Consider the following 72,089-nt stretch of genomic DNA (forward strand, 5'->3'; position numbering starts at 1 on the left):
ATTTAATAAACATTAAAAAAAGTATAAATCTACTTATACTAAACTATAATAATTAATAGAATATTAATCATATTATTATACTAGAAGATAAAGAAACATGTATTTAAGTTAAAAGGAAAACCTGCAACAGTAATTAGATCCGTGATAATAGTTTTATGATCTTATCTTAATGTTGACGTAAGTACGTAACCCTATAATAATAATTGTCGACACCGCAGTAGCGCACTACTGGGAAACGTTACTGCAATTTACATATCAGTATATCACTTCATTTCAGGCTTTCGGAACAAATCAAAAAAAAAAAAAAAAAATGCTATTAAAAATAAATAACGTTAATTAACTAGAGAAATTATACTGAATTTTAATAAAATTAATAAATATGCCGGAACCCAAAACATGTAGGTAACTTGATAAAATACCAAAGGTGCCCATAGAAAAATTCTCTGCAAGGGGGGACAAAACTTTTAATATGTCCGTGAATTAGGAAGGGGTTTACAATTAAACATTATACTAGGTATTATATTTTATATATCAAACTAGAAAATTATGAAATAATCATTATTTTACCAATTAACCATAAAAGTTATTTAATGAATTTACATTTGATTAATAACATAAATGTATTAAAATATTAATTTACAGATAAAAATTGTAAATTTCATTTTTAAACACCAAATATATTTATTACTTGTTCTATGTATTCATTCGTTTTATTATCAAACTTTTCCCTGTGTTCGCTTATCATGCATAATCCATCAAGTCTATCTTTACTCATTGCGAATCATGTGTAAACAATTTTTCAACATTTTCCAGGGGGGGGACATGTCCCTCACTTGCTCCCCCATATGGGCGCCCTTGTAAAATACGTTTGTAACGATTCATGCCATTTTTAAATTTGGGACCCAGCTCGAGGTTGTCTAATTGGAAAATAAGAAATCATATTAATATCAGAGTGCATATCTATTATCTATATAGTAATTACCTATATAAAAGTATTCAACTTAAATTTGCTATTTACGTATCTATCTTACTTGTACGTTAATAATGAGCTTAATAAAATTAAATTATTTATTGTCAAAAATTTAAATGCAATAAAAATCTATTAAATATGCAGATTCCAATATAAATATGTAAAATGATTTTTTTACAAAAATATAACAACTAAAATTTATTTATAAAAAAGTTTATTAAAAAAATTCAAAATAACATTTTTTAATGACATTATGTAACGTGTAACTGTGTAAGTATAAAAGTATTATATATTATACATAATTATTTTTATGAAATTGTTTCAAAATTTCAAATGTTTGAAAATATTATGCTATTACTAATATTACGCCTGTACAAATATTCACTTTTGATGTAAATCGATAAATTATCGATGAATCAAATTTGGGTTTCTATTGTTGAGACAATTGATGTACCTACAAGGACGATATGTCGCTAGTATCATTATTGGAAATTATTATCTAAATAAATAATAATATATTAAATCAAACGTTTTAACAGTCTATTAGCTATTGCTCATAGAAACTAATAAAACTAAATTCGAAGAAGGATAGATCTCGCTAGATCTAAACTTAAAAATGTTTTGTCGAAAAACCGTAGGTACTCTACGTTGAAAAATATACATACGTTACCCCAGCACCCCCACAGAAATATTTCTCCAGCACCGCCCCAGTTTTTTGTCTTTGTGGCGAATACCGAATCCGTTCAAATTTGAAAAATGGTCATACAAATTCATACTAAATGTTACCAAAAAAAAAAAAACGAAAATCGCATGTGGGGATGCTGGGGTAAGGTAACGTACGTGAAAAAAAAATTGATAAAATAATCAACGGCGAGGTAACGGAATGTGACGAAGATGAGTAACTATCAATTGAAGATTTAAATTTTAAATATACACCAATTGTATCTTGTGACGTAGAAAGTTTTTCCAAGTACAAAAAAAGGTATGCTGCTTGAAAACTTGAAACCTATTTTTATTACTTCGTGGCCTTCATGCTGGTACTCGTCTTTTAATAATAATTGAATATATAGTAAATATGATTTTTTTTTTTATGAATAAAGATAGAACTATAATGATTATTATTATTGTAGAATATGCAACATTTATGCAACCATTCAGAAATATGCAAAAAAAAAAAAATATTAGTTAACCATAGAATCTACACATTTCGAAACGTCGACATTTAAAATAAAAATTATCCTAGGCGAATTGTAAAAGAATATGCATTACCTATAAATACGAGCTCTAGTTATTATATAGGTATACTAATGCACTATATAAATACTGCTACGAAACTACATATTTTACAATTTAAAACAGATTTTTTATTGGCAAATGTGACTGTCTAAAAGATAACTCGTAGAAATGTTTTTAAGTTTAATAAGAAAATAAAAAGAGTCATAAAATTAATTAATATTCAAGGAAAATAAAATTACGAACATTTTTTTGTTTGACATGCATGTACAGAAAGGGTTACAATCCATTTTGGGTTTGAATTAAAATACTATAGAAACTAGGGAAATATAGGCAATACATTTTAATCAAGGAAGATAGTTAAATTAATATTAATGTATTTACCTTTTAGCAAATATTTTAAAATTATTATTTTAAAGTACCTACCTATATACCTATTTTATTTCAGTTATCAGATTTGAGATCAATTTGGTATTTTAGTATTTAAGTCTCGGCCAAATATTTTTTACTAAAAAATTTATGTATAATTTTGTGGAATGACTATTAATAAATAGCTTAAATATTTACGTTTATCGACTATTTGGCGACTTGGTATTTGGTGTAACAAAAAATGGAAAATTCTGTTAGTGATACAATATCTATAGTCTTATTTACCCAAACCATGCGTCCAATTGAAAATCCCAACAAAAAACCGGAATGTAATGAGCTTAGATTACCACTCACTCATTAGAAATCACTGTAATTTGTAGGTACTTATGATTAAAAACGATTTTAATTAGAAATTTATCACCCCAACATCGATATTTTTTGTTTGAAAATTCGATTTTATTAAATTTAAACTTAAAGTCCTTTAAAAAAAAAAAAAGTGCAATTATATTCTTAAAATTATTGTAAAAACGTTTAAGAGAAATCATTATTTCATGAGAGAAAATCTATAGTCCATTATCCGTATTATATGTCATATTATGTCAACATGTATATTTTGTATTTCAAAATTTGTTTTACACGATTATATCAATGAAATCAACTGTGTAGTTACTATTAACTTCAACAAAAAGCCCTAAAATATTATAAATTGCATCATATTTAGAAAAGAAGCTGGTTAATAACTGGTACCAACAGTTAAGCAATCATCTACAAAATACAATTGTATACTTTGCATAGGAAAGTTATTTATTTTGTCTTGATAAATTTAAACTAAGTAAATAAATATTGTACAACCTAGTTATAGTATGGACATTGGGTATTGGGTACACTTTTTTTTTTTTATCAATAATGATAATGTATTTTTTCATTTGATCCTAAATAGTATTTAAATATTTTCAAGAAAATATAATTGAAAATGTGACTTCATCAAAACTTATGAAAGAGCCTAAAACTTCACCTAATCATAACCATATAAAAATGTTTGTATATATATATATATATATATATTATATATAATTATACTAAAAAATAAAATAAAAATATATCACAATACAATAAAAAATAAAGTATCACTGGTTGTAAATACAATATTGCTACAATTTAAACATTTAATGTTATTTGATTTTTAATTTTGAAGAATAAAATAAAATAAGTTAATATAAAAATATGATTAACATTAATTAGGTACATTATAAAAAAATATCTTATTCTTTAAATCTTTCATACATTAAATGACAAGACATTAGTTTCTATAAACAACAATCTACTATTTGGTATTTTCTAATAACAATCTAATATTTTATATTATAATAGATTGTATAATAATGTCTCAATATTTGTAAGTGTGAGAAGTTAATTTAAGGCAATTAATTAAATTATAGTAAATACAATTAAACAAAAAAACAAAATAAATGTCAACTTCTGTTAACATTGAAAAATATTGTTTGTTAGTATAATATTGATTAAGAATAAGTCTTTTAAATATCAAAAAAAAAATTATAATATTATTAACCCCAGAACAAAATATATATTTAGTATGACAAATCGAGATCTTTTTTCTTTTTGTACTGCTTCATTACTCAAACTATTTTTAAATATATTTTCTGTATTAATATTACATGACGTATAGCTTAATGTATAGTTCAAATAATTTGGTCCGATGAACATTAAAATTCTAAAATTCTTTATATCTAAAAAAACAATAAATAATAAATAAATAGTAAAACCAAGATAAATTCATAAATATATATATATATTATATTTTAATGAATAAATAAATAAAAAGCAGATTTGGCACATGGAATATTTGAAAAAAAAAATTGAATATACACAATACTGATATCATTGATTTTACAATAAATTAATAATAAAATCAATGCTGGTGTTAATATAAAAAAAAAGATGACACAAGTTATGTGATAACTAATAAGTAATTATTTTATAAAAAAATTGAAAATTGGAATGTAAAATTAATATACTAGAATGCAATGTTTGATATTCCAAAATTGTGTTGAATGAAGCTGTCTATGTACTTTTCTTACCGGTTATCAATAGATTTATCTACTTTGAAAAATGATAGTGTACCCATGATTAATGTGATCACTAACAAAGTTAGTTGGACATACATTCCAAAATGATTACTGTAGAAGAAACTAACAGCAGCAGCTATCGACTAAAAAATATAATGATATTAAACATAATACTTATTTAATATTAACACAATATTCAATTATATATATATATATATATATATATATATATATACACCAAAATTAACTGGTCAACACAAAATATATACCTGCATAAATTTGAATAAAGCCATAGCTGGAGCACTATTTTCAGAATATCTTTGTCCTATCACATTGTAAATTTGGGTATTGAAACAACTGTCGCCAAAACCCAAAAGAAAACTGCATAAAATTGCCAGGTACTGACTAAAATATTAGATATTTAAATGTATACTTCATATTAGTTATCAATGTTTAAGTTAATATACAATCAATTAATATAATTACTTAGGTTCAATAAATGATTTAGCTGTTGTATCACCAAATGGCGAATCATCTGGTAAATTTATAAATATTAAACCGTATGCAACAATATTTATAATAAAACCTAAAGCAACCACTGCTGAATGACTGAATCCTTTAGATTCAACGCTGTTATCAGAAGTTTTTTTACCCAAAATGCTGAACAGAAAACCTCCTACAAAAATTGGAATGTATTGTAATTGTTGAAACAAAAGTCACATTGCTTTAACCTAAAATTTCGCCAACACCAATCAAGATTCCAGATAAACCCACAAGCTGTTTGCTGTTGGTCCCCATTGTTGTAGTGAATCCAATACTTGAACTATAGACACCGCTATAAAATGACAAATGTAGACCTGCAAAAGAAATTAAAACAATTATATGACAAGTATATACATATTATGTTTCTGAAAATATTTTTTTAATAATTTTTCACTTACCAGTAAAAAAAAATGACATATTTAATAAGCACATATCTTCAGTTAAAAAAAGGGACAAAGAATTTTTTATTTCTTGAATAGGTGATAATGTTTCTCCTCGTTCATTTTCAGTTCCTTCTGAACTAACAGGGGATTGTAAAAGTAAAAATAATAATGTACCCAAAAAACATACAGCTATGAGGACACTAAAGACTAATGTTCTTGTTGATTCGTCCAAATGATTTTTATCATGAAGTGCAAAAAACACAAATGTATTTCCTAAAAACATACTAAAACCAAAAAAAAAACTATAGTAATATTTATAATATTAGTTACAATGAATATTACAAATAATTAAATAGTTAAAATACCTCATTTGCAATAACGCCCAAAATATTCCTGAGTTTCTAGACATTGTAGAAGAATCAGAATTTAAAGTTAAATATGCTCCTTGTCCTGTCCAAATAACTGAAGCACCAAAACCAATTATTGCAGACATAAAATAAAGTAAAAAGGTAGTCGGCCAAAGAAATGATACTAAGAACATACTAAAACAAATTTTTATATTCAGTATAAATTTATTATAAGACATAACTATATTATTTGTAAGTAACTACAAACGTGTAACAGCATGCTCCAATAAACATAGCTATTCTAGAACCTGCAAAACTAATAATCGATGGAGATATCCAATTACATAAAGCAAACATAATATAGATAATGGACAAACTAGTATATCCATCACCAGTAAATGACGGATAATCATCTTGAATACTTTTCAGTATAGTTTTCTGAAAAAAAATAAAAATAATAATTGTATAAATAAGCATGAAACAACATTCAATTAACACAGTGGAAGGTACAAAATGTGTTCAAAAAGTAATCGGAATTTTGTAATTTTGTATTCTTCAATTATAGCAATATGGTGCATCATGATTTTTTTCCAATTGATCAAATGATTAATGATGAGACCAAATTGCTAGTTCAATTCTGTTTGTGTGCAGTATTAAAAAAAAAAAATGTTTTGAGAATTGGCACAAGTGTATAATATCTAATATGGTCTATTTTAAAAAGGATAAAACTGATGTACACAAATTACAAAGTTTTCTAAAATTCCAATCAATTTTAAAACACACTTCATACATGTCATATAAGTACCATTTTTTGGTTTTGTTCTCAATGCATATTGTTAAATTTTTTTATTTATAAGCTTATGTAAATAAGCTATAATATTTTTAAATGTAATTATTATTATATAGTAAGATCTTAAACCTAGATTGTCAATATTCAATACTTCTAGTCTAATTTTTTACAAATATTAAAGCCATATATTTCAAAATTAAATCTTATAGATAATACTAAAAGTTGGTTAATAATAAATTAATCTATAGATAATAATTATATAGCCACCCACACATTACTACCAGTAGAATTTCACAGATGTGCTGTTAAGTAGCTTCATATAAAAGGGTCTTTTAAAGTTAAAATTATTTCCAAGCCACTCTAAATTCTACAAGTAACAATATTAATATGAGTTTTTTTACTTCAATATTTCCCATTGTTTGAAATGCAGTGAAAACAAACATGAAGGCCAAGCCTAACAGGCTAACATTTAATAGCCTTTTATCCATTTCGTTTGATTTTAATATTAATCGGCCAGTTTGATTTTTGAGTATCTGTAAATATTAATATTAATTAATACATAATATATTTACTTAATTTTGCTTTATATCATGGTTATGATTAAAATTAGTAAATTATAATATTGTAAAAAATAACAGAAATAATTGTGATTTATACTAAAAACAAAAAAATATTTAAATTAATAAATGAAGACCTAAAAGCATATTTCCTATAGATAACATATATATGTAACTATGAGTGGTTAATAATCAGATAGCATTAGGATAGAAAACTGAATACCTAGTTAAATTATTTTATACTTTAGCATAATTAATAAATAGTTAATCTAATTTTAAGATAGATTTTTATTTTGATCAAATTATTAAAAGTTAGAAGATAATTGTTATAGTTCAAATAATAAAAACTTCTATTATAAATTGGTTTCTTTTTAGATTTAAATAAAATGTTTTAAAAGTATATAGAATCCAAGTTAATTGCAAACTCCTGGTACCTATAAGCCATCATAAATTAGAATGTTAAATTTACTATTATTGTTTATCTACATAACACAAACTAAATTCCACAGGAGCACAAAGGCATGTGCTCAGAATAAATTGCATGTTTTTAAACTTTTAATAATACTAATTTATTTAAACTTGTAGTTATTAGTTTAGTTAAAAAAAAATAATTAACTTAATATTTTTAATAACATGATGATTTGTGAATCAAGTTGTATGAAAATTAAGAGCATGGAATTTACATTATGTTTAAATTTATTTAAACACAGAATGGTTAATTAATTTAAAATTATTTTAAATATAAAAACAAGTAGTGATTAAACATTATAATATGATATAAATGTTATTACAATCTATAATAAAAAAAAAGTTATTGATACAATAGGTTATAGGCTACTGAGTATAGTATTCATGATATTGAAGACAAAGAATATAGAATATGTATTTACTATTTTGTAATTTAATTAAAAACTACCAAATATAATAAGTATATTAATTTGTTATTATAAATTAAAATCAACAATAAAATGTATTAAGCAATGGGAATAGGTAAATTAACTTTTGAATTTTTTATAAAAATTGTATACCTTATCAGTCTTATACTTTTGCTTGTTGATTAAAATTTTTAGTATATACCTACCTATTAAAAATAAACTTAAAAGTTTAAAGTAATAATAAAAATAAATTGATATATTTAATTAATTATTATTGCTAGTATTTTAGACTAAATATTATTTAATTATACTAGGAAATCATAAAAATATCTTAAAATCATAGAAAACTTTCTTGGACTTACATAAAATAGGCATACTTTAAAAATAAAAAGTAATTAATATTTTAGATAGTTAATGATATAATTGATATATTTAAGAATACATGTAATGTGTAATACTATACATAATATCATTGATTTAAGAATATTTTACAATATTCTAAAATCAGTTAAATAGCCAATTAAAAGAAATTCAACTAAAAAAAGATTGTTATAGAACTATAATATCAACCAGATTTTACATACCTGCGTAAGACCTAATGTAATAATTTTAAAAAAAATTGAAGAGTTACTTAAGCTATTATAATAAATAAATAAGTGACTTTTAGTAGAAAAAGTAATTTATTTCTAACAATGTTAAATTGAACTAATAAAACTACTATTTGTTTAGTATTTTACATGAATATAATGATACAAACCCAATTCAGTAATAATTTTAACTACAAGGAATTATATAATATTAAAATTAAAAAATTTATAAATATAAACTATAGATATCTTAGTAAAACACTAATAAAGAGATGTACCTGTACTTGACTGTGTGTTGTTTGCGTTCCGGAGTCCGGACAATAATTATTACATACCAACAATTGATAAAGATTAGAAAATACTAAACAGTAAACAGACAGACGATAAACACCGAATGAAAGTCACTACGGATTAAAACTCGGTCAAAACTTGAAAGTGCAATAATATTAATAATTAATAATAATAAATATTACAACCGGTTATCGGTTTTGTATTTAAATAACAACACCATAGTGTATAATAACATTATTATCTTCTATAGTAATTTTAAGCACTCTGATTACACAGTAAACGATAAGCAGCCACGCAGGACGCGGAGTGATAGTCGGTGACGTCTGACGCGCCGGATTTAATCCGCGTTGTGTAAACCAGCGTTTCTCAAACTGTGGGTCGCGACTCACTGGTCAGTCAATTTTTGGTGGGTCGCGAACAATTTTTTGAATTATACAGATACCAAGAAATGTATGTTAAATTATTATTAAATACATTATTATGGTATTATTATTATTTATTATAAGTACAATTGTAAAAATATATTGATTATAAACCTATACAATGATAAAAATAATAATTTAAACCTAATAAACAAATATTGTTAAAAAAATTAAAATTATATTATATTATTATTATATTTTTTTTAAATTATTAAATTATTATTTTTTTTTAATTTAAAACTTAATAATTTTTTTTTTATTTAATTGCTTCTTGAAAAGTGAAACCATGTGGCCTATGTGGGTCGTAAAAGATTTTTTGGGGGAAATTTGGGTCGTGGTACTAAAAAGATTGAAAACCACTGGTAGAAACCATTATAAGAAGAATCATTGGTTCCCAATTTTTAACAGATGAGTACCTAAACATAGAACGCAAAATACAAATACGTAATATTATAGTATTATATAACGGTCACGTTTACAGGATAAACCACCTATACCCTATATTATTTAAAATTTCGATATAACCCATAGGATACCACGATAAAATATAACTTTATCGTACCTGTAAGGTTAGGTACTTAGGTAGTTAGGTATATTATTATAATTTATAAGTTATAATCATCAAATAAATGAAATTTACGTCGTTGATGAAACGCCAAAAGTGGTTTTCTCATGTGACACAATTATTATATTATGTCGTTAACTCGTAAGTCATAACTCATAACTCATAAATCATAATATATATAATAGTTGGTTGTATACGCGCACAGGTTTATTATAATAACCATACCTATAAATAGGTAGTTGAACTAGGCAAATCGTTAGCATTACCTATCAACGGTAGGCGATAAATAACAATCTATGCGCACTTTGTGTCATATTATTGTGTTTCGGCAAATACTTTAAAATTATTATAATACACTATTATCATAATATATTAATATATACTTTTTATGAAGTACACCTAATTACACCTAATTGATATTACATACCTAATAGCGCAATAAATACTAATCACGTAGAAACACGCGGGGATATTAAAAACATTATGATGGTCTTTACAACATTTACGCGTATGCATTTTATACTGACGCGATCTGTCATGACAAAGGTTTAGACGTATTAGTATACCTAAGCGATATAAGTCACTTTACAGTTTACATTTTCATAACTATTGAGCCATGTGATCAGTAATAGCCACTTCATCTATACGTTGTGTGATGTGCTTTTTACTGTATTTTGATTGGCTATGTAAAATTAGTAATTGACGAAATTGATTTTATTACTTTGCTGTAAATAAAAAATAAATACCTAACCATTATAGATACTTAATATTTTTACACAATGTTTATTTTATTATTTTATATACATCATACATTTATTTTAAATAGTCTACTGTTTTTGATCTTTTTATACTTTTGCAGATATAAAATTGGAAACAGTTTTAGTTTTTTTTCTTCTACAAATGTTAATTAAAATAATTTGCTGTAATAATTTTGGTCAAAATTTTTGAAAATTTAATTCAAGATTTCATATAAGTTACTCTCGTGTCTGTAATTGTAAATTACAATAATTTAGGATGGCGTAGCAATTATTAATAAAAACAAAATTAATGATTTTAGTTATTTGTTATTCAAAAAGTATTATTCGTAGGGATTTAAAATGTTTTTTCATCATGTATATTATAATTATCTACACTTATCCAATACAATTTTTGAAAATATTTGAACTAGTTTCAAGCTTTTTATACCACAAACTAGTTTATGCTGTTGTTTTAGAGCGACATCACCACGTTTAGAATTGCTTATTACTTTATAATTAATTTTTCAATTTTATTAATTAGTTATTAATATTATCAAGGTCTATATACTTTTGGTCTCTACCTAAAACTGAAGAAGAAGCAAGTAAACTTCTATAATAGGGTGAGATTTTAAAATAAACAGAAATACTACCATGTACTGGAATAACTATTTTTAAGAAAATTTTGTTCTCAGAATTGAGGCAAAAAACCAAAAAAAAAAAATTGGAGAAACTAGAAAAATCTTTAAAATAAACGAAAGTTTATTTTTTAACATAAAAATAATACAAGCAGAATACTTCTGCAAAAATGGATTTTTGAAGGACTTTGTTGTGAAACTAAAGAATAGTTTTTAGTTCAAGTTCCTGCAGGCTATTACTTTTAATGTAATAATATTAGATTTAAAATAAAGGAGCAACAATTTATTTAGATTGTTAGCGGACATAAAAACTCCAACGAATTTAAAACAATGGGTTTTAAACGTTTGAGTGTAATCCACTACAAATACTTTGTAGATTCTTTGACAGAAACACATACTCTAAACATAGAATGTATTGTGGGATCAGCAAAATGATAGCACAAAAAACATTGTATCATCAATTTCGTCATTAAAATCATACTTAGTTGAATTCATATAGTGTCAGAAATCAGAATGTAAAACAATATAAATAGGTACACCAACATTTTAAAAACTACCAAAGTTCAATTTTCTCCAATAGATTACAAATTAATTATTACGTTTATCAAAAATATTTAACTAAAATTATAATTTTTATTGCAACACATTTTTCAGAATTTAAAAAAGAATGAATAATGTTATTGATATAAGCAAACATGTACCAACTTGATTCAACTTTTAGAAGTTGATTTCTTGTATTTTATTTGTGTAATTATAAATATATTGTATTTTTTTACGGTATTATTGTACTTAACTTCATATTTTTTTCAATAAATTTAAATACAAACCGTTTTTTTTTAAATATTTATTTTGACTAAGAAGTTTAAGATGATGCAAATAGGTTAGAACGTTAGGTAACTATTTAATAGCCATTAATTAAAATTTTAAATACGCATATTAAATATTAATTTTTTTAAATTAACTCCCGTAATTTTAATTTAAAATCATTATCAGTAGTTATTTTATTTTTTAAATTTATTTATTGCAGTTATAGTTATATTTTTATAATTGAAACATTTTTAATCTGAATTTGAATAAACATGCATCATTATTATTTAAATATTACATTGATTATAATATATAATTTAATTTAATTTTATAATATATTTTCAAAAAATATTTTAAGCTTATGATATTAAAATAGTACAACAAACGATTGTTACTAGATTCTTATTATTTGGTTCAAGCAATCCATAATGGAGCAAAGAATTCTACGACTACTACTTATAATTAATAAAATTTATTAAATTCCTTATTAGTAGAATATAATAAAATGGTTTTTATTCGACCTTCGTTTCCAGATATTGACTCTGTGGAGAAATATGAATTTATTAATAATAATTCGTATGTATTTTCGATATTACTATATAAAATCAAAATTTGTTGAAACAAACTAAATTATATTTATAACTTATAAGATATAACAACTTGAATATAGTCAGGTCCTTGTTAATCCGATCACTGGTTAATCTTAAGACGTGATAATCTAAACGAGCTTGAGAATTATCGCATCATTACATTATTTGTTTTATATATATATATATATATATATATATTATTTATTTAAAAGAATAATTAAAATTTACAGCCTATAGGTACTATTACTATATCTAAACTTATTTTCTCGTAGACGCAAAACAATAATAATTTAATTAAACGAATTTGCAGAAGAGTAATTTAATATAATAATAATAATTTAAACTGTAATATTATATTCATTGTCTTTTTCAACTACAGATAAAAATTAATTTAAAGTTTAATAGCAAAAAAGTTGATTTTTTAAATTTTAAATTGATATCCTCAAACCCGTTCGGATTAACAAGACCCTATACTGTATAATCCATACATATTTGATATTTTCAAAATAATTTGAAAGAAAAATGTATAAAAATGAAAAATGTTATAATTTATAATACATAAATATTATCATAATATTTATTATTTTAATAAATAATAAAACGTAAGTATGTATAAAAATATAGCATACTAATAAAAACGTAATGATTTTATCCCATATTGTGGTAATTTTTTTAATTAAATGTTTTAAAATTATGATTAAAAACACAATATTTTATGAAAAAGGTTACTATAGTTATGAAATTAAATTAATCATAAGTTATTAGACTATAGACACAGACTTTTAAAAAATCCAGTTACAAAAAAAAATAGTAGATTTTGACGGTCCGTTTTATTTTGATTAGGTACTATTATGATAACACAATTATATTATGTATCGGTTGCTTGGGACAACTTTTTAGGAATAACCTCACAAGTCACAATACATATTAAAAGTTACCCCTCATCCTGTTTTTGGTTAAGTTTAACTACCCGGTGAATTTTGCTAGAAATCTGGTTTCTTCACTAAAAGTTTTGGTAACGACAGGTTTCTAATACATTTGTGGACTGTGGAGTGGTAGAGTACGACGCTAAGCACACCTGACCTTGTTCAGATACAATAGATGGTAGCATTCTAGAAGGGAGTTAGAGGTCATTCTCGGTGAATAAATAGAGTCAGACTCCATCATAAAGTGAAAGTTGGGGAAAAAAGAAAATTGGGGTGGGGTAGTTCATGGAAAAGGTGCTATCAATCAAGAATAAGGAAGAATAAGCTATACAGAGGATGGAAGAAAATATAATTTAAACTAGTTAAGTATTTTTTATACACTATACGAGAAATCAGGAAAAGTAGGGCCTTGTAATAAACGTAAAGGAAGGAATCCTTTAGTTGAGCACGTAATAATGTATTTTAATATTTTATTAATGATATACTTTAAGCGATACGTATACATAAGGAGAAGGACTGCCCACAATAAGAGAAGTGTCGCTTTTTAGTATTGTGGTTCAAAAATCAAAACAAAAAATTAAGACATTATAACCTAACAGTAAACTGTATCCTAATTATTTTTTTTTTAATATTGAGTACTTTTTAAATTGTTTGAAAGTTATATCATGTATGACCCGTTTAATAATATTTAGTTAAAACAAAACCTTAATTCATCAAAATTAAATATTGTAGGTTAGGTACAAGTCTACACAGTATACACATTATTTTTAATTCCGAATACTTACATGGATGAGGATGATGCGATAATGTTTGCAATTGTTCATTCCATAAAGTTTGATATAATGGAATATATCCTAAAAATACATTAATAATACATTTATATCAAAATTAAATGAATTAAAAATTGAAAATAATTTATGCCAGCGGAAAGCACATGATTAAAATTGATTGGTTATCGACCTGTTAAACTAAAACATAATCATTTTTTTCCAATTATATCGATATTGATTTAAGGGTCTTAGAAGAAAATTTCAGTGATTTCAGTTAGTTATAATGTTACTAACTTAAGATTGACATTCACACTTTTATCAATACCTATACTTGTTAATCACACATATCGTTGCTCATTTAAATTTTTACGTGACAAATCACTCACATTAAAATAAACGCACAGTGTCCATATCGATTTAGGTCGTTTATAATTGTTTATAATAAAGAGATATTAAATACATGAAATAATAAAAAAAATCAAATACAAGTACATTCTTGATTCAAAGTCCTTCGTGTTGACCTTTTTGATTGGAAAATACATTGAAAAAATCATCATCATATAATTTACCCGTAATATATATATGTCTCATATTACTACAAATATATAGTTCATCATTACTATGTATTTCAAGGTCAAGCTACAATAAAATATAATTTATGTGTCACCAATATATTTCAAGTGAGTTTTGGGTCAGATATTACGAGTATTCATTTATGTGAATCAACCTGGGTTGGCAACCTACAGATTATTTCGAATTGAATGAAGTGCGTTGGACTCGTCGGACTATCGGAGCATGTTTTTTTATAAGTTAAAAAGTTGAAAGTTAAAATTTATGTTTGAGTCAACTTTTACGTAAATGTTATTAGGCTTGGCAATCTTATTTAACAGTTTTTTGTAAGAAAATGATTAACAAACGTATAATTCTAATTTAACATAATTTAAAGTATGAGAGAATTAAATAATTACCTAGTTTTTGTAATCTAATCGAATACAATGAATACAATGTTTCATGTGCCAGCGGTAAAGCTGAAAAATATTATACTAATTAAATAACAATGTTAACTTTATTAATTTTCCTGACTTTTACAATACCTTTATATATTATATTACGTCATTATTTGTGACTCGTGTCGTTGATATTAAATTAAAAAACGCATAGACATTTTATCATAAGTCATAAACTACCATCCTAGTTGAATTGAATTGCATTAAATATCATTATATAAAAATGCATACAAATAAAATAATATGAAAATTATTTTTTAGACGTATTATGAACAGTGTGTAAAATAAAATATTAAATTCATACAAAAATATGACCTAATGTCATTAAATGAAAAAAAAATATATATATATATATATAATTTGATTTTGATCATATTTAGTATATAATGTAATTAGAACTTTAAATATATGATGTATGTGTTAAAGAGACTAGAAATAATGCAGTTAAATAATTTGACTTACGATTTCGTAATTCATGGTAATCGTTCAAAGTAATTGGATCTGAAAATATAATAATTATTCAAGCTGACAACAGTCACAACTAACGATACATCAAAATATTGTATTATAATGTCAAGAGAAAAAAACCATTTATATTTAATTTATACAATATTATGAAAACTCAATAATATAAACTATAAGTAAGGTTAAATAAATAAACAGTAAAAAAATTTAAATCTACATTTTATTATTTTATTTATATACAATGGTTAGACATTAAACCTAGTATACCTATAGAACATGTTTTGTATCAACGGAAATGTTATGTGCATTCAGCCTACTTTGTACTACAGTATTAAATATTAATACTTAATATGTCTGATGGCGATGTATTTAAAATTTTATTTCTTGTCATAGGAAGAGCCAAGCATCACAGCAGAGGAAAAATTATGACACAAAGAAAAAACATAAAATGATGAGGATATGATGACACAAATATTGTTGTGTAACTTTTCTTTTGTTTTTATTGCATACATCATTTTTAACAATAATGTCGTTTACGCTTGAGAGTAATTAACTTATAACTAGGGCTGGGGACTTCATACTCTAAAATACCATAAAATATGCATGCATTTATGCCATTAAAAATTATCAAATATGCTCTAAAAATATACAAATATGCTAAAATATATTCTTGAAAATATTTTATTGTTCATTAAAAAACCCAAAATTATAAATAAATAAATAATTAATTAATAAGACATTTTTATTTTTATTTTTACTACAAAAAACTGTATCTTCTGTAGTCTAGAATATTATACATACTAGTTATATTACTCCTTATTAACTGACTATGTGTTTTTCACAACACACAGATAATTGGGAAAACACCCATGGCAAATAGATTATTTAATCATTTAAATTTAATAATTTTAATCTATTTTTTTCAATTTCGAGAAAATTAATATCAAATATTTTATAGTAAGTTAATATAAAAATATTATTCTTTATGTCATGTAATGTTTTAATTACAAAAATCTGAATATGCAAAATATACATTTTAAGTTTTAAACTCCTATTAGTATGAAACAAATTTCCATATTACTAGTTATGTTTTGAATAATTATTGAAAAATATGCAAACTCCTAAGTCCCTAGCTTTCAGTTATAACAATATGTAAATACGTATCCAATAGGTATATTATAAATTATAATATTATTTTTATAATAAATTATATATGATCTTGCAACCAGATAACGCATCATATTCGTTGTCTATAGATTACTCCTCTTTTTAGAATCAGTGAGGATCATAGATGATGATGAAACTTTTATGCAAGTTTTATTTTGGGTGAATAAAACTATGATAACATATAAGTAATAAAATATATTTGATATTTAGATTTTATTGAAATTATTATTTTCCGCCCAAAAATATTGTAATTTATAAATAAAAAAATATTTACATAAAGTTTAATATTTAATCATTTTAAATAAAAAAGTATTAAAATTATTTAAAAAAAAACTTACTTTCAAGAAAGACTTTGTATAATTCCTTATTATTTACAACTGTAATAATTTAAGAATATAACTGTTAATAAGGAAAAACATCATAAAAGTGATATATGCATTAATTTAAGTAAGATTAGTTCTGAAGTTTCCCAACAATTTGGTAACAGAAGTCAGAAACTCCACCAATGATTTGAAGATCAGTCAAAAAAATGATTAGAAGTTTTAGTAAAATATTATGTTAATGATTTACTTACGTGGACCTTCTAAAATGTACAAATATAAAAAAAACGTAAAAATTAATTTTATATCATTATTCATTAATGTACCTACGAGTAATTTAATTAGATGGAATACATCTGTAAATTGTAATCCATGAAAATTATATTAATAAATAATATTCTCTTCCAAGAAAGATGATTTTACAATATTAAGAGTGATATTGAAAATATAAATACAAATATTTTGAATAACTAATTGATGGATGTATTTTTCAAATAATCTTAGATCTAATATCAAACATTACTTAAAAATGTTGACTATAAGTCACTTACCTATGCCTTCTGCACACACAAATAATTTTAAAAAAATATGTTGTTATTAATTGTTATACTTATACAATTAAAATAATAAATACAAGTTGTCAGACAAATGTAAGTGTATAAAATGCATATTAAATTAACAGAAATAATAAATCCTCATTGGAAATGTGCATCATCTTGACATCTTATAATTTTGTTGGTTTTTTAACGTTTTTTACACATAAATTATATTGTTTACGGTTATTTGTATAATAGGTATATGGAAAATTCAACTAAAATAATAAAAGCTTTCTAAATCCACAGAGTATTGCTTTTAGAATTATCTAAGTTAATTCAACAATGGAAAACAAAGTAAAAAATTTATATTTTATCTGAACCATCTTTAATTAAAAAAATATGCACTAGGTGAGAATTAGTAACTCAATAAAAAGCTTTATATATAGTTTTATATCATATTTTGACTATTTTATTAAAAAATCTATTCAAATTATCTTTATTTAGCATAAATAAGTTTAAATTTACTAACCTAGAAACTTGACTGTAAATTGGATTTAAAATATTAGTATAAATATGATTATTGATATAAATTAAATATAATATGATAATAGTAAATATAAGATAAAGCAATTACTATATAAATAATAATAATTTAATATTCATTATTTTTATGTTATATTACATAATTTACATATTATTAATGTTATTTTGAAAATAACTATTGTGTAATATATTATTGACAACTTTTTTGAAATAGTTTAAAAATTGTGTATCGTTAATACTTTAATATTTTATTTGTTTTTCGAATGTCTAATGTCTTACTCTCTTATAGTATTGGTGATAAGGGGTCAATTATCAACATACTTGATATTTTTGTTTGTTTAATAAAATCATCGAAGGAATCGAATTCTTCAAAAACTGTAATACATAAGATTATATTGAACACCAATACAAAATGCATGTTTACAAGGAAAGTATATATATATATTATATTTTGTATTATACTATTATGTATTAAATTGTAAACTACAATAAACTATAGCAGCGGAGGAGGAGTATTATTCAAACAGATCTTCCTTCGCTGTCGGTTATACAAGTAAAAAAGATACATATTATATAATTAATAAAAATTATTAGTATGTTTTCATTTATTTATGTGTAATAATCTATAATCCTTACAATCATTGTATAATAATCTTAAATTAGTTAAATATTAGCTTGGTGTATTTAGATGAGATGCAACTTATTGACCACACTTCTGATTGTTAGATGTTTTATTTATATAATTGTATTAAATGTTGTTTCTTTTTTAGATTAACATTTCAATTTAACTATGTTAGCATTATTATTATTATACTTGATAAGCTTTATAACTTTTATCCTAAAATTAAATGAACGACGATGCCCAACTTGTAGCCGTAAAACATACAGCATTTTCGAATACAAAATAAATTTGAGAGATATTTAAATGTTTTATGCTTATTCTATATGATGGATATGAACGGTATTGTTATTAAAATTGTTTTTTAAGTTAATTTTTTGAAAAAAAAAAACGTATTAAGCTGTATTTTTTTAATTACATTAAGCATTTAAGCAATGGATCAAATTTTTAATAATACTTTAAATCTTAGGTCAATTAAGCATGGTTGTTGAAAATAAAATATCTATTTCCAACTGTAGTGAATTTATACTAGTTAATTTTCATATTCGACAATTTAATCAAGACAGTTTTTTGCGTACTTATAGAAATATTTATTTTGAATGTTTTCTTTGTGGTAACAAGTGATCAACAGTTCAACATACAACTAAAAAATATCCTCGAAATTTTTTAGCAAAAAGTTGTGGGAATAACCATTTTGTAATCTATTGATAATGCTCTATTTTTATAAAATTCCTGTATATTATAGATTCCAAAATCCCTAAAGTTTTTTAAATGCTAACACAAATATTGTTAACACTGCTTAAAATTTAACTTCAGCTTCTGATAAATCCTATGGCTCAAGCTATAGCTGATAAAACACATTATCATACAGATTTATTGTCTATTAAAATCTCACATTTTTATTATAATTTAAAATACTAAATTAAACTCATAATCTGTTTTATCTATCAGTTTTGATAAATTTATAATTTCTAAAAAATTTTAATAAACATTAAGGTACCTAATGTATAACCTATTTTAAAATTACAACTTTCAACAAATAAGTGAAGTAAAAGCTCTTGAAATAAATATCGATAAAGTTTCATTAGTTATATACTTATATATATATATATTAGAAGAATAAAATGTATTTTTAAACATTTTTATTTAATCAATTAAGATATTCGAAAATAAAATTAGTACGTAATTTTTATTTACTATTGTCTCCTTTAATAAAAATGTGTAATAATGTTCAATATTAAAAAATAAAAATAATGTTTATGTTTATATGCATGCAATTATAGAACAATATTGTATTTATTATTTTTACCGTAAATAATTGTAAAGAAACTCAACATTCTATATAATATATTATTATTTCATATCATTCTTTTGGAATTTCTTTAAAGCTTTTAAATAATTTAATAACAATTTCATATTTATTTATTATTGATAGCTTAAAATTCTAATACATTTTAAGTTATGATAAATTATCTTTTATAAATCAAAAATGTATGATTAAATAACCTACTTTCAACCATGAAATTGTAATCTTTAGCTTCATTTTTTGAATAAAGTGCTAAAAAAAAAAAAAAAAAAAAAAAAAATAGTTAATAATATTTTACAAAATAGTGATATTATTTATAAAATTATTTGCAATAAAAATTTTATATTATAATCATATGTTTTAGTTATTGAAGTTAGTTAATAATGAGGCATCCAAGTGGCTAATTTAATGGTTAAAAATAATAATTCGTGATAAACACTGATATTAACCGTCCAAAATTTATATAACTTGTATCAGTATATTATAAATGATAATATTAACTATCAAAAACTTTAGCATGACCAAGCTGAATAAAAAATAAAACTAAAATAAATTTTTTTTGTAGTAGGATGGTATACAGAAGGAAATAAAGGGTAGCAAATTGGAAGTATTAAAAATACTGTTAAACTAAGGTGATACTTAACTTTTAGTTAAAAAGCTATGAATAATAGTAGGTAGGTTTTATATCGTTACATGTGTAGTTTTATAAGGTTACTAAAGATGCTAAATAACAATTTCTTAGTCAAAGATCGAGTGTACAAAGTAGAAGTAGTAAGTACAGGGATAGATGGCAAAGGCGAAGGGAGTTATGTTAGGTTTAACGAACCCAAGAATCTTGAGGTCTCTACTTACGGCTGTAGAGTTCCATATTTTTTAGCAACTTTCAAACTTAATATTATAACTAATGCGGCGATTATAATATACCATACACTTCGTGGTCATTTAAAGAGTCTTTAGTGAATTGATTATTCTTTTAATTTTCTACTTTTTCTTTTTTAGATTTCTTCAAACTTAATATTTTTCAAAAGTACATGTAATATGTTTGATTTAGTTTTTCCAACTCTAATAAAGTGTCGGTAAAATAAACTATGATTGTCTGAATCACTACTAAATTTATTCAATTAGAGCTATTTTTCTCTGATTTAAATACTGTCATATTCCTATATTCACTAAGAATATTTAGAGTTTATGTAAGAAAGCTTGAGAACATTTTTAGTGCAAAGAACAATGGAAAAATTCTGGGTACATTGGTATAAGAAATTTGCTTTAACGCGCACCTGATAGCATAATACGACATGAGACAACCAGTCTTTAAGAAAGACATCTGGAAATTATAAAGTAGGACTTAAACCACATATGAAGTGATATTTAGAAATTATAAATAATGTTTACTAGTTAAACTATTTGCACTTATGCATGTTCTATAACACCTCATCAATTATAATATTATAATTTATATTGTCTATAGAACTTAAAATAGTTGAATTAATTAAAAACTGCTATATTACTCACTGTAGCAATTATTTAATTCGTTGACATCTTTTTTAGAAATATTATCTGCATCGTTTTTTCCTAAACAAAATTAACGTATAAGCAGTTTTACTTTTATTTTACTATATATATTTTTTTAAATTGTTTAGTTAATAATGTACTATTGACGCATACGTCATATTAAATAATATTTATTTTACAATATTTATATCCTGAATATGTAAGCAATAATCTATGTATAAACATAGACATAATAATTACACGGATAAATAAAAACCTGGGAACTTTATTTGTTGTATAAAATTTACTCCGTCATTAAGTATCTATAGTGATCTTGGGTACAATGATCTGTTATAGACGTGTTAGACTTGAATTTATAAAAAAAAACCTTTATTTATGCCCGAAAAAAAAATGATTCTAAGCGGAAACAGTGTTTTTATTTTTAATTTAACTGGTTTTTAATTATTTCAAACCTTTAATCGAATAATAAACAAATGAATAAACAAAAAAACGTCAACATTTTAAATATCTACAAATATATTAGAAAGCTCCAAAATATATTGAAAACTGTAAGTTATCAAAAAAATATAATGCTCATTATATGAATATTAAGTATTTGTTAAAAATTAAAATTCTTCATGATACTTAAGTAATTAATTTCAACAAATAAATTTGTATATAAATACGTTTATATCAAATAGCTACTTATGTAGCATAAATATTTGTTTCACTTTTTTAAAAAATGTTTTCAATTAATATAGAAAACTGTGAGTTTTACAAAGGATTTTTAAACAAAGGATTCACTATATCAAATTTGCTAATAGAAACCACTCTCAAAGTTGAAGATTAAGTATTTTTTATGCTCCAAATAAAGGTGATAACCAAACATTAAAAAAAAACATTGAAAACAACTACATTTCTTTAGCCATTCTTAATCATGAATCTAAAATATAAATTTATATCTGTACTTTTAAATAAAACAATTTTTTGCTTATGTTTTGAATATAATTAAGTAAATTTTAGAAAATCAAAAGCGCTTACCTATGATTTCTAAATGTTTAGAAAAAAAAAATATTTTTGTAGAAAATTATAAATTATTCCTATCGTTGAAATTTAAATTGATTAAAATCGTCATTATTTATAGTTAAAATATTCAATATTATATTATATACTCTTATTCATAATCATTAATATAATTACTAATTTTATTATTATTTTATATAATTTCTATTATTTTTATCCATTGAAATTATTATGTATGGAACATTATCTGACAACAGTGTGCTAAAAGAGATCATGCCTTTGGAGTAAGACTTTTAAAGGGTATGGTTATATTTTTGTATCGACTCAAATTTAGGAAAAATCATACATAGTACTATTGAAGCTATTATTAAGGTAACCGTTGGTAATGTGTAAGTTTTTGTTGATTATTCTTCCATTAAACGTATAAATATTGACTAATGAGAAACTAAAATTGGAAGTTAATAATTTAGGGTATTCACTGATGATCGGAGAAATTATCGATTCCGACGGTTATTGTTTAAAATTATCTAAACGTATGTTTTCCTATCAATTTCACTAACCCTTAAATTAAGTAATAATAAAAATCAGAACTAAGCAACTTACTGAATAGCTTTTTAGAATAAATAATTTATGTCAAAAATCAAATGTAAAGTTAATTAAACTATTAATATATAATAGTATGATGCATCATTTATTTAAAATTCACTTTTATTCATGTTTTATATTTGATTTATAAAATAATATGATATATGATTGATATTACAGTCAAATTCGTGAAAAAGGCTAAATTATTATATATATAAAGGCAATGATTATTAACATCTATTGGCGTGGTTTTTAATTTTTGAATACACCCAGTTTACTTAATGTTAAAATTGCCACAACCCAGTGAAGGGTCACGTGAGCTAAAAGCTAAAAGTCAGCTAGAGATAATAGCCTCATGTAAGGAGCTGTCGAGATCTCATTTTAATATATATTTATTAAATTGCTATATTGGTACTGTTTTTACGCTATATATCATTTCATACTATTTGTATTTTATTATATCCATATTCCATATATACTGTTATGCTTTGGGGTGTCCCGACAATTTAGCGCGCGACAATTGAGCGCAGACAATTGGGCGAAGACAATTGGGCGAAGACTATTGAGCGCGGGGAAAATTGGGCACTGCGACAATTAAGCGCTATAATATTTTACTAACTGCTGTTCACGAAATGATAAAATTATAAATAAATCTGTTCAAACAGAAATAAATGACTGTTTTTTCCACTTTTGTCAATCTATATGGAGACATATTCAAAACACAGGACTTGCCATAAAATACCGTGAAAATTCCGAGTTTGCATTAAATATTAAAATGTTAAATGCATTAGCATATGTTCCTCCAGAGTCTGTTATTACTGCATTCGAAGACCTATTACAAACTGATTTTAATATAGAACATGAAACAATATTGACACCTTTCTTAGATTATTTCGAAGACACGTGGATAGGTCGTATAAGTCGTAACAGGCAACGAAGGTCTCCAAAGTTTTCTATAAAATTATGGAACTGTTATGAGTTGATTAAAAATGATATACCAAGGACCAACAATGCTATTGAAGGATGGCATAATTCATTTAAATCAATTTTAAATGCAGTTCATCTATCAATTTGGAAATTTATCGACGCTCTAAAAAAAGAGGAAAAGTTGAATCGCGTGAGAATTCATCAATTTATTGCAGGTAATGAACCAAAACCAAGAAAAAAAAATACAAAGATTCAGGATTAAGGATAAAAAATATTTTTGAACAATTTCATTCTAGATCAACTGAAGAGTTTTTAAAAGGCATTGCTCAAAATATTTAATAGTTTAACTTGGCTCATAATGTATTATAAATTATACTATGCCTACTTTTTTATTTTTTTAAATTATTATTATACATTTTTTGTTTGACATTTTGTATTCAGATATAATATTATTAATCATTCTATGACTTAAATTTATTATAATATATTTTTTATTTATTTATTATTTTTTATATATTGCGCTTAATTGTCTTAGCGCTTAATTTTCGGAGCGCTTAATTGTCGTGTGCTCAATAGTCTTCGCTCAATTGTCACGCGCTCAATTGTCTGCGCTCAATTGTCGTGAATCCATGCTTTGGATCTCAAATATATTTTTACTATTTAAATATCTTTATTATCATATTATTACAGATTTTTCTTTTATCACATTAATATATTCATATTTTTGCCTAATATTATTATTCCCTTCATTAAAATAGTAATTCATTTTATATAGCACAAGTTCACATCGGCGAACACAATATTTTACTCTGAAATTTTAGTTTTTTCTGTTAATCTTGTAATTTTTGGGATTTGATAACTTCTACTCGCTGATCTAATTGACCGACATCGTTTTGTTGTTTGCAGGCTCCTTGGCTAATTTTAATTCAATAATTTTTTTAAATGTTATAACCTCCTCTGATATCAATATTTTCTTAATATTCTAAACCCTGAGTTTCCAAAAAAATTACCTCGTAGCATACTTGCATACTATTAAAACTTGCTGAAATTTCACAATATTTCGATAGTTTTTGAAAGTACTGTGACCAATCGGTCCTATTTTTCGTCTACTTTCAGTTTAAATTCTGTTATTCACCTCAATTGTTTAATAAAAGAACCAATTGGACCAGTTCCTACAGATGCTTGTGAAGCGGTCGTTATTGACTGTTAAAATAGTTATTTAATAACAAAACTACTTGCACTTTTGCGCAGTATTGTAATATTTTCATCGGCAATTTTTAATAAATTAGCACTTTTGTTTAACGTTAAAAATGCCTAAGAGCCATTATCACACATGTTGTCAGAATAATGTATAATGCAATATTATATAGGTTGAGTTATTAGAAACAACACGACAACCGCGTATACTACAATATGAATAAAAAAAAAAAAAATCAAGTATAAATGATATTTATTAATTCTTGATAATATAGAAATAATATTATGACTGCGAAATTAATTAAAATAGTAAATAACTGATTAGGTTTATGGAATTCAGAAATAAAACTTAACTTATAAAGTAAACTTCAGTTAAATTTTTGATACAGGCGTACAGCCCACGTTTGCATATTTAATAAGTTAAAACTTAGGGTGTTAAAAAAATATTTTGTGTCATTAAAAAACGTTTCATAATATGAAAAAATAATATTACCTTTATAATACAAAATCAATACTTCAATATTATTAGTTTTATACTCATCTTCTGTAAGATCTATTTTAAACATGATTAATTATGTAATAAAATCAGGTAACAAACACATTTATTTTTATTTAAAATAAAAATTAATAAACATTAGGTTATTAAAGTATAGGTAGATATGTGAATTTATTAACCAAGTGTTTTTAATGATAAACAGTCACTTTCTACAGTCATTGGTTAAAAATTCAAAACGCAGTCTAGTAAAAATATGCATTGAAAAACGCACATATTTTATACTATTTTAAACTTGGTCTCAATTTAATAGAAATTTCATAAAATTTTATAATATTGTTATTTATGAATACAATTTTTCATAATTCTAGACATGTTTGTATTATTATTTAATTATATACTTAATGGTATTTGTATTTAAATGCATATACTAGTACCAAGTTTTCACGCTCTTAAATATTCATTATTACCGATCGTACAAAGTGGCCTAGAACTCTACTAATCTGCCCATTCAAATAAAAACTTCAGTGTGATCAAAAGATTCAGTTTAAGAGAACGCTACACTTACACGTGATGTCTTCGTCCTAAACACATTCAAATTTGCGTTCAGTAAAATTAATTTTATGTTGTTAGCTTTAATATTTTAGATTGAATTTACCTGTTATAAAATGTATAGGTAAGTCTACAGGCTTTTATTGATATTGTTACTTTTAAGTGAAATTATAGCTATGTGAAATATTACAAATTTATAATACTCGTAAATCAATTTAAAGTTATAATAAAAGCCCTCTTAATTTAATGATTAAAATAATATTATAATAAATAATGATTAAATGTATTGTTACGATAGTTCATTATATTTATATATATGTCTATTGTATAATGCACATCAATTTACTATTTTAATAGGACCCGTTTAAAATGTTATTTAAATAACAATTGTTTATATATTTCAAATAACATGTATTTATTAAAAAATAAAAAAAATATATGAAATGCCTAACAACTTACTAGTAACAGTATTAAATAATTTAATAGCACCATTCCCGATATCTCCCTCTAAAAATAATTATAATAATGATATTATGCTTTGTGGTAAGAAAATTAAATTAAATATACAAATTATTTTTTGTAGGGTTTTTAAAACTAAAAGAAATTCAAACTTAATCTAGCGTTCGAAACATAAAAAATTCATTTCATAATTTAAATGAATAAAACGTTTAAAATAACATTCAATACATTATATTAATTATATCAACTATAATTTTTTTTTTTTTTTAAATAATAGTATTCTCGCATTAAAAACTTTACATTCTGAAAACATTGAAAATAACTGAAATATCGTTGTTTTGTATAATACTATAGCCTATAAGTAACTATTACATTTTAAATGTATCTCGTCAGTTAGTAGGTAAAAATATGACATAATAATATCATTAAAACTATTTGAAAAATTAAAATTAGCCAATCCGTAAATCTGATTTTTAGAAAATGTTAAGTGATTAACATATTTATTTAAGTAAAGTAATTTTTTTTTACAATTTTTTTTAAAATATTTGATTTTTTGATTAAATTTTTATCTTTATCATTAGAACTCATGGTTTCAAAATAATTTATATTTTTTATTTATATTTATAATAAACATTTTTATTAATTATCAACCACTGTTTGAATAGAAATTTTATCTATATGTTTAATATTAAAAATATATAATACTATTATTAGTGATAAAAGCATTTAAATGTTTATACTTTAAATTATTCTTTCAACACATTATACATAATAAAATAGTTACAATGATCTAAACTCTAAAGAAACATATTCCTTATTCTGCATAGAATCTTATATATTATGAAATTCAATCTGCATTTTTAATAAAACGTATTAATATGTTATTAATTCATTTTATTGATAATTATGTATATTTTATAAAAGTAAATGTACTTGCTTTTGTAGTTAAATAATGAGTAATAGTCTACATAAAATATTGAAAATTATAAAATATACGTATTAATGATTTTTTTTAAATTTTATTGACGTCACAGTTGAATTGTAATCTAAATATTATTTAGTTTTATATTATTTATTATTATATTATAATGACTAAGTATTATTTTGTTTATTTCAATAACATTTTATTTTTTTTTTATCATAATTTCATTTGATAAACAATAAATGTTTATTTACTATCCCGATAATAAAGTTAATAAATAATAAGTATAAACAGTATATGTTTAACAATCAAACAATACATAATACATAATACATATTATGTATCGTATTTTTATGGAAAAACTCCGGCCTAAAAAGGAAAAAAACGAGACCATTTTAAATCGCTTCCAAACAGGGTACACATTTATTATAACACATATTCTACTTCATGACCAGTAACGACCTCCCCTTCTTCCTCATCAGTGAATCGCGTGGAGAAGATTACACAATCGAACACATACTAATTAAATGCCCAAAGTTTGAAGACTCAAGAAAAACACACCATATACATATATATTAAAAGAGGTGTATTACAATCTGACCTCCTAATCCAATGGCCAATATTAAAACTATTTGTAACTCGTTGAGAAAAGAACGATGGTGAGATAAATTTATCACTCGGGCTTAGTTTCGAAGTCATATGGCTTTTGGAAGTTACCAATTTTGTGTTTTTTACGCATATGCAATACGCTTTAATTTACCACACTTTTCATAAATTTCTTTTTTCTTTTTTGGTATTTACGTATTCATCCAGTTTAAAATGATGGCGCAATCATAATTTATCAACAATAATTATGAATAATTACAGAGTAAACTTAATATAAATTTAATAATATTTTATAAAATTATAGTAATTTTTTTGGGCGAAAATCAAAATTGATAAGTAGTAACGCCCACGTTGGCACTCGCTCACTGCGCTGTGTTCGGACAAAAAAATTGAAAATATCCCTTGACTTGTTGTGTAAAACCTCCCTGGGTAAAGCTTACCGCTTCGGAGTTAAAAAAAAAAAAATATTGAGAAATAATATTAATATCAGATATTTTAAAATAAAATTATACGAAAATCTAATGTGCGAACGATATAACAACTAGATCAAAATTATAAAGTATTTAAATTTAATTAAACCAATTACATTAATCTCAAAACAAAATTAGAAGATAATAATATAAAAATATAATATATTAACGTAGTATTGGGTTCGTTTTATTCGCAAAAAACACAAATACTATGTTAATTATATACTTATCTAACCAAATTATTTGTAAACAGAAGAACTTCGTTAAAATAAAACTACGTATTATTCTGCAATAGGCAATAGATATATAATGTTAATTATTATTATTATATGATCTTGTTATAGTCGCCAAACTCGATGGCCAGTTAAAGTAACATAAGTATATTATAGTGGCTCCCTTTAGCTAGATTAGGTCGCCACTCGCCAAATTCGAGAGTCGAGGTCCTCCGCTCAGCGTTATAAAGTAGTGTTCCGCGTATTCGTATTAACGTAAAAACGCAAGCTTTGGAAGGCTATAACTTCAAAACTAAGTTTGTGGGACAAATTATAATTGCACCATTGTTCATAACTTGTCGAGTTACATAAGTTTCAAAAAATCAAATTGGCAAGGAGGAACTAAACTGCATTTATACCTAAATTTAATACATCTAAAATACAGGTTTATTATGATTTATAATAATCGATTGCAGTCAAATATCGGAAATATAGCGAATATGTAAATCTAAAACTTGCGTGGCACTTAAATTTTTTTATAATAATCAAAATCTATTAACCCACTCATCGGGTGAAGATTGAACAAACAAAATACATAAAATGTACCTCAAAATTTTACGAAATAGTATTTAATACTATGTTTTAAAAATAGATTTTTAAATAATAAAAAATAAATGTTAAGTTTACTGTATAGTAAAAGTACAATTCAAATTAATAATAATTGTATATTGTGTATTAAAGTATGTCGCCATTAAAAATCATTATATTAAAACTATAACTATTTGCAATTGTATACATACATTGAACGTTTTTATCAGTGTCTAATATTTGTATAATTGATGTTATAAATGTATCTGAAACATTAAAACAAAAATTAGAACACTGCCAACACAGGATACAAGTGTATGAGATATAATTATTTAATCGAGTTCTTGACCAAATACTATTGTTGATTGTTTATTATTATTGTTGGACTATTACGGAACACGTATTATTAATAATAATAATGTACATTGCATTTTCCGCAAACCTATTCATACTAATTTTTGATCAAGTATAATTTTGGTTTTAAAAAATATAAAAAGAAAAAAAACGACTAAACCATAGTCGTATTTATCTGTGTATAAAAGGTATAAATACAATAAAAATGCAGAAAAAACAAATATAAGTTAATGCGTCACACTTTCCGTAGACATTTCACTACTACTACTATGCTATTAATTCTATGGTCTGAACGAATCGTTTTAAATGAACGAGTCTAGTAGAAAAACGATTAGGAACCATTCCACCCGATCGTTCCTACTCGTTCCTTCGTTTCATTTCAATCTTATGTTCTAACGGTTAAATGTATCAAGGGTACGCGTCCCTTACAGTTGTACAGTGTCGTTGTTACCATGATAATTTGGAATATTTGAAAACTAGATAATAGATAGCATATAATATTCTTATTATTTATTGAAAATCAAAATTGATATCGGTAGTCATTTACAATTAGTTGGTTGGGCAAAACGATAATAAATAAGTAAAATATATGGATAGGTTGATAAGTACATCAGAGAAATATTGATATTTTACCATCGATCTTCATTTCACTATTGTTTGCTTAAACTAACATATTATAGATACATAATTATATTATCTCTTATGACCAATAGAATTATATTTATACAGAGTTGATTATCTAAAAAAGTTGATTAAAATGTATTAAAATTGAATATGCAAAATAACTAGTTCATTCCGCATTTATGTTTTAATATCTCAAATTATAATAAAATATTTAACGCACCATAGTTATTATATAATTAAGGCACTTAAAGGTAATTTTTGCTAATACAAATTAAAAATTTAAAATATTATTTAATCATCGTATATCACAGCATAAGTAGGTTACCTAATATACACGTGTACATAATACATAAATTCAAAATTGACTCTTGAAATAATAATTTTGATTTAAAAACTAAGTATTCTCGTTACCAGCTAAAAGTTAACATGTTAAATTTTTAAATTATTAAAAGTATGCAATAATTTAAGTTATTTTTTGATTTTATTAAAAACTATTTCGTTTAATTCTAAATTATAAAAGAAAAAAATACCTTCAATATTTATTCTCAAATCGTTAAATTACTACACGTCCACACATGACATATGATAAAAGTATATTAATATGTCACTGACAATATGTATTACGGATTTGGTTTCAAGAATTTCAATCGGTAGACTGGTACAGGCTAATGTTGATTCTCAATCTAACCACAATGGACCTTGTTATTAAAAAGTAGATGCACATTTATCAACACCTTGTGATATCATATCAGCGGAATTGTAATTCTTCAGAACACTCAGAACATGCTATGTATTCCTTTAATCATAAATACGATTTAAGGTTCAACTAAAAAAACCCATGCTACCAGTTTGCGTTTTATAAAATTTGGTTAATATAGAGTGCTCAAATAACATATTAAAAAAACCAATACTAATATATATAGATATATAATAAATAAAATATATTCATTACAATTTACATATAACTTTAATTTTACAGTATTTTTAATAGTTAAGTTAATAAAGTTTTTTGAGAAATAAACCACAAAAAGACAAAATATGTTAATATGCGTGATAAATGGCAATAATATTCAAAACATATGTATCCTATCTATATCAACAAAAAATGTACTATGCGCACGATGTTCGATGCATACTCACACACACATTTATAAAAATAATAATTTAATATCATGAGTGTTCTGTTTATAATAAATAAAATATATAAAAGTTAGATACCTAGTATACATTTTATTAATAACAACACATTATTTACTTTTTTACTTAACGTACCAAAACAATCTTGTAAGACTTTTTTCTGATTTGCTTCAAGTCGTTCTATTCAAAAAATTAAAATTTTTAGAAATACAAAATGCTTATTTACACATTTATTAACTATATAAAGAGAATATTTTACTGTGACATTTATAAAATTGTTTTATGGGTTTTATAAATTATAAAGTATAGTATTAAACAAAACATATATTAAGCTTTTGCTAATCGTGTTTCAATGTTGTATAGAATATAATTAGTATTATGTGTGTACATTAAAAGGTAATGATTGGGTATTTGGATGAATTCTTCTGTAATTTCATTGTGAGCTTTGTTTAAATTAAGTTAAAAATGTATTAATATAATTAAAGTAATATGTATAATGTTTATCCATGTTCATATATCAAAAAGATAATATAGATTTTACTACATTTTATTAAACTGAAGAATTTTTATTATTTAATACATTCGTTGGAAAATTTGTGTTTATATTTTAATATCAATCAGACATAAAAAAAATTGGTGCAGAATAAATTAATTGATATAGACTGATTTTGCGAATATTTTAAATCGTAAAGATTTTAATAACAATTTTAACACATATGATTCTGTATTATTTTAATGTTGTTTTTTTTTTTTTTTTTTGTTAGATATTATAAGCTATAATTCGTAACATGTAGAAATATGTTATATTATCATTTAAAATACTCAAAGGCATAATAAGAATATGTGCTACGTTATATTTAAAAGCATGAATAGGGTAAGGAAAGAAACCATCCAGTGATCGCACTTCCTTTTGGAAATAATTATTGAAGATGGTTTACAGATAAGGCCATGATGTTCAATTTTCAATAAACAATAATAAGAAATTTTGAATAATTTTTGAAATTCTTGAACAATTTATCGCTAACTCAGTGTGAAATTGGTGTCGTTTTTTTCAAAGATTTGTATAAAATAAACCAAGATCCAATAAATTTTAAGACCTTTTTGACATTATCCAACAATAACAGTGAAAAAAAATCATAAAATAACAATAACTAACCTTACAAGTTATAGTTATAAAATAACCATGGTATATTGATAATTAACAAACTTAATTTTTTAATTAGGTTCCATAAATATGAATTTCATAATGTGATACAACAACTGCGATTTTCATTTCGCCAATGATAAGCCTTAATTGTCTATTGCCATTATAAATTGTTTTAGATAATCGTCAATTTTTTTCTTATATTCATTTTAAAGTAAATTATATACAAAAAATATTCTAGTAATATAAATTATATTATGATAAATTATAGTTATGAAATACAATTATTTTATAATTGCGATAGCTATGATAAATATATATATATTTTTTTAAATTGGGAAGCTTTAAACAAGATTGATTAATTAAATAAGTAACAAAAACATGTATGAAATTGAATTGAACTTCTTTCATGTATATCTTATTACGTGCACTAATCTTATAAATTTTGACAATATCTTTATTTAAAGAAAAATTTATTCTCTTTAGACACTATATTTTATAAAATAGTATGAGATTATTTAGATTAACATTAAAAAAATTATTATGATTTTAAAAACAAACCTAAACAATCGGCAAATACAATTTTGGTAGCTGCACTATCTAAAAAAAAGAGTAAAACAAATTATTTAGTATTATAAATGTATTATAAGACTATTGATTGTATTTTTATTAATTAAAAGTCATCTTAAAACCTAAGCAAATTAATACTTATTATAATTTATTGTTAGAGAATAAAATCACGAGGAACTTACTCATACAACAATATCGTATCATTTCCAAAGGATTACTTTCTAAAATAATTTAAATATATTACGTTACAAGTTACAATAATATCTATATATATGTTTTCTTTGTTATCAATTAAAAACTTAAAAACTAATAAAACATTTTTGATAAAAAAAAAATGTATCAATAGATTCTTCGAGACTCAGAGGGCATTAAATATAAATAGCATATTTTTTTAACCACTTTAATTTGATATTGAGTTATTAACGCAAGAATTTAGTTTTTGGCCAAAAAAATTAATTATTTTTACGTTTAATTAAATGATTGCTAGTGAATACAACAAGTAATAAACTTTATACTGTTGGCTAAAATCTATCTCTTGATAAAATCAAAACAAAATAAAATTTGGTTTTTATTACTTTTATCATTGTGCTTTAAATATGGTCCACTTACAAAATCTGACTTCAAATTGTATTTACCATAATTTAATATAGGCACATATTTATATTATTTTGTTTAAAAATAGCGTATAACTGTAATTCACAAGTTAAATTTTTACTAAAACTAACATATTCTAGGGTAAATACTATTTTAAAACTTTTAATTTTTTATGGTTTAAATAACTTACCAAACTTTAGACAAGTTCTAAATGTTCTTACAAGCTTTCCAAGCGACGCGATCTCGTGCATTTTTTCTAAAAATAAAACGTAGATTGTATCATAGTATTTTAAAATTTCAGTTTCATATGAATTAAAATTGAATTGAAAAGGAGAAGAAAAATTGTACCCAATATGTATCATACAGACTCTTTAATCAAGTATTCTCATTTAACTTTATCTCTTAATAAGTATTTTTTTATAATTATGACTTTTTTCTGAACTTTTATGTATACTTAATAAAATACTTTATTTTCAAGTAGACACTTAAAATAGAAGTCTTGGCAGCAGAAAGCAGTAACCATTTTATTTTATATTACGTATTTAAATTATCCAATTATAATGTAATTTAACATTGACTGAACTCTAGAATGTACATCAACAACAGTAATTTAAAATTTGTGCACGACTGAATGTCGACAGTAACTGTGCGGTAATAGTATATCTGTGTAGACATAATCCTTTTATTATTTTCAAAAAATATGAAATCAACACGTATTGTATAATGGCGAATTTATTTTATTAGCAATCATGAATAAACGACTATTCAGAATAAAATATTAGTATAATTTTCTGATAAATCGTTCTTTATTCAAAATTGAATTTCTAATATGCAATGATATGCACTATTATTATTATAAACTCGTATCGTCTCACTTTTTAAATCAATTTTTTGATTTTGTTTCCTTCTTCTATTAACGATACAGCGTAGATTATTAAAATTATCCTACTTTTAAAGTATTAATTGTATTCCACATAACTACACTCCCGTAACCAATTATTTTGGTTTAGCTTCTTTTGCGGAACGCAGACAAATTATATGTACAAACTTCTTGGAAGGGTTATTAAATGGGTTAAGAGTCAATACGAACCTTACTTTTCTTAATATTTAATCCCTTTATTTTCATAGGTCATAATTTTGTTTATTTTCATTTGGTCATTGTTACTTTTGTTATTATATAATGCTATCATTTTTTCTTTTTTTATTCTATCTTTGTTTTTGATAACTATTTGTAACTTAAATACATACTTGTTTTTATTCGTTAATTGTACAAAAGAACTTAGCTCGTATGTATTCAATAATTTAACTACTAACTACTAGCACTTTTACCACTGTTACCTAAAATTATTTCATATTTCATATTTTGTTGTTTTTGGTGTTGTAAATTGGTGACTATTTTGATGTGAAGCAACTGAGGCATCTGGTCTCGTAATCTTCCGTCCGCACTCATGAGAACGAGTCGCAGCCGGCGCTTTTTATTTTTGAAAGTGCATTCAGTACTAGTAGTAATAGTAGTATTGCTGTATAGCAGGGGTCTACAAACTATGGCCCGCGGGCCAGATGCGGCCCCTGAATAAATTTTCACCTGCCTGCCAAATAATGGCAAATATTCTAAAAATATGTATAGTTTCCATAGTTATTATCACGCACACGAGCAATTATCAGTTGTATTGGCTGTAATTTATAAATTATATATGAAAATTAAATGTGTTCATACATTTTGGCCTGCTAAAAGCTTTTTTTATTTTATGTGACCTTTAGATAAAAAAAGTTTAGAGAACCCTGCTGTATAGTGAATACACGTGACACATAAATCATATGCACCCTCATAAAACCGTTGATTGAGACGGCATGTAATTATATTAATATTGACTCTGCTTTGGCCAAAGAAATATCATTTTTTCAATGGCAATAATAATTGAATTGTTGTTGGTGTTGGTTACACAACGGCGAAATCGGCGGCGATTTAACGGAACGGACGTAAACACTAGACAACCAGTGGAAGTACGCCGAATGCTGCATTTAAAAGTGGTCTGGAATTATCGCATCCGCCAAAATGCATGTCGAACAGCGGTAGTGATGTCATTTTTACATGTAAAATATAAGGAATTTATAGGTTTATTATTATTATTATTTAAATGACGAAACATAAATACATAAATAATTATTATAGGGCGTTTTTAAATAATTTAAAAAATACTTTTGAAAAGTATCATGCATATAAATATAATATTAATGTGTGTGTGTTAATGTAATAAATATAGATGTATTAATAGTTTTTTATATTAGTCTTGATAACACACAAGTATTCTTATTGTATACATGATATATATCTATATATATGTAATTTGAAATTAATTTTTTTTAAGAAATTATATGTCTTTGTCTAGAAGTTATATATTCTTTAAAACGCATCTATACAATCAAAGACGATTTGATACTAAAAATATCCTTTAGTAGTTATTCATAAATTCCACCATTCGAATTATAATAATAAAAAATGAATAAATTCCCTATAGATTACATGTAAAAACGACATCACTTTTATCCGTCCCGCATAATTCTAGATCATATTATAATGTTTTCGCTCCAGTTGGCTATGTTCAACGTTTTTCCTCTATTTTTTTTATAGTGTTCATGGAAACGGATAACTAACAGACAACTGTTATCACTCATATTTCTCTTATTGCTGCTAATCATTCCTAGATTTTTATAATTTCGTATTTTATCGCTGTATATCTAAATAGAAACATGTATTAAGATTAACATTTAGTTGTCTCAGTCAAAATTAAATCTTAAAACTATCACTGATGTACATTTCTATTGTTTCAGGTAGGTACCTATTTAGGTCGTTAAAATTTATCTTGTTATTGGACTTAATTTTCTTAAATTAGTTAGTTTATAGAATTATCATAGACTTACTAAATTTTTCAAACGGTACATACTCATTCTTACCTAAATATATATAAAAAATTAGAACAGATGATAATTACATACTGTTCGTTGTTGTTCAAATAGGTGGGTGTTCAATTATTATAAACATAGGTACGTAGAATTACGTAGAATTTCAAAGACATCATATTTACAAAAATTTAATAGTTAATACTCAATATGTACAATCCTACATAATTTGACAGGTAGGTACACATTATGATAAATAATGATTACGTTTTGTCATAAACAAAAAAATATAATATTGGCTATTATTTTTTTTTAATATAATATAATAAACAAATAGATGGTAATACATAATTTTTTATAAAATATTATACCTTTATTGACTTTATTTATACAACAGCAAATATTTAATTGTTATTTATATTATTAAGTGTAAAATGTCTTAATCTTCATATTTATAGAAAATGCTAAAGACTTGTACAAATGTTGTTGAAATAAATTTCCTCAAAACAGTGTATTTACACCAATTACACGTGTTTTAAGTTTCTATATTGTAGATTATATATACATACACAATACACATATAGTTTATTTAAGGTATTTGTAATTCTCAACTAGGTAACAAAGTGTTGTTGGAAAAAAACTCACTATAAATTACATGCTTTGTAAATATATTTAAATATATTTTAATCGTTATTTTCTTAATACAAATTTATTTTTATATGTACTGTACATAAGAAATTATATTAAGTATTTATACCAAAGTAAAATTTAACGGTTTTTATAAATATATAATATGAAACGTTTAATATAAACAACAGCCATAGTTAGCACTACCTACTCGGTAAAACTACTGGTAGACTTTAAAAAAAACTTGATGTAGAATTGTAGATTAATTTTTTTTCAGCATTTTTGTTCATTATAGACTACTAAAGTAACATTGTTATTTTCCTTAACTCTAAATAATGATGTAAGAACCAATAGAATATTATTTTACATACAAAGTACTTTGTATTTTCTAATATTTTAATGCGTATTTTTATTTTTTAAAGTTACTTACAAAATAATTCGATTTGATTTTTCCATGAATCATATGATTCATTATTACGAGGAACTGACAATTTTAAAAAATAAAAAAAAATTTGAACATTTGTTAGTAAATTAATCAAGTTATGATTTGAGTAGAACAAATCATAATGTTATTGTTTAATATAACTATTTATTTTTGTTTAATTAATGCTATTTTTTGATTTATTAATGAATATTTATTTCGATTATATACTAGTATATTGCAACGCGCGGTGGATAGATTGAACAAAATATAAAGGATGTAGAAATTAAGTAACAAGACTTTGCTTTAAGCACCTTGGATATGCTAATCTGTTTTTAAGGTACTTTTGATTTTTTAAGCCACCAAAACAAGTAGTATGACTACACAGCTGAGCTTGTTATGTAAATTTTTTAGATTTGAATGATTAGATTAGTACTTTTTTTACCTAGATAAAGATAAAGATAATACAATAAAAATGTATTCAAATTAGGAATAGTCAAATACAAATTTTCATGGAAAAAATATTTTTCATTTCACTTGAAAACTAAATTTTTGAAAGTACTACTGAAAAGTACTTGAAATCCTCAACTACTACCTAAATATGATTTAAACACATATGTGATAAGTTTAATTTATGTTTTTTTTCATTCTTCTTTGATTTTGTTCAATGAGATTTTGATACAAATTATTGTATCTCAACTATTTACAATATGTTATATAACCTTAAATATTATAATAATGACAGAAGCGAACAGAACACTTAAAGTTGGAATGACAATGTTAGCAGAACTTTTTTCAAAACATATCCAAAAATGTTCAAATAGATTTGTCGAACTTGTTGAAATTTGTTGGAACTCCCTATTTATTTATTCCACGTTCAACCTTTCACTGCAAACTTCACAAAGCATTATATTTTCATTAAAATAAAAACTATTAATAACCAAACTAAAATCACCTAACAATATTTATTGAGGTTAAATTAAATGCAATTTTCCCAGGCGTAAATTTTTATTCATAATGACATAACGTCAATAATGTACAAAGAATCCGCAAAAGAATAAAAATGAAAGTAAATTTTGGTGCTAAAATAGAACATATAACAATAGCTAAATAATCATTTTTTCTTAATGTGTAATATTATCTGACAAGCATACTTACATTTAAATTGAGGATCTGTAATGACATATACTATTATTAAATACCTTCATATTTATTTAGGCACTATAATATAAATATATGTACTGAAAATTTGACTCAATACCATAAAAAATCAAGACGGACATAAATGAATGGAATCAGAGTCTAGAATTGAAAGATGGGTATGATATTAAAACAATTTTAACGGCCGGATTAATTAATAGTATAACACATTACAAAACAACTGAACCAAAATGTCAAAAATAAATTGAAAAAATAATATTGAGTTTGAAAAATTATATTCCAGAAGAACTTATAAAATTTGTAGGAAAGGTGCCACGTAAAATAGTATTCGTAGTGAAGATGTGCTAATTAATACGAATTAAAGAATGCTAACCAGAAGTTGGAATGAGGTGCTCATCTTTTACTGTGAAGAACAAGAGATTGAACAGAATATGGCCATCATTATCACTTACTATAATAGGAGCTGTAGTATTGTTCTAGATTGAGTTTACTAAGCTCTATAAGAAAATAAGATATTCATTAAAAAAATTAATTATACATTAAATACTAAAAATACTTAAAATGTTTTATGAGTTACAACTTTTCAAAGATTCAAGTAATGCATAGTCTTATAAAATAAGCTATTTTTTTTTTTTTAATTTACATATAGTAATTATTACTAATTATTATACTAGTGTTGTTTAACGATATTGATAATTTGATGCAATATCGATATCATGAATATTTTTTTAATAATTTTAATATCAATATTTCAAAATAATTATCGAAAATATCTCGATATCGAAATACGAATAAATTTAATGGATTTATTTTTAAAATGGTTCCTATTTATATAACTTATGTAGGTGTATACTTTGTGTATAAACATCCCCTTTATTTCGTTCCTAGACTGTAGATACTTCTTACAAAAAATTGAAATTATTAAATATTATAAAAATCTTACTTAGTTTATTTTCCTCATTCAAATAGTTTATATAAAGAAGATGAGTTTCATCTGTATGAAATGTTTTAATTGAAATTGGTTCTGAAAAACATGTTAGAAATGATTTATTACTTAAATGAATTAATTTACAAAAATTAATATATTATCGTGCCGTTTAGAATTGTACAATTGGATCTTATTAATTTTATTAAATATAATTAAATTATAATAATTGTTCCATACATTGTTAAATTTGAAATTATAATTAATTATTAATAATTTGAGGTACTTAACAAAATTTTACACTTTATCCCCCTTTTCCTATAATAATAGAGTTATTCAAAATCTGTTTTTTATTATTTTTAAACACACTAAAAGAAAATATTTTCAAATACTCGAGATTATTATACCATTTAAGGATAATTCTGTGGCTATTTGCTTTATTTATAATTTCGAAATTCAAACATCTATTTAAATATCTAAATTTAAATAAATAAAAAAAAAATACAAAATAAAATAGTATTATTATTTATATAGTTAAGTTTAAATAAACAATTTTACTCACGGTATAAACACTTTATGGATACAATATTGATACTTATAAAAATAATAATGTACATTATACTTTTATTAGAAATATTTGAAGTCATTTTTGACGAAAAAACCACTTTGCAACAATAGCTTTTAAATTCTCAAATGAAAATAATCATTGATCACTGTCTTCAAGTACACACATATAAAAATATGTCCCTCATTGCCTTTGCTTGTTACCAACTGAGTACACGCAAACATTAAAACATATGAAATCATATTGACTTATTGATATTTCATAGAATTTGAGTATAAGTATATAATACACTATAAAAACCATGTAAACTGTAGAATAATAATTATTATTATCGATTGTTTTGAACATACAATTTATTATAACTCGATTTGAGTGTAAGCTAATTCAAAAATATTCAGGTAAATTTTATGCAATAATTATTTCTTAATAAAATTCAATTAACTTAGAATAGAAAGTATTTAAAAATGTAAAACATGATCCACTTAAAAAAAAAGTTGTACTATCTTCTGACAAATAATAATTACTGTATACTGAAATTATTATTATCGGTATAAACACGAGTCATCAATTTTATCATAATACGAATATAACCCAAGAGTTAAAACCGAAAATATTTTTTCTAATTAAATTTGAAAATTTTTATCGTTCTTGTTCTTAAATCATTTAATGGGTAACACTTTTGTCCACAACAATATACGATAAAGTACCGATGGTCATTACGATTGTCAATATGATAAGTTGTATATAGATTCCAAATTGATTGCTGTAAAAGAAGTTAATGGCTGCTGATGTTGCCTGCAAAACAGTCAGTTTACATTATGAAAAAAAGAACAAAAGGCATCAAGTAAAATTGCTCGATTTAAGATAAATTACCTGCATAAACATCAATAATGACGTGGCAGAAGCACTGTTATCCGAATACTTGACTCCGATCATATTATATATTTGCGTGTTAAAACCACTGTCTCCTAAACCCAAGAGGAAACTGCAAAATACAGCCAGGTGTTGACTGTAAATAATAGTATACTTAATAGTAATTAAGATAAAAAAAAAATAGAAAATAATTACAATGAGTACTATTTATAAAAACAAAATACGTGTCTTATCCGAAACAAAAGAGTCGATGAGGAATCATTATCTTGGTTATTTCAATAATGAACAAACTGAACAGAGACAGTTACTTAAAAAAAATCACATACAAATTATATTTTCTATCTAATCGGATAAATTTTGTGAAAATGATATAGTAAAAAGTAAATAATTTACGATAATGTACCCCTACAAATAAGACACATTTTTTACACATAGAATATATTTATTTTTTTTAATACTTACTAGAAATTGTGTAAAAATTTATTTTCAAAAAATTTTATAGTTTTAAACAATAAATGCTTTACGTTAAATGAACTATCTGGTATAGATAAATAACATATATTACGGGCACAAAGTATACAATTTGATCGTTTTCTACAATATCCAATTAACTCTATAGTCATATTGTGCAATATATATAATATTATATTTAATCGTACAGTATAATCAAAATATAATAATATTTTTTATTTTTATACCACTTATTGTGGCATGTACTGCTTCCGTGGCATTTTACATGCTCTGTTACTTTGCACTTGTCATGTTTTACATTCTTGTCCACACGTACATCGATTGTAGCCCTGTCCATTGAAAATGGAAAATGTTTGTGCTATCTCTTAGAATGAAATTTAGGTTTGTAGCATATCATCAACTTTAAAAATCTTTTTTTTTTAAATTACCTTATAAATCTTTTTTTAACCAATCATTTAAATTTTAAATCTACGATATTAAAATTTTCCATTTTTGTAGATAATTATAGGTAGATACGCAATTAAACTACAATATATAAACAATTTGCAGTTATTATTTAATTAATTTTACAATAATTAACCCGTATTTGTAACATATATTATCGATTATGGCATCATACGATAAACATCACAATCATACAATAATTATGTCACATATAATATGTGGACTACCTCATTGTAAAACTGATAACTTCAAATATAATTATTATTTTTTTAAATAATATAAATATAATTTACAATTCAATATTATATTATTTATATTAAAAACTATATCCCACACATGAAGGAAGCTTTATTTAATACTCAGGAATTGTTGAAAATGCTCAAATTGTATAGTTTGCCCCTAACATTTATATTATATTTATAAAATATTATGTTATGCACAATTATATTATTAGAATGCTAAATAAAATATCATTGTAAATAAATAATTATTATGGTACACTGAAAAATATTTGATGATACAGGTAACACTGTAATATAGAAAATTAATATAATAGTTTACCAAAAATGTTAGTTGATGAATTTAAAAAAAAAAAATGTCATACTTAGGCTTGATAATCGATTTTGTGTAAGTATCGCCGAATGGAGAATCATTTGGTAAATTTACAAATATCAAGCCGTACGCTACGATGTTAATGAAAAAACTTATAATTATCACAGTCGAACGACTTAGACCATTGAACTTTGAATTAGATCTTGATGACTTTTTACCTAAAATGCTGCACAATGAACCACCTGTAATCATTGCGAATGGATCACAATCAGGTACAATTCATACCTCATAATATTTATTATATACAATGTATTTAATATATTTAATAGTAATTAATGTTTATCCATACCTATAACTTCGCCGACTCCGACCAGTAGTCCCGTGTAACCTAACAATTGTTCGTTATTAGTGCTAATAGACTTAGTGAACGCAATACATGAACTGTATACACCACTGTAGAACGATATATGCAGACCTATAACAAGCAAAGTTTGTTATAATTAGAAAAAAACTTTTAAGTGGTAAGAGGAATAGGTATTAACGCTGTATTAAAAAAAAAAAAAAAAATTCAGCAATTATCTATGTCAAAACAATGCAAAAATAATTTTTGGTCCGTTATCTAACAAATTTTAAAATTGATTAATTTTTTTTAAATACACTAATAAATAACTCAAATACATTTATTTGAACTCACTTTAGATATTATATAATAATTTTAATCGGCGGAGAGAGGATTTTTAACGGATTTAGCCCGTATTTCTTTCGATAGAGATGCACAAAGTAGTCCGGTCTATCAGTGAACAGAGTATAGGTATCTAAATTAGAAATATATTAAGATGAAAATTGATTACATGCCTGATATATAATAGTGTAGGTGCCTATAAATGAAACTTAAAAGCTAAGTTCAAGTGTCTAGTTCTAGTTGTATAATAAAATTAAGTATATTTTTATTTAACAATTAATAATTATATAATATTTAATTTATATCTTATAACTATAACTAACCTTATGTATAATTTTTAATTTTATAGAACTGATTCTTAAGTTCATAAAACAAAATAAATCAAAATCCTAAATTAAATTTTCATACCAATTTTGTTTTGGACTTATTTACTCGTAGTGTAGATATTCACATCACATAATTTCTCAGTTACGTAAGTTAAGTTACATTTTTTTTAAAAAACTTTAGAAAAAACAAAAACCAGGAACCAATAAATACTATAATAATGCCAATAAAGACCTTATGCATAACTATTTATGTCACGAATATTGTATGTTTCACCTTACCGGTAAACAAAAATAATGTGCTTAGCATAAGCATGTGCTTAGTCATCAAAAGCCTCACTGAATCCTTAATTTTTTGTTTTGGATTCATACTGTTTGATTTCCATAAATTTACTTCGTTTTCCTTGCCTTCGGCGTCCACGGGTGGACGCAAGACCATCAGTATAAACGTACCAAAACCGCACACCACTGCCAGCACGGTGAATACCAAAGTTCTGGTGGATTTGTTAAACTCAGTCTTGTTACGGAACACCAATATCATAAAAACATTTCCGATAGAGATGCTGTAAACAAATGAGATGTGAAAAACAAAATAATATTTAAATACATATATATATATTTACATGTCACGACAGTCATATACAATAAAATTATACAGGTGATAATATTCACTATTATAGCTAGAAGTCTTACATTTATGGGGAGGACATTCTAGCCAACCCGCTTTTCCTTTGAAAAATCACCCATTTCAACTTCCAAATCTGGACTCTTATTAAACAACAAATATGTAAATATAACAAACTCATGAGTATTCTGGTGGCTGTTGAATGTATAAACAATTATCAACTAACCAGCACATTATCCTAGGAAAATGGGCGACATGTTTCGTAAAACAGGTGGAGATCAAAATTAATTTTGTTACTTACTGGTTTTTTAGCCACTTAATGCAAAGAACACTGTTTATGGTTGTCATGTAATTCCGATATTTTTTGATTGCGGAAAACATAACCTAACCAAACGTTGCGATAACGCTTCGCCAACAACATATAAAACGAATGCAACACTAAAAGGATCACCCACCAGTCATTAATTCCCCTCTGGCCACCTTATCAAGTATCTTTGTTCCCGTACACAATTCATCATTCAGTAAGTATTCAGTAGGTTTAACATGTCTCACCTAGTCACGATGGCCATTTTGTCGAGCCTGGTCAATGCAGTGACAGCGGCCAAACCCTTCACCCAATATTTTGTGCATATCACATTTTAGTTAACATGTGAAAAAAGGAATATAATATAATACGGAAAACATAATGCTCTATCAATTATAAAAATTACGGACAACCCACCAACTTCCGGCGTACTGTTACTCAATTCACGAAATTTTATTACTTCGATTTTCGCAATTAGTATTATGGTATCGCTACCATAATACTAACTCGTATCCACAATAATTGTTATGTTCTATTAATGACCTAACTTATTCATCCACAACTGGTACAATTAGTATGTAACCAAATGATTTATCAAGCGCACTCACCTCCATTTTTCTTTAACCATACATTTTTATCAAATTCTAATTTTTGGAATGACGCTTTTCAATATATAATATATTTAAATTAAACTTTGAAAATCCTATTTTATATATATACATAAACAAAACTTAAAATTTTTTAAACCATATTATAAGATATTTGCATATTAAATTTAATTTTTAATTTCAATTCTAATTATTTAAATTTACATTTGTTTATTAATAGATAACACTTCGAAATAACATAACATAAAAATACCTTATTGTCGACATGGCCCAAAATATTCCTGAATTTCTAGATATAGTCGATGAGTCTGAATTCAAAGTAAGGTAAGTGCCCTGTCCTGTCCAAATTAATGACGCACCGAAACCCAACAACGCAGATATTGTGTACAGCAGAAATTTGGACGGCAAGAAAAACGGCATCAAAAATAATCTGTAAATATTACAATTAAGTATACGATACATAAAATGCGCCTATATGGTATAATATTATGAATAGGCTATATCTTCAGTTTTAACTACTCGACTACTTAAAATTATAATGTAAATATTTTAGTATAGACGTACACGTAACATATCGATCCCAAGTAAATAGATTTCCTGCTACCAATCATACCAATTATTGTCGGTGCCAACCAGTTGCATAGAGCAAACACGCTATATATGATACATTGACTTGTGTACCCATCGCCGGTAAATGAGGGGTCTTCTTTTTCAATAATTTTCAATACTGTTTCCTGAAATCAACATAAAAGATTATAAAACCTGTAATATATGTAATATTATTTCACAAATATTCTTTGTACGTGGAGGTATAAAATATGAATATTATGTTGATGGTGTTATATAATTATTAATTTATTGATTTTCAAATTTTAAATAAATTGTTTCGTAATAATGTGTCTATGTTTTCGTATAAAAACATTATTAAAACTATGTTCTACTAATTTAGTTATTACGTATAGATTATGTCTAAAACGTAAAAATGTTTGTACTAATTTCTCAAATATTTTCTAAATTTTACCTAGAAATATACGCATTGTAGGTATTTTAAAATAACTTGTGTAATTGCAAATTATTAAAGATGGGTTATATATCTACATTTTTCATAGCTGTATTATTAAGCTATAATAATGTATATTAATATTTTAATAGTGTTATTACCTCGATATTGCTCACGGTAAAAAAAGATGCAAATACAAACATAAATCCAAAGCCCGATATAATTATATTCATTAACCTTCTGTCCATTTTAGAAATGTTGTTATAATGATGAATATCTAAATAAAGCAAGAAATGTTTTTTTTTTTGTATATATAACAAAAAAATTATACAAAGAAATAAAAATTAGGTACCTACGTAAATTATTGTGCTGGTTTCAACTGTTTCAAGTATATCGACTATCTAGTATAAGTAACTGTAATATCTATATGTTAAATTTGAAAACAATTCCAAGTAGAGACTGTCAAACATGAATCTAAATTTCTAAAGATATATTAACAATAATTAATAAAATTATTAGTTACAAATCACTTATTTTTTTATTATTAAAATATAGCAACGCATGTTATACGTAATATTTCTTACATGAAAATTATTATAATTTTATATCATAAATTATTATTATATTAACTCAAATAAATATTACAATACAAAATTTAACCATCAGTTTTAAAAATATCTTTATGCTTATTTACGTATGTCTGTAAACGACGTCTAATTGTTGTTTTTACTCAAGGCATTTTAAAGTTACAAATCAAAATTATAATAAAAATCACTAGACACAAAATCCGACACAATTCTAAACGTAACTGATCGTTTATCTTCGAACACTTGAACTCAATTTTATTATAAGAACAACGAATTTATCTATATTAATTTAATATATATACATATGTTTTTTTGAGTATGTCATTTTATCTTTGGTAACACCGACCAGTTGTAATTCTATGAATATTATGTAGCTGTAAACGTAAAAATACGACGAAAAACAAATATATCAACTATAAATATTAATATGCACTTCAAAACTAGAAAAATGCAATAAATATGCATTTAATAGCTAAAACCGTTGAAATATGCAAAATATGCAAAATAAAATTATTATTTTAATGAAAATGGTCTAAATCGGAACAATTTACATCAAAAACTTATTTCAATATATATACGTTTGTATATAAAATATAAATAACTTAGTAAGTCATGACTTACTAATATCGCACCATATGATCAATGATGTATTTATGCCGTGGCCACTGCTGCCCCAAAACTATGTCTAAGTTGAATGGTTATAGGACTTTTACCATTAAATTAAAAAAACTACTGTATATATAAATATACGTATATATTTTTTTTTAAATTATATTTATGTTAAAAATTATGTACTTTAAAATATAAAAAAAAGTCTGTAGCATCAGACTAATTCAAGCATCAATATTTAATAATTTAATTTCTATGTTTAAGGGGTTCCAGCTCTAATAATCTTTGATTTCTCACAGTAGGTATTGTAATTATCTGTAATAAGATGAAAAATGACGTGTACTTAGAAAGTAATTTATAATAAAATAAATAATAAATAATTAAATAATTAAATAATATCATGTTTTAAATTCTGAATGAAACAACAAAATTTTCCAGAAAATTTTTCAAATATAATGTTGATGAACTAGGAATATAATTTTCCTTAACCAAATCAGTTTTTGACTTTATTGATTTTATTAGTTACAATTAAAAAATGAACAATTTATAAATTATTGGTATACATTACCAAAATGTTTATGTGCAGTGTGCACTATGTGAGCATGTATAACAACAATATTTTAAATTATAATTACAAATTTATTCCATGGATGCAGTACTGTTATAGTAAATAAGTATCAACTGACTTAACATAACAATTTAAAAAAAAACATTTTAAAAGTATCCGTAGTTTCTAAGAAATCTCTAATAGTAATATTATTTTCATTTTTTCAGCAACCATCTTTATTGGTTGTAACAGTCTTCATTACAGTATTGCATTTAACTTTGATTAACTTCGCTTCGAAAGAAAAATCTAAAATAACGCCAGAAGTATAGTCGTATAAACATTATATTTGTCGCGTGCTGAGTAGCAGCGTTACAATTTTCGATAAATCATTTTATCACTATTAGGGCTTGAAACTTAATTAACTCAAAAGGTATTAAATATGCATGCACTTATTATTTTTTCTACTCACAATTTTCACAAGCACAAATATTTTGTTAAAATATTTTTATATTTTATAATTTGTACTAAATATTTATAAATCAAATCAGGAAATTGTATTTTATAACTAAGGATTTAAAAAATACGATATAATAATACCTAGTGAAAATCCTTAAAATAAAATATAATAAATAATTACGTATTTTTTTTTTTTTTTTTATCAAATTTTAAATTGTGTTATAAATATATCATTAATCATCAAATATGCTATGAAAAATGGTATAATTGCAAAATATGCTCTTAAAATTACAAAATAATTAAATATGCAAAAGTATCCACTATAAACTTTTAATATTATTTAGCTGGTAAAAATTTAACAGCATAATTGATTATATGATTAAGCTTAATTCAAATCATATTAAAAAATATTAGAGTACCTACCATAAAGTATTAACCATTCTATAATTTTACAAAATTATATGTATAGATTATCACTAGGTACGATACTATTTTTATTATATACCTAATGATAATATTGATAATATTATTACTAATAATTAATAAATATGTGTGAACAAATATGCTTATTAAAAAAAATTATATACTGCAATATAGCACATAAAGAATTGGTTAATTTTATTCATCGAGCGTTATCTAATCAATTAAGCTCTATATAATGTAAAAAATACTACTTAAATACGTCCTATAACTATTTACTGTATTTAATCTAAAAGTTGCAAATAATTACAACCACGAGATAAGTAAAGTTCTGAGAATTAAGAAACAAATTTTATAATCAGTAGAGTATAAAATACTCATTTTACTGCATTTAATACTACATTTTAATCTCACAGTCATACAATAAAACAGGACGTTTTTGTATGAAAATAAAGGTAATTTCAAAAGGCTGATCTTTGAATATTAAAACCTGTCTTGATTCCAAAATTTATCTTTAATCGTTACAAAATAAGTTATAAGTCCCAGTCAGATTATCAAATACAATAATTCCAATAATTTGTAAAATCTATACTAAAAATAAGTTTTTCCGAAACCTATGTATTCAAAATGACAGAATCGTTAATTTCCAAAATTATATATGTACGTTAAAATAATATACATAATTGTTTATACGCATATAAAATAATAATAATATGGACGATATTGTAAACATTCCATTTTTAACAATTAAAACCATGCAGAATCGTATATTGAAAAACTAAATTTGCAAAATCGTATACAAAATATTTCAAAACCTTATAAATTAAAAAATTTATACTTGAAAATTTCTATCATTTTTGATTATATAAAAAAAATAAATAAATAATTTTGGCTAAAATCGGTTTAAAGTAAAAATTCCATTTTTCGGTCAATTTTTTTTTTTTTTTGTTTTTCCCAATTATTAAGAAAAGTACTAGTAAATTTAAGTTCTGAATGGAAAAATTATTTTGCCATAATTTGCACACGACAAGTAGTCAAAAGAATGCTTCATTTTTCAGTTTAAGAGTGATTTTGGATAAAAAATTGAATCTTCATTATTATCATTAAAATAATTATTTTTTCACCGTGTGGTTAACAAAAATTTAGACAATCTTTACTTAGCATCTATTTTTATCGTATACTATGGGTTATCATTCAGTTCAAATTGAAAAAAATCTATGTTAACGATTTACGCAATTACAAATTTCACTCGACACCTAATATATAGCGCAGAGTACTAGAGTGGTACCCATCACTTACCTACATTTTTTAGTTTTAACCTCCTAAAGTACCAACTTGGTTCAATTTTTACCAGAAACCATCCGTTGAGTTGAAAATTAAAATATTTTTTCTGTCCCAATAAGTATAATAGCGATATAAAAATAAAAATTAAAGAAATACATACAGTGAAGGTTTATCCCAAAGATGGGCCTGTGTGCAAACCTTAAAAAGGCCCCCCTTAATTTTTTTTATTCTAAATGTAGATATATCTACATTATTCAAATTTAAAGAAAAAATTATTATTCTAAAATTCTTATGCAAATTCACAAGGTACTTTTTATTTTTATTAAAATTTCAGTTACATAAAAAATAAGTTGATATTACGTCATATAAAATAAAATAACATAATATAGATATTAATAATGATAAGAATATAGTACCTAATAATAATACGAGTATAATAATTTAATGAAAATTTCGTTTGCATGTTTTTTTTTTCTGCAAATTATTAATTATTTCTTTTAAATTTAACTGACGAGCTCAGTCGTTTTCAATAGATTCCAAATCCTCTGAATCTTTCTTCACACATTGTACTCCGTAAATAATTTTTGATCAGTTTTAATTTTGAAAATGATCGTTCCGCTTTAGTAACTGTTACAGGAAGTGTCAAAAATAACATGCACGCTGTACATATTTCAGAAAATGTTGTTGCTAATGTGGGGTTCTTTATAACAAGTAATTCGGTAATTTCTTTAATCGATGTTCGTTTCGTAATTTCTTTTATAAAACAAGATCTGAACGATAAAATTGTCTATAATACGACGCGGCTTATAAACGACAAGGCGATAACAAAAAAAAAACGGGAAACAGATTGCTGTAAATCACGTTTAGTTGCCGTCACAGAAGTACAGTACATCACAAAAATACAATATCTATATTTTATAACAAAGATGATACTATACTGATATCAGATTGAGAAAATAAGAACCATTTGAAATTGAAAACAATTTTTTTATTTTTTCGTAAATAACTGTATTTATTTAATTTTTTTCTTTTGTGGAACGTTGAGCAATATGGGCCGCCCCAAGCCGAGGGCCCGTGGCATTTGCACACATCGCACACATGCATGACACGCATGACACGCCACTGAATACACATTATCGTAAAATTTATACATTTTTCGTCCTGCTCAGAACCTAAAATATTGAATTTAAAAATTATTATTGAGTAAAACAGTGGTTAAATCACTCTTTAAATTAACTAATTCATCAGAAATGATCAAACCGCCAATTTAAAACTATAAAATTGATTGAGAACCTGAACATTTCATACCGAGTTGCTTAAAACTTTTATCTTTTACATTATGTCGACCTAATATGTGTTGATAAAATTTAATAGATTATCTATCTATTATTGTATTTATTTTATTATCTATCTATTTTTCGAATAGTTTTGAAGTCAACAAAAACTAAAAATAATAATATTTTTCGTACGTAAAAATTATTTATGACTCTTCCAATAATGTGCAAATTTCTTTACAAAAAACCACGGACCTTCGTTATATAAAAAACAATGACTTTTTAAATTTAAATCTTAAAATTCTAAGTATTTATAGAAATTTCGCATTTTTGATTTTTTTAAATAATTATACGTAGTCGATAAAATAACTTTTATTCATCGGAAACTTTGAAAAATTAATACAAGTTCTTTTTATAACTATTTAAAAATATTAAAGAAACACACTTTATTTACGAGTATATGCTGTTGAATTTAAAACTTTTAACAAAACCACCGAAATTTGCAAATTGTGTAATAGTTTAACATTTATAAAATATTCAATATATTTAGCCAGGCCTTAATAATTGAATTTAATATTTCTCATAAATTGTTCATTATGGAACCAATAATCTAAAAAAAAGATAATTATAATTTTGTTTTTATGATATTATGGCAGTGTTACTAGTCGAAGTAGTTTTTATGTATAAATTATTTAAGAACTATTAATTAAATGACATATGTCTAAAAAAACTTAATATTTGTTGTTAGTTCACAAAATAAAATATAATGTATAGAGTTGTTTAAATTATTATCAATTATTATAGTAACTCGCATAATACTTGAGTACTTAACACATAAACTTTATTCTATGGTTTGAATAATACCAGTAGTTTGTGGTCAATATTAAATAAATCAAATAATACAAATTAAAACATTAAAAACATTAACAAGAATAAAAAAAATAAAAATTCACAAATATTTATAACATTTAACACACTTCTGAATATGTTATATACATTACTCGCATATATAATTCCAAAAGTTACATGAAATCGAACAAAGACCAATAAACCTTTTACATTCTAATCTACGTTGTGAATTTAATTATAAAACATTTCTCAGATAATTAATTTGAAACTGTATCAGAGGTTAATATAGTTGGATTTGTTGCACTAAATTAATCACCTATTTACCTGCTATTACAAATATATAAATTTGTTATCATAATTTATAATTTTATATAAACAATAAAATTTTACCTGTAACTACCTAAAAAATCGTCCTATTGTCCGTATGACGAAACTAGCCAATGAGAACCCACTATTCCTGAGTGATTGGCACTAATTATTGTCTGTTTGCTCTATATTTTAATATTTATACTTGTATTTTATGTAACATTTTTCTTAGTTATTATGTTAGTTTGCTCAATATCTAATATATATATATATATATATATATTTTTTTTTTATAGTATTGTAATTTATGTATCCTTCTATTATGCTTACTATTCTATGTAATTGGGCACGTCCCGTTATATAAAAAAAAAAAATTTCACTTTTTTAAGTAAATATTTATTTACCTAACAGGTTTTAATGAATTAGGAATGGTTATAATAAAATATGGAAGACATAAAGTAAATAATGTAGTTATAGTTTTGACTTTTAAAATCTGTTTTTTTAAATATTAGTTGACTCATAATTTTAAAAGTTCAATCTCAATATGGTAACTGGTTTTCAAAGATGCATTGGCATTTTTAAGACTTGAACTTAATTTATGATTTTATTTTCTAAATTATTCTATATTATTATAAAATAAAAAAAATACCATCAGTCAATAAGTATTTTATAATATTATCAATAACGTTATACACTTAAACGTGAGTAACGTGTTGAAATTTGAGTATTTTCATCGTTCTTATTCTTAAATCATTTAATGGAAACACTTTTGTCCACAACAATATACGATAAAGTACCGATGGTCATTACGATTGTCAATATGATAAGTTGTACATAGATTCCAAACTGATTACTGTAAAAGAAGCTAATCGCTGCTGACGTGGACTGCAAAACAATCAGTTTACATTATAAAAAAAAAAAGAAAAAGGCTTCAAGTAATATTACTCGATTTAAGGTATATTACCTGCATAAACATGAACAATGATACGGTAGAAACAACGTTACTTGAATACTTCGTTCCAATCACATTATATATTTGCGTGTTAAAACCACTGCCTCCTAAACCCAAGAGGAAACCGCAAAATATAGCTAAGTATTGACTGCAAATAATAATAGATATGCTTAATAGTAATATATTATTTTTATTTTTAACAACTAAAAGTTGTGTGGTGAAAAATTATTGTAAAAAACATTCATAGTTTTAAACAATAAATGTTTTATGTTAAATGAATCATCTGGTACATACATAAACAGATGTTACGAGTAAAGTGTACAATTTGAGAGTTTTCTACAATAGCCTTTGTTATTGGCAATAATCTATCAATCTATACTACTATATAAAATTGTAAAGGATTTTTAACGACTGCGCTAACTGAGAAAACTACCCACTGAACGATTTAGATAAAATTTGTTACTGTTATACCTGATAGCCTGCTGAAGATTTTAGTGTCACTTTTATTAATAACAAATAATTATAATGTTAAAAAAATATTAAAAGTTTGAAAAATTAAAAAAAAATATAGATAATAATATAACGCTTTAAAATAAGTATGTTAATTGATTTTCATGTCAACGGTATGTTATTTTTTGTGCTACATATAAAAACGGTATACAATTTATACGTTAGAATAACTATTTATTTTTTAACTTTATAGGACATTTTCGTTATCATAATGAACACATAAAAAAAAAAAAAAAAAGGAGTTAAATTTCGTGTAGTTGCCAATTCATAATCATGTCAAGAGCGCCAAGAGCACGCATTGGCAGAAGAACGGCTAATACTACTCCAATGTATAACAGAAGGCAACAAGAGAATGCACCAGATCGTTCTCAAAGACTTGCATAAGCAATGACTTAACCCTATGAGTCTGAAATCAGCATTTAATTACCGATCAGAAATTGATTATTTAAATATTCCAACGCTTTAAAAATTTGTTTGTCATTAATACCTCTAGAAACATACTTTCATTACGTTTCTATTAACCGTTTTTTATACATTTTTAAACAAATCATCGTCTGAAGGTAAAATACTCGACCAATCGCGGGCGAAGCCGTGTCGAATCGGCTAGTTAAATAATATAATATTTAATGGTAGATAAAGGAACATATCTTATAGACTATGATATTCCACAATTACACAATAAACATTAAAATCATACATGTCACATAAAATAAGTGAACTACCCCATTGTAAGAAAGCCGATAAGAACAAACGTAATAATTATATTTTCTAATTATATAGATATATGTCATCATTCATTATATTTTAAATATAATTTATAAATAAATATTATATTATTTATATTATATCATATTATGTTATTACTAACTAATAACTATTATTCTTAATAACGCTAAATTAAATATCGTTGAAAATAAATAATTATTACAGTAGGTACTATTTGCCACAATTATCGACATCATTTTCAGATTGTTCAAAAATGAGTAACTAATAACATAGGTACACTGTAATATAGGAAAATAATATAATAGCTTATCAAAAATGTTAGTTGATGAATTTAAAAAAAAAAAGTCATACTTAGGTTTGATAATCGATTTTGTGTAAGTATCGCCGAATGGAGAATCATTTGGTAAATTTACAAAGATCAAGCCGTACGCTACGATGTTAATGAAAAAACTGATAATTATCATAGTCGAACGACTTAGACCACTGAACTTTGAACTGGATCTCGATGACTTTTTACCTAAAATGCTGCACAATAAACTACCTGTAACCATTTCGAATGAATCACAATTAGGTAAAATGTATATCCCATTATATAGAATATGTATAATGCAATAATGCATTCAATACATTAAATATTAATTAACGTGTACCTATGACTTCGCCCACTCCGCCCACTAGTGCTGTGTAACCTATTAGTTGTTTGCTATTAGTGCTGATAGACTTAGTGAACGCAATACTCGAACTGTATACACTATTGTTGAAAGATATGGTCAGACCTATGAGAAAGTTAAATTTGTTATAATTTAAAACAAAAGAAGAAACAAAACTTTTTTAGTGGTAGAAGGAACTATGATGAACTATAAACGAATAATGGTAGGTATTAAAACTGCGTACTACAAAAAAATACAGCAATTATCTATGTCATAATAATGCAAAAATAGTTTCTGGTTGTAGACCATAATATTATTATGCTCTGTTACTTTTTATAGTTAAAATATTTTCTTATTTTTTCGATTATCACTTAGAAACCTTTTTTTAGAAAAGAGAATGAGTATTTTTGAACTAAATTATAGCTATACCTTGTTCGCCGAGTGACCGGACGTAGTGAGTGACGAAAACTTTTCATTTCCAAACTACTAACCATCTATATTACGCCTACTTATCACTTGCTGTTTTAGAGTGGTGGAAAGTTATAGAATGTGTCGTTTTACTCTAATGATTTCGATCTATGTTTATATGTTGTGTTTGAACACATTCCGCATTACATGACAATTTATTTGAACTCTGCATATAAAATAGTTTTAATCGATGGAGAGATGATTTCTAATGGAGCTCCCATACTTGATCAATAAGGATGCGCAATGTGTTCCGGTTTATCGCGAATAAAGTATAGGTATCTTAATTAGAAATATTTTAAGATAAAAATTAATCGCAAGTCTGGTATAATATACTAATGTAAATACTTATGTACGAGTATGTAATTTAAAAGCTGAGCTTAAGTTTCTTGTTCTAATTGTATAATTAAGCATATTTTTATTAATTTTATTGATTAATAACAATATATTTTATTTATATCTTAGAATAATAACTAATCTTACATATTAATTTTATATAACTTATTCTTAAGTTCATAAAACAAAATAAAATGAAAATCCTAATTTAAATTTTCATACCGATTTGGTTTTGGACTTGTTTACTCGTAGTGTAGGTATTCGCATAACAAAATTTTTCAGTTACGTAACTTTAAAAAAAAATAAATAAAAACTATAAAAAAACAGAAACCAGCTATCAATAAATACTATAATAATACCAATGAAGAGCTTATGTTTAACTATTTATGTCACGAATATTGTATGTTTCACCTTACCGGTAAACAAAAATAATATACTCAGCATAAGCATGTGTTTAGTCATCAAAAGCCTCACTGAACCCTTAATTTTTTGTTTTGGATTCATACTGTTTGATTTCCATAAATTTACTTCGTTTTTCTTGCCTTCGGCGTCCACGGGCGGACGCAAGACCATCAATATAAGCGTCCCAAAACTACACACCACTGCCATCACGGTAAATATCAAAATTCTGGTGAATTTGTTAAACTCAGTCTGGTCACAGAACACCAATATCATAAAAACATTTCCGATACATATGCTGTAAAAAAATGAGATGTGAAAAACAAAATAATATGTTAATATAATATATATATTTATATATGAATACATATATGGATGTATATTAACACGTCACGGCAGTCATATACAATAAAATTATACAGGTGATAATTATCACTATTGTATAGCTAGAAGTCTAACATTAATGGGGGAGAAAATTTTAGCCAATCCGCTTTTCCTTTAAAAAATTACCTCTTTCAACTTGGAGTCTGCCCTCTTTTATCAAACAATCTAATGTCGCAATATTTAGGTGAAATAATTATATTATTATTTATACAGGTCATTTCAAAAATAATTTACCACAAAATCTATAATATTTATAAAAAAAAAAATTCACAATCTATGACTTAAATAAATATTCTTTAAGAAAATATTTTAATAACCATTGCTCTTTTTTAAAATAAAAATATTTAATGGCTTGTCCAACTCCTAAAAAAGTGGTAAGGGAAATATTTGTGTAACTAATGCGATTTTTATTACCTGGATGTCCGAAATTAGTATTATGATAACGAAACTTGTGTCTGCAATAATTGTTGTGTTATTTAATATCATCTATATTATTGACCTGAATTATTGGTTCTGAAACTATTATAGTATGTAGTCAAATGATTCATTAAGCGTGGTGACCCCCATTTCCCCTCTACAATGCATTTTTATTAAATTTAAATTTTCACAATGAAATTTTTTAGTATATTTAAGCCAAACTTAAGGTGGTATCTTATATTTTATTTTTTTTTAAAACTTAAACTTTTTCAAAACATATTAAAAGGTGTTTGTAGATAATATCTAAAATTTTAACAAATTAAATTTTTTTCTTTCAATTCTAACCGTTCAAATTCTTTATTAATAGATACCACTACTAGTACATCACAAAATAAAATTACCTCATTTTTGACATGGCCCAAAATATTCCTGAATTTCTAGATATAGTCGATGAGTCTGAATTCAAAGTAAGGTAAATGCCCTGTCCTGTCCAAATTAATGACGCACCGAAACCCAGCAACGCAGACATTGTGTACAGCAGAAATGTAGACGACAAGAAAAACGGCATCAAAAATAATCTGTAAATATTAAAATTAAGTATACGATACATAAAATGCGTCTATATGGTATAATATCATAAATAGGATGTATATTCAGTTTTAACTATTCGACTACTTAAAATTATAATGTAAATATTTCAGTATAGACGTACACGTAACATATCGATCCCAAGTAAATAGATTTCCTGCTACCAATAATACCAATTATTGTCGGTGCCAACCAGTTGCATAGAGCAAACACGCCATATATGATACACTGACTTGTGTACCCATCGCCGGTAAATGAGGGGTCTTCTTTTTCAATACTTTTCAATACTGTTTTCTGAAATTAACATAATAAATTATAATACGTATTATGAATAATTATTTTTATTTCGAATTATAATGCTGGGTTATTATATATATATATAGATATATATATAGATATACCTACATTTTTCATAGCTGTATTATTAAGCTATAATATATTTATATCAATTTTTTAATAGAATTATTACCTCGATATTGCTGACAGTCATATAAGATGTAAACACGAACATAAATCCTATGCCCAATAAAATTATATTCATTAGTCTTCGGTCCATTATAAGAATGTTGTCCTACTGATGAATATTTAAACAATGCAGAAAAATGTTTAAAATATATTCATGTTTATAACATAAAAATCGTGTAAAAAACTAATAAATAGGAGGTACTTACCTATCCAATTTAATTTTGCTGGATTTCAACTGTTTTAAGTATATCTTGTTATTGAGTACCAATAGATAACTGTAATGTATTAATGTGTTAAATTTGAAAACAATTCCAAGTGGAGATAATCCAATGTCAATCTAAATTGTAAAGGATACATTAAAGGATTTTATAAAACAATAAATTAGAAATAAGTTTTGTTTACACATTTTATTCTTCTTGAACCTAACGCTACTGTTATTTTAAAAGTTATTGGCAATAATTAGTACTGCTATGTTTATATAAACGTTTGATAACATACTCTTAGAAATGTAGGCAGATATCACAGCTCAAAATCCTTTTTCAAATTATTTTGTATAGAGAGAATTTTCTGGATTTTAATTTTGTTTAACGATGACTTAACGGATGAATCTAAAAGTGTATATCGCTATAGCCGGAAGCAATGAAACGGCATAATTGATAATACGATAAAATTACTATTAACGATTCTATAAACTAGGTATTCTATATTTCTATAGATGATATATATTTTTATGTTTATCTTATCACTAGGTATGATATACTATTTTATTATATAATAAAATATTAATAAATAATAAATATGCGTTAACATAATAATATGCAATATAAATATACCGAAAAAAAAATGTATACTAAAATAATATATTTATTCATCGAGCGTTATCTAATCAATCAAGCTCTATAAAATGCCAAAATGCTGCCTTATTTATTGTGTTTAATATCTAAAGGTCTTTAATAATTAGAACCACGAAATCTATAAAGTTCTGACAGTTAAGAAACTTATCAGGGATACCCTCAAATACCATTTTGTTAGCGTCTTTCAGTTATATTCACGTGCAGCTGAGTTCACAGCATATTATATGGATTATCACTAAATTAATTCTAGTCTGTACTCTTCAGGGTATAAATACTTACCACTTGGAATTTTTATCTTTTAAATTCTCGGCTTATATCGTGTTAATAAAATATAATCGATTATCTATCTATTTTTTGATCAGTTTCGAAGTTAATAAAAAATAAAAAATAATTTTTCATACATAACATTTGTTCATAGCACTACTTTTTTTTACAACGAGCAATGCTCGTTTGTTTTGTCCAAATACAATGACTTTAAAATTCTAAATATTTATAAACATTTTGCCTTTTTGAATTTTTTTTCAATAATTAGTTTTTAAAATTTTTTTGCTTAATTAAAAATTTGAAAAAATGAATACAAATCCATATTATAACTTTTTAAAAATATTAAAAAAACACATTTCTTTTTATACACAGAATTTTAAACTTCGACAAAGTCACGGAAATTTGCATATTGTTTTGTGGTAAAACATTTATGAAATTTAATGTTCAATTACTTTGTCTAGAGCTCGACAATTCAATTCAACGTACCTCATAAATATTTCAAAATGGAACCAAAAAATTTAAAAAAAAAGTTTTTATAATTTTTTATTATAATTATAGCAGTGTTATCAGTTAAAGTAGTTCTAAAAAAAAAAGTCGAATGCCGTTAATTCATAATAATGAATAAATACAAAAAGTAAAAATTAATTTAATAATTAAAAATGCCTAAAAATAACTTATTACTTTGTAGTTTTTTCACAGAAACAAAAGTATAGAAAATATGCATAAACAACATAAGTATATTAAAATATTTACCAGCGTTATAGTAACTCACATATTAATTGATGCATAAATCTAACTCTGGTGTGAATGGACCAGTAATCTGTGATCAATGTTAAATAAATTAAATAATAAAAATTGAAATATTAAAAACATTAACAAGAATAAAAAAAATAAAAATTCACAAATATTTATAACATTTAGCACACTTCAAAATATGTTGTACACATTGCTTATATAAACTTCCAACAGTTACATGAAATTGAATAAAGATCAATAAACCTTTAACATTCTAATCTACGTCGTGAATTTAATTATCAAACATTAGGTACTTAGATAAGTAATTGGAAACTGTATCAGAGGTTACTACAATTGAATTTGCTGCACTAAATTAAATACTTAATTTTCTACTATCTATTATTAATTTAACTTTTTGATTATACTTTATAATTTGATATTAACATTAAAATTGTTCACTTACTTAAGTAAATACTTATTTACCTAACAGGTTTTAATTAATTTTGAATGGATATAATATAATATGGAAAATATAAAGTACCTAAGTAATGTCTGACCTTAATAAATTAATCATTACATTTCCTAAGACTTGTATACTTTAAAAGTGAAATATTTTTTATTATCTGTTAAAAATGTTTATAATTTTATTCTTATAACCATATTGTTTTTAATGAAATATGAGTACTATTAATGGATGTTTTAAACTACTCGCAGATCTAAAACATGTAAAAAGAAAAATATTATTTTTTAAAAACCTAATACACATTGCTCTGGAATCTAGCTAGAATATAAAATCTAAACATCCACAACATGACAAAGGTATTTTATCTTTTAATTACTATTTATTTTTATCAAATCAATTTCATGATTTTTTTATTATTTAAATAATAATAACCGTATTCAAAATATACCTAGAATATTTATTTAATAAATTTAAATGATTGTAATACTTGCATTAATTATTTTGCATGTGTTTGAAATACATATTCTCAAATACAAAAGAATGCAAAACAACTTTTTCACATAATACAAAAAAATAAATAAATAAACTATTTTCTATTCAAAACTAATGTACAAAAATATTATAAATTGCAAACAATGTTAATAATTTTCAAACTTAGATTATTCTTCAAATTGAATTTAAATATTTATTATTTAATCTACTTACAAAAACAATTGATTTGCAACATTATTTAAAAACAAAATATTGAATTCAATTAAACAAATTAATATGACATTTTTTTCATTCAATTAACTTAGAAAATATATTCATGTCTCATATTTATAAAAATATTGTTATACAGTCAAACAAACTACACATGTAATACAACATACAAGTGTACTTGTAAATATTAGAAAAATATATTAATAATAATTATTAAAATCAATAAGATATTACAAAAGGTAATTTCTTAGTTTCTAACTTTTGATAGATGAACAAAATTGATACATATGAAAAAATATGTCATTATTAATATTTATGTAGTTAATACAAATTTTACAAAAATAAATATTTAAATTAGACCTATATAAATATGAACAAAATTTACTCATAATATTACATAATAATTATGTATAAATTAAATTATAGTAGATTTATTTATCATGTAGGAAAAAATTACTAAGAATAATTTGTGTGTTTAATGTTGTCTTCTACTTAAAAGTGGAGTTTCATGTGACTGCTGAGATGTTGTGTGTACTATGTCTTTTAATTCCGCTGGATTTCCAGAAGAGTTGATATCTAAAATAAATATATTTTAATTTTATTAGGGTGTTCAATATTCTTCAATTCAATTTATATTTATATAAATAATTTTTATAGCATAATCTCTTATTTATTCACAATCTAATTAAATTATAGTTTTGAAGTCTGATTCTTTATAAAGAACACTATATTAACTATATATATAATTACTAATACGTATTTTATAATTATTTTATACAATACCTACTACCCAAGCATAAATCAAATATTAAAATGTTATAATTTATATTAGGTATTACCATTAAGGGTTTGTTCCAGTTCGTCATATGTGAAACAGTGAACAATTTCATCAACGCACACACCCTGTAGAACAGCCAAAACACTTATTCTAGGATTATAGAAACATAATGGTTGTTTTCGTCTTTTGAAGTCCATTATTAATCCAGCAATTCCCTAGATAATTAAAATAATAATTTTTTTTTTTTATATGTTTATTTAAGGTTTAAATGGGCCTGACCCAATAACATAAGTTTGATTATAATAATAACAGTTTGTAAAAAAAAAAAAAAAAAAAAAATGAAAAACAATGAAATATAATACACAAATAATAAAAAGTAATTATAAGCTATGAAATCACTATACGTTTTAAATGAGTTGATGTTCTGTAGTATGAAAAAATTAATTTTTAATTTATTTATGGTTTTATAATTTTACTATGGAAGATATTGATTGCACAATTAATTTTTTTTGTGTCAACTGTTAATATAAAATTTATATTTAAACCTAGTATAACTCAGGATAGTCAATATTTATGACAAAACTCTTAACTAAAAAAATAAATCTATTCACAGACAGAAGTTTATCATTAAAGTCAGCACAATTTCAAAAATTAAATCATTAAAATGAATATTTTGTTTAATTTGTCTACAATATTGTTAATGTGACAATCAAATTTAAGTTTCGTATGAAAACAATTTCTAAGATTTTTAATAGATTCATGGTCCAATGTAGTATTACAGCATTGTGATTATAATTCAATTTTGAAACAAATTGAGCACTAGAAAATGTCATTATCTATATTTTTTTTTATTAATGTTGAGAATAAAATTATTGTTAATACATCATTCTTAGAAATGATTTAAATCAGATTGAAGTAAAACAGTTTCAACTTTGATTGTTAACTATGCGGATTATTTTGATATCAATAGCAAACTTTAATTTAATATAATTTTAAAAACTTATGCCATTAACAAAAATAAAAATAATATTGATGTGAAATTGAATCCTTGAGGAACTTCTAGTATAACACGTATTGGTATAAATCAATATTTACTTGTTGTGTTTAAACTGTAGTGCTTATCTATGATTACATTATTGAAATTAGATTAGACTTATCTATAATAATCTATTCAAATACTTTAGCTATAAAAAAAAAGCAGGTACTGGTTGGTTATTAAAAATATTGGGCAGATCAGAAGAAGACTTAGAAACTGGTTAAACAAAACTAGTTTTTCATGCATCTAGGAAAATATTTTAGAATAATAATTAAACCAACACAATAAAAATGTTTAGGTATCATATTTAATGAATTTAAATGGTTTATTTATACACAGATATAATTAATTCTCTGTATATGTAAATAACTAATTATAATATTATATCTAAAAGAATGTTTAAATTATGTACTTAAAATTAATTTTTTTATTAATTAAATCAAAAAACATATTTATTGTTTAATATAGTAACAAGTAATTACTTTTTAGTTAGGATAATTGAACAATGAGGATCAAAATTATACTATTGTATTTTATTTTTATTCTTACTTTAGCAGCTGTAAAATCTGCATCAAGTATATGTTTACAATCAACCACGACAGGAAGTTTAGACTGCCCCATTTTAACAGCAGCTTTATCTGTTTTAGCTCGCATAAAATCTACAGCTGGAAAGTAAAGACTGTTTTCTGGGGTCACTAATAAATAATCCAGGCCGGTTCTTAACTGCAATCATCAAAGCTCATATTATTTATCAAATATAACACATTTATATGGTTTAACTCATTAACAATAAGGACAAAAACATATTTTTCATATGAAAATCAATAATAATTTAAAAAGCTTCCAAAAAATTCATAACTTACCTTTTTCATTTCAATGTGCAAAAACGGTCTAGCCGATGGTATAAGTAAAAGCATGATATTTATTGCGACACCTACTAAAATTCCAAGTTCTACACCAATACCCAGGCATAAAATAAATGTTGCAAAAGTAGGTATTAAGTCTTTTCCTAAAAAATATGAATTAAGTACACATTATATTATATTTAATATACATAGAGTAGTAAATTCTAATTATTTAGATTACATTAAAACAAAACACACTTAATTTAATTTAATTATTAAGTACTTCATCAAATATGCAAAAAAATTTACATTTATAATACAATTATTAAGCAAGTGACATACATTTTGTAATCAAAGATTATACTTCAATTTTAAATAAAATCTACAACTACTGCTTTGAATAGAAGTTATAAACTAAAGTTTTTAAATGTTTTTTGATATAAATAATATATTAGTTCTTTTTATTGTTCATAAATATTATTATGATTTATACTAAATGCAAACAAACATACTCAATTATAGACATTATAATATTATGACGTGTCCCTCGTTTTTTTTTTAGGGGCTCCATATAGGCAATTTTAATAATTATTATATTATATATGTGGCATCCACATAGTGAAACGTGAAACCACTCATTTCATGAACTGGATATCCAGATAGTGAAATTCGTCCAGATCGTGAATTTTGACGAAAATACATTATATGGATATCCATTTCATGAAATGGACAATACCTATATCGTGTACTTTGTGTAATTATTATTTTATTATATAATGGTTCATACACTATCATTATACATTTATATGTATATTATATTTTATTTTTCACGATTTATTATGACATTGACAACACGTATAAACTGCAAACACAATAGTAACTGTGTTATACACAAACACTCAATAAATGTTATTTTTTGAACAACATAGGAGTTACATAGGTATCCGTCAACTGTCATCCAAATATCCGATAAAGAAACATTCATATGATATCGGATGTGAAATTACCGAAATTAAATTTGATATCTCTCTAATAGCCTCATATAATATAAATCACGGATAAAGCATTATTATTTTTATTGATATTGAAAAGTATGCTTTGTAACAGTTAATGTCATAATCAATCGTGAAAAATATTTTTGTTAAAATATAATTATTTATATAATAAAATATTATATACGTATAAATGTATAATGATAGTTTATGAACCATTATATAGTAAAATAATAATTACACAAAGTACACGATATAGGTATTGTCAATTTCATGAAATGGATGTCCATATAATGTATTTTCGTCAAAATTCACGATATGGACGAATTTCACTATCTGGTTCATGAAATGAGTGGTTTCACTATGTGGATGCGACATATACAACTAAAAATTTTACAATTTAAGTACATTTAATAAGTAATTTAAACGAGATCCTAGGTCATTACCAGCACCATTTGTTGTATAATTACGAATGTATAGGTGATAAATATTAATATACATAATATATTATATTAAACATAAATTGTTTTGATGTGGTTATGCAGATGAGAGGAATAGTTCATAGATGATATACATAGGAAAATAGATAATTTATAAATAGTTTTAATGAATGAATGAGAAAATAAATTATAAGTATGTATTTGATATTGCCCCGCCAACAAAATGGAAATAGTTTAATTTCCTGCTATCAGGTGATTGTTACTCTTAAATTAGAAAGTTAGAATTTTTGTGAACATTTCTTTATAAAATTATATCTACATTTTTTAATCATAGAAAAATTTAAAACTATATACTTATATGGGCTATTAAATATAAACTATTATTTAATAAATTATTTACCGTATAGTATTTAAAGTGATTTTTAAATAATTTTAACAAATACACATTGTTTATTTAAAATAAATAAAATATATGACACTGGTCAAGAATAATGTCAATTAAAGAAAACTTTATAGAAAACTACCCTTTAAGTGTTTTGTATTTAAGTACATGTAATTCTTAGTATCATTTTGTTTATTTTTTTGTAGACAATATTATAGTATTGTCATAATTTGCTACTTTTATTTATAAGTTTTGTTAAACAAAAAAAACCTAAATACAACCAATGGTGGCTTACAGGTGGCAGGTAATAGACAAATAAGTACCGAAAGGTTATCACCATTTCGACTTACGACTTGATTTCCACATAGGTTTAACGATCTCGTATTCGATCATGAAAATAACAGCACTAATGATGACTGCTGCTAGAGCTGCTTTGGGTATGAAGTAAAAGTACGGCGTCAATAAACTCAATGACAAAATAATAAGTATACCTAAAATGTTCGAAAGTGTCTTGTTAACAAATGATTTTGAAATAGTACTACATTATAAGCATTTTACCCGTATACATTCCGCCCATAGGAGTCCGTACGCCACTAGCGTGATTCACTGCACTTCTTGAGAATGATCCGGTAACGGGCATCGAAGAAACGAACGAACCCAATAGATTGCAAACGCCCAAACAATAGAGTTCTTGTGTAGCGTCCACTGAATTTCCGCTAGCTATTACAATTATTTTAAAGTTAAAACGTGTTTTGTAGGCAATTGAAATTCGTTTTAGAGTAATGCTAAAATTTACAAATATAATAAAACTTTATACCAAATGCTTTAGCGATAGCGACATTTCCGAGAACAGCAATTACCGGCACTAATATAATGGAAGACCCAAGATCCCAACACATATTAATGAAGCTAACCGCTGTACCATTTACTTCCGTTCCAAACGGTGGAAATTTTAACGGCGGCAAACCAGATCTTACTTTTCCTTTAAAATAAACACATGAATTAAAATAAAGTTTAATACAAACAGAAATAGTTTAACAGTAAAATAATGTACCAACATTTTTATACTTAATTCAAATAATTATATTAGTATTTGAAGTAATTTAATATTTCAATAAATCGCCGTAATCAATAAATATTTTTAATGAATATCTTTTCATTAAATCTAAACACGTATGTTTTTTCAAATGTTCATACGGTTAATTAATATAAAAAATAATTACTATTGTAAATTTTAATAATATTATACTAGTTAAAATATAGAAAATATATATACATATCGATATTAAGAAAATTTTATAGAATAATACGTTATTTATTATTAATAGATTAGGCTCAAATATTATTCATTAAAGAATATTTTGGTAAACTATATAATAGATAACAGATTCATAAATATTTTTTACTCACCGATTAAAGTCACAAAAGGTTCTGAATTTGGCCTATAAAACCAGTATGAAACGATTGAGCAAGCAACTACAATTAAAGCATTTCTGGATATGGAGAGTAACCACAGCCCTTTCATAATTGTCCTTTGTTTATTAGATGGCTTACCATTAGGTTCAAATAATTTAATATCTTTTACTTTCTAAAAAAAATAAGTACAATTATTAAATTTGAAAAATAGTTTTAACCTAAAGGCATAGTGTAAGTTATTTACTCGAAGCATGAGTAGTATGATGATAGAAGTAACTCCAAGAATTGTATCATTGGCGCGATAATTACCAATATTCTGGTACACTTTCAGCAAGCAATCTAAAAAGCTTGATGATTCGAACTTTAGGCCAAGAAGACCCTTCAATTGAGATACTGCTATGATAACAGAGGTAGCTGATGTAAAACCAACGGTCACCGGGATGGAAATGAAGTCAATTAATACGCCTAGATTAAAATATTTATATGCATTTTTTTAAACAAAATATAACTACATTCAATAGGATAGGTTAGTACTTTGGTAGGTATCTAATAATATATTTACAGTTTATTAAAATATATGTAACATCTAATTGTTTTATGATAATCTAAGTAATATATAAATATATTCTTACGTTTACAACCAAAGTTTTTATTTAAATGTAAAACCCTATGTGAGTGCCTTTGTACTCACGAATGATGTGTAAACATCTAAACTGCAGTACGACTTTGATTGGGGAATATAATGTCATGGTTTGAGTGGAATTTGTATAATAAGGTAACAATAATCATACAAGCTCGCGTTCTCTTTAAAATTTATATTTAACTTTTTTATTTTTATTTATATATATATTGTTTTTATTATTATATATAATTTATATATATTATAATTATTTATTATATATTATTAATTATGATATATTATATATCGTCAGCCTATTTAGCAAAAGGCGTAACTCCAAAAAATTCAAATTTCATTTTTTCATGTAATTCAATGAAAAAAAAAATGCGCGTCGATTGGTATCATTATCATAGTATTTAAGTTTGTTTTCTTTCATGAAACCGGTGTTAATTGATATGCATTAGTCGTAACTCCGATAAACAAATAATATAATTTCTATAGTAAAATATATAGGCGTATAATATATTATATATTATATTATATTATAAATTTAATCAATTAAATTAAATTTAATTAAATTAAATCAATGGCAATAGCCTCACACACACACACACTCAAGCAGTCACATCTACATGACTTACGCCTGACGCTCGATTCCGCAAGAAGGTCGTACTACAAACCGATAGCATAGATGTTTACACATCAATAAATGTAATTATTTATTTAATTCGAATTGCCGTATAAACATAACGTAAGAATATAGTGTTACATAAGTTAATAAAAATTAAATTAAATTGATTAAATAATAAACGTATTGATAGGTCTTGGATTAAGTATTAAATAGAAAATTTAAATAAAATTATGATTCATAATATGATTTTACTCTGTGTATGTGTTTTGTGTGAATAACCTCAATTAGGTTAGGTTAGGTTATGTCTAACCTTGCGCAAGTCAGCTTAGATAATTCGAAAAAAACGCCAGAATATTATATTTATGTGTTTATGAATTTATGATTCATACTACTATAACTAGGTACTTCAAATAAATACTTCTATTTTTTTCACTTATAAAAAAAATATAAATCTATTTTAGTAATTTTATATTATACATTGGATATTATGAAATGTTATTATTTATTATCATTTAAAAATATTATATAAATTAATAAAAAAAAGTGATTATGCAATTAAATAATAACTAGAAGTATAATTGTTTCATACATTAAGAACATAAATGTTTGCGTCATGTTCGAGTAACAGTCAACTTCATCTGTTAAAAATTAATACATTTTTCGATATTATAAAAAGGTAATATTATATTAAGTAAATAAATTAAAATACTATAATTATTTTTAGATACCAAACATTTAAAAGCTTAATAACTTAAGTCAATTAACTTATGAGATATATAGTATGTGTTATTAGGTTTAATTGTTTTTTATTATTATCTACAAAGTTATAAATAAAGAAACATTTTTTGCATGGTTTTTAAAAATATCATTTTATTATTGGCAATATATTAAGCCTTAGATTCTATAAAAGAGCTGAACCAATTATTAGAAAAAATATAAAATGTATTATTTAATTATAAAGGATTACTTAGTCTATGTCTACTTAACTATCCATGAATCATATTTACACATCGAAATTATTAACTAATTTCAAATTTCAATACGCCCATAAGTGTTATTAATATTTTTTGCATTTTATTGAACACTATTCACAACTTAAACTTATTAAAATTTATAATTTTAATAAGTTTTAATTACAAAAATAAATTTAAAGAAACATGGCCAGTATAACTTCCTGTAAAACAATTAACATATTGTTAAATTGTTTTCTTTGAACGAATTTATTTATTTTTATTTAAATGTATGCACAATATATTTAAGTTAATTAAGTAAAATATTAAATTATATAATATATTTATTTTATATATATATTAATTTCTAACAATGAAAACAATATAACATTAATTATGTTTAATAATGGTAATTATTTCATTAGCAGGATAAATGGTTTTATTCGATTATTTGCCATTAAACTTGATGGCGTATGCCGTCATAATTTCGACATCATTTTATTTATACTTAAGATATCGTTATACGTTTTGGCAACGTCAAGGATGCCCTGTACCATTAAAACCTCACATTATATATGGTCATACTAAGGAGGTAACTAAAATGAAAACATGGGTAGGCGAACATTATGCTAGCATATATTTTAATACAAATGGATACAAGTTCACTGGTTTCTATCAGTTTCAAAAGCCGAAGCTAATGCTTCGAGATTTAAATATTATAAAAGACGTGTTTACAAAAGAGTTTTCTACGTTTCCCAACCGTGGAATAATATTTGATGACAAGTTAGAGCCGCTTACTGGTAATTTATTAACATTGGAAGGCCATAAATGGAAAGTTTTAAGAAATAAATTGACACCAGCATTCACCATTGGAAAAATAAAGAACATGATTGATCTTATAGATGGTAGAGCTCAAGAAATGGTTAAGATTCTTGACGCATCATCAATGATTGGTGAACAAGTAATATATTTATACAATACTTCTATGATTTACATATAAGCATTTAATTAATAGTACAGTACATTTAATGATTTTAGATCTATTTTTTTTATTAAGATTCTAATTACAAGTCTTATAGTTTTAAGATAAATTATTTATCGCTGTGTTTTAGGTAGAATTTAAGGAACTGTTAGCTAGATTTGCAACCGATGTCATTAGTATTGTGGCATTTGGATTTGAAACCAACTCGTTGGCTAATCCTGAGGCAGAATTTCGGAAAGTCGGTCGAATGCTATTTTCAACTAGTAAAGAAACTATCATAAGAAATGCGCTAAATGCATTGGCTCCAAGTTTAATCGGATTACTAAAAGTACGAAGTATCAAAAAAGAATACGCCGATTTTTTCTTTAATGTAGTGAATGATACAGTCAAATATAGAGAAGAGAACAATATACAACGAAATGACTTTCTGGATTTGCTGTTGAAAATTAAAAGAGGCCAAAATTTATCTTCTGAAGAAGAAAGTAAATTAGTACTTAACGAAAACGACGAAAAAGAAGGTATGTATATTTTTTTCAGTTTATCTTAATGGCGTAGTTGGGAATTCGTCGAATAGTTAGATAAACGTGTTTATAATGGTATTATAGTAGGATGCCTCATAAAATGTTCTTTTAGCAGTTTAAAAACATTTTAAAAAAATTGGTTTTTTTTTATAGACATCCAAAGTCAAAGAGTATTCTATGACATATCATAATTATTGTATTAATTAATTTTCTAACACATGATTTATGATGTAATATAGTATACATATAATAATTAAAATTAATTGACTATAGTAAATTTACTTATGTTATAATAAATTATGTTTTACCATCTTTTATCTATAATATATCTATTAAATGAAATCATAAAACCAATTTACCAAAAATACTTAATTCTAT

General features: G+C 24.4%; 7 protein-coding genes across 15 annotated transcripts in view; 1 reads left to right on the plus strand and 6 right to left on the minus strand.

Moving 5' to 3' along the window:
* Positions 1-4,174: 4,174 nt before the first annotated feature.
* On the minus strand, positions 4,175-9,323 carry LOC112604172 (UNC93-like protein MFSD11). 2 transcript variants are annotated; one of them, XM_025353077.1, is made up of 10 exons: positions 9,020-9,323; positions 7,124-7,255; positions 6,201-6,370; positions 5,951-6,127; positions 5,601-5,869; positions 5,391-5,516; positions 5,146-5,335; positions 4,929-5,064; positions 4,672-4,802; positions 4,175-4,320 (listed from the first exon to the last, which is right to left on the minus strand). In XM_025353077.1, exons 2-10 carry the CDS (start codon positions 7,208-7,210, stop codon positions 4,305-4,307), a joined length of 1,302 nt encoding a protein of 433 aa, XP_025208862.1. In that variant the 5' UTR covers positions 7,211-7,255; positions 9,020-9,323; the 3' UTR covers positions 4,175-4,304. The 2 variants fall into 2 exon arrangements, with proteins under 2 accessions (XP_025208862.1, XP_025208863.1); XM_025353078.1 differs by lacking the exon at positions 9,020-9,323 and adding an exon at positions 8,912-8,932.
* Positions 9,324-12,561: 3,238 nt separating this feature from the next.
* Positions 12,562-21,989, minus strand: LOC112604370. Its single transcript, XM_025353369.1, has 11 exons — positions 21,960-21,989; positions 20,652-20,699; positions 18,844-18,897; positions 18,509-18,520; positions 17,995-18,003; positions 17,698-17,706; positions 17,462-17,500; positions 15,954-15,992; positions 15,453-15,512; positions 14,500-14,568; positions 12,562-12,740 (listed from the first exon to the last, which is right to left on the minus strand). Coding segments are annotated over exons 2-11 (303 nt in total). The 5' UTR covers positions 20,662-20,699; positions 21,960-21,989; the 3' UTR covers positions 12,562-12,738.
* A 3,615-nt stretch (positions 21,990-25,604) lies between these two features.
* LOC112604307 lies at positions 25,605-41,331 on the minus strand. Its single transcript, XM_025353276.1, has 13 exons — positions 40,993-41,331; positions 40,449-40,529; positions 39,958-40,002; positions 39,503-39,517; positions 38,354-38,407; positions 37,318-37,350; positions 34,586-34,651; positions 33,984-34,022; positions 33,793-33,831; positions 32,223-32,267; positions 30,185-30,238; positions 26,186-26,223; positions 25,605-25,676 (listed from the first exon to the last, which is right to left on the minus strand). Exons 1-13 carry the CDS (start codon positions 41,075-41,077, stop codon positions 25,605-25,607), a joined length of 666 nt encoding a protein of 221 aa, XP_025209061.1. The 5' UTR covers positions 41,078-41,331.
* Positions 41,332-41,505: 174 nt separating this feature from the next.
* Positions 41,506-47,480, minus strand: LOC112604378 (UNC93-like protein MFSD11). Of its 2 annotated transcripts, none has more exons than XM_025353392.1 (10): positions 47,462-47,480; positions 47,234-47,359; positions 47,039-47,154; positions 46,442-46,611; positions 46,131-46,307; positions 44,623-44,903; positions 43,685-43,810; positions 43,388-43,577; positions 41,869-42,004; positions 41,506-41,790 (listed from the first exon to the last, which is right to left on the minus strand). In XM_025353392.1, exons 3-10 carry the CDS (start codon positions 47,123-47,125, stop codon positions 41,659-41,661), a joined length of 1,299 nt encoding a protein of 432 aa, XP_025209177.1. In that variant the 5' UTR covers positions 47,126-47,154; positions 47,234-47,359; positions 47,462-47,480; the 3' UTR covers positions 41,506-41,658. The 2 variants fall into 2 exon arrangements, with proteins under 2 accessions (XP_025209177.1, XP_025209178.1); XM_025353393.1 differs by having other exon boundaries at positions 47,230-47,359.
* Positions 47,481-53,865: 6,385 nt separating this feature from the next.
* On the minus strand, positions 53,866-61,326 carry LOC112604379 (UNC93-like protein MFSD11). Of its 6 annotated transcripts, none has more exons than XM_025353398.1 (10): positions 60,992-61,324; positions 59,308-59,438; positions 59,106-59,152; positions 58,761-58,930; positions 58,450-58,626; positions 57,265-57,545; positions 56,048-56,173; positions 55,749-55,938; positions 54,174-54,309; positions 53,866-54,094 (listed from the first exon to the last, which is right to left on the minus strand). In XM_025353398.1, exons 3-10 carry the CDS (start codon positions 59,145-59,147, stop codon positions 53,960-53,962), a joined length of 1,257 nt encoding a protein of 418 aa, XP_025209183.1. In that variant the 5' UTR covers positions 59,148-59,152; positions 59,308-59,438; positions 60,992-61,324; the 3' UTR covers positions 53,866-53,959. The 6 variants fall into 6 exon arrangements, with proteins under 6 accessions (XP_025209183.1, XP_025209182.1, XP_025209179.1 ...); XM_025353397.1 differs by having other exon boundaries at positions 59,106-59,207; XM_025353394.1 differs by having other exon boundaries at positions 59,106-59,210; positions 60,992-61,323.
* Positions 61,327-62,487: 1,161 nt separating this feature from the next.
* LOC112604427 (sodium-independent sulfate anion transporter) overlaps positions 62,488-72,089 on the minus strand; it is a 24,621-nt gene continuing 15,019 nt past the window's right edge. The window contains exons 4-12 of the mRNA XM_025353469.1: positions 68,253-68,473; positions 68,003-68,180; positions 67,410-67,574; positions 67,151-67,312; positions 66,943-67,083; positions 64,797-64,942; positions 64,483-64,656; positions 62,959-63,112; positions 62,488-62,695 (exon numbers count right to left, since the gene is read on the minus strand). Of these exons, the coding sequence (XP_025209254.1) occupies positions 62,595-62,695; positions 62,959-63,112; positions 64,483-64,656; positions 64,797-64,942; positions 66,943-67,083; positions 67,151-67,312; positions 67,410-67,574; positions 68,003-68,180; positions 68,253-68,473 (1,442 nt within the window). The 3' untranslated portion in view covers positions 62,488-62,594. The remainder of the gene's footprint in view (positions 62,696-62,958; positions 63,113-64,482; positions 64,657-64,796; positions 64,943-66,942; positions 67,084-67,150; positions 67,313-67,409; positions 67,575-68,002; positions 68,181-68,252; positions 68,474-72,089) is intronic.
* The window catches only part of LOC112604428 (probable cytochrome P450 6a13), a 3,231-nt gene continuing 982 nt past the window's right edge, over positions 69,841-72,089 (plus strand). The window contains exons 1-3 of one of the 2 annotated variants that reach the window (XM_025353471.1): positions 69,841-69,934; positions 70,634-71,169; positions 71,321-71,708. In XM_025353471.1, the coding sequence (XP_025209256.1) occupies positions 70,642-71,169; positions 71,321-71,708 (916 nt within the window). In that variant the 5' untranslated portion in view covers positions 69,841-69,934; positions 70,634-70,641. The remainder of the gene's footprint in view (positions 69,935-70,633; positions 71,170-71,320; positions 71,709-72,089) is intronic. The other variant, XM_025353472.1, reaches the window with a different exon arrangement.

The sequence above is a fragment of the Melanaphis sacchari genome, unplaced genomic scaffold (assembly GCF_002803265.2).
Source record: "Melanaphis sacchari strain LSU unplaced genomic scaffold, SCAv2.0 Contig11_pilon_pilon, whole genome shotgun sequence".
Classification (NCBI taxonomy): domain Eukaryota; kingdom Metazoa; phylum Arthropoda; class Insecta; order Hemiptera; family Aphididae; genus Melanaphis; species Melanaphis sacchari.

Excerpts from the sequence above, each read along its gene's own strand:
- LOC112604172 (XM_025353077.1), bottom strand. The coding sequence starts at position 7,210 with ATGGATAAAAGGCTATTAAATGTTAGCCTGTTAGGCTTGGCCTTCATG. Across the intron at positions 5,065-5,145 it reads AAATCATTTATTGAACCTAA|TCAGTACCTGGCAATTTTAT; the intron begins GTAATTATATTA and ends CTAATATTTTAG. Across the intron at positions 4,803-4,928 it reads CTTTATTCAAATTTATGCAG|TCGATAGCTGCTGCTGTTAG; the intron begins GTATATATTTTG and ends TATATTTTTTAG.
- LOC112604378 (XM_025353392.1), bottom strand. The coding sequence starts at position 47,125 with ATGGACAGAAGGTTAATGAATATAATTATATCGGGCTTTGGATTTATG. Across the intron at positions 46,612-47,038 it reads TTACCGTGAGCAATATCGAG|GAAACAGTATTGAAAATTAT; the intron begins GTAATAACACTA and ends TGTTGATTTCAG. Across the intron at positions 41,791-41,868 it reads CATTATTGATGTTTATGCAG|GCAACATCAGCAGCCATTAA; the intron begins GTAATTTATCTT and ends ACTGTTTTGCAG.
- LOC112604370 (XM_025353369.1), bottom strand. Across the intron at positions 15,513-15,953 it reads TTACCATGAATTACGAAATC|CTTTACCGCTGGCACATGAA; the intron begins GTAAGTCAAATT and ends AATATTTTTCAG. Across the intron at positions 14,569-15,452 it reads GATTAGATTACAAAAACTAG|GATATATTCCATTATATCAA; the intron begins GTAATTATTTAA and ends ATGTATTTTTAG.
- LOC112604379 (XM_025353397.1), bottom strand. The coding sequence starts at position 59,192 with ATGGACCGAAGACTAATGAATATAATTTTATTGGGCATAGGATTTATG. Across the intron at positions 55,939-56,047 it reads CGGAGTGGGCGAAGTCATAG|GTAGTTTATTGTGCAGCATT; the intron begins GTACACGTTAAT and ends AAATGGTTACAG. Across the intron at positions 54,095-54,173 it reads CATTGTTCATGTTTATGCAG|TCCACGTCAGCAGCGATTAG; the intron begins GTAATATACCTT and ends ATTGTTTTGCAG.
- LOC112604307 (XM_025353276.1), bottom strand. The coding sequence starts at position 41,077 with ATGACTTCAAATATTTCTAATAAAAGTATAATGTACATTATTATTTTT. Across the intron at positions 40,003-40,448 it reads GAATGAGGAAAATAAACTAA|AGCTTAGTAAACTCAATCTA; the intron begins GTAAGATTTTTA and ends ATTTTCTTATAG. Across the intron at positions 34,652-37,317 it reads TGTACCGTTTGAAAAATTTA|AAAAAATGCACGAGATCGCG; the intron begins GTAAGTCTATGA and ends TTTTATTTTTAG.